This window comes from Pipra filicauda, unplaced genomic scaffold, assembly GCF_003945595.2.
Source record: "Pipra filicauda isolate LSUMZ 115617 unplaced genomic scaffold, ASM394559v2 scaffold80_size11013439_pilon, whole genome shotgun sequence".
Classification (NCBI taxonomy): Eukaryota; Metazoa; Chordata; class Aves; order Passeriformes; family Pipridae; genus Pipra; species Pipra filicauda.
This window is the reverse complement of record NW_024104987.1, coordinates 2,631,887-2,696,029: the sequence shown is the minus strand read 5'-3', so window position 1 is coordinate 2,696,029 and position 64,143 is coordinate 2,631,887. Positions and strand designations below refer to the sequence as shown.

The 64,143-nt window shown below is 54.0% G+C and overlaps 3 protein-coding genes across 5 annotated transcripts; 1 reads left to right on the top strand and 2 right to left on the bottom strand.

The window, feature by feature from the left end:
- Nucleotides 1–735: 735 nt before the first annotated feature.
- On the bottom strand, nt 736–8,342 carry SLC16A6 (solute carrier family 16 member 6). Its single transcript, XM_027736550.2, has 6 exons — nt 8,208–8,342; nt 5,904–6,145; nt 5,175–5,318; nt 4,305–4,433; nt 2,521–3,342; nt 736–1,905 (listed from the first exon to the last, which is right to left on the bottom strand). The coding sequence occupies exons 2-6, from the start codon at nt 6,136–6,138 to the stop codon at nt 1,646–1,648; spliced, it is 1,590 nt and encodes a 529-aa protein (XP_027592351.2). The 5' UTR covers nt 6,139–6,145; nt 8,208–8,342; the 3' UTR covers nt 736–1,645.
- A 6,824-nt stretch (nt 8,343–15,166) lies between these two features.
- ARSG (arylsulfatase G) lies at nt 15,167–32,751 on the top strand. 2 transcript variants are annotated; one of them, XM_027736549.2, is made up of 11 exons: nt 15,167–15,911; nt 16,212–16,399; nt 17,249–17,296; nt 17,376–17,487; nt 17,732–17,869; nt 20,094–20,287; nt 20,867–20,947; nt 24,076–24,184; nt 28,483–28,603; nt 31,789–31,879; nt 32,145–32,751. In XM_027736549.2, exons 1-11 carry the CDS (start codon nt 15,715–15,717, stop codon nt 32,471–32,473), a joined length of 1,608 nt encoding a protein of 535 aa, XP_027592350.1. In that variant the 5' UTR covers nt 15,167–15,714; the 3' UTR covers nt 32,474–32,751. The 2 variants fall into 2 exon arrangements, with proteins under 2 accessions (XP_027592350.1, XP_027592349.1); XM_027736548.2 differs by having other exon boundaries at nt 17,729–17,869.
- A 772-nt stretch (nt 32,752–33,523) lies between these two features.
- Nucleotides 33,524–53,351, bottom strand: WIPI1 (WD repeat domain, phosphoinositide interacting 1). 2 transcript variants are annotated; one of them, XR_003543589.1, is made up of 14 exons: nt 53,229–53,351; nt 51,372–51,454; nt 49,903–50,072; nt 46,779–46,875; nt 43,473–43,570; nt 42,367–42,459; nt 42,026–42,096; nt 41,255–41,362; nt 40,727–40,891; nt 40,455–40,562; nt 39,006–39,127; nt 38,244–38,344; nt 36,136–36,521; nt 33,524–34,072 (listed from the first exon to the last, which is right to left on the bottom strand). XR_003543589.1 is itself a non-coding variant. In XM_027736551.1 (13 exons), exons 1-13 carry the CDS (start codon nt 53,288–53,290, stop codon nt 34,025–34,027), a joined length of 1,326 nt encoding a protein of 441 aa, XP_027592352.1. In that variant the 5' UTR covers nt 53,291–53,351; the 3' UTR covers nt 33,524–34,024. The 2 variants fall into 2 exon arrangements, 1 of the variants encoding a protein (XP_027592352.1); XM_027736551.1 differs by lacking the exon at nt 36,136–36,521.
- Nucleotides 53,352–64,143: the final 10,792 nt, after the last annotated feature.

The following is a 64,143-nucleotide window of genomic DNA, read 5'->3' as shown; positions in this document are numbered from 1 at the left end:
GCACCTTCCCAAAAAGAGGTTGTTCTCTTTTTTTTTTGTTTGTTTGTTTTTTTTTGTTTTTTTCTTTTTTACACAGATTATCCCACATTTCTTATGGCTGGTAAAACACAGACAGGTCAGCGTAGCAGTTAATGGATGATGCCACTTCCACTTGAAATACACAGAAATGGTGGTTTGGCTTTCCTTCCAAACCGAAACAGACTTGTTTTGATTTGTCCCCCTGAGTTGCCTAGAGGCGAGAAGATGCATATAGGTGGGGTAAGCAAGCTCGTGTCACCGTGAGCAGGAATCTCTCCTGTTAAGACTAAATGAACAGCTCCTCCGTTGTCTTTTGTCGTTCCCTTCGTGCCATCGAGGTGCACAGGCTCCACTTCGCTTCTCACTGATGTCAGCAGCAAAAAAAAAAAACAATAAACAAAGCCTCTTGCTGCCTTTGGGGGAGCAGGGAGAGCTGGGGAAGGGGGTGCAGCTCGGCCCGGCCACCCCGTGACCCCACAGATGTGGGGAGTGAGGGGCTGGGTGACGTGGGGGTCCCACATTCCATCGGGGATGAGGCAGAGGTTTCCTGGTGCACCTGTGAGCGAGGGTTTTGGGTACATTAAGACACACTGGCCCAAATCCTCCCTGCGGGGTGGGCTGGTTCTGCAGTGGTGCCACGTCCACTGGCACCTGCTGAGCCTTTTTCCGTGGAAAGAGATGCTGGATCTGTAGTTTATTATGTTTTTTTTCCTTTTTAAATAACTGGGTTACTTAAGACTTACCTATTGAAAACAGCTACACTTTATGCTGTAAAAGTAATTTCCCCAACAATTTCACAAGCAATACAAGATAGGCATTGAAGAGAATGATGTAAAGACAGCTTTCCGTTATGCAGAAGATCATTTTTCCTCTCCAGTTATTTAAGCTAACCTCCTTTAACAATCTCAGAATAAATTAATAAATACTAGTTAAATTAGAAACAGTACATCAGATCTGACTATCAATAGAAAACAGTTCTAGGGATCCCAATCAGGAGAAGAAAAATGATCTCAGGAAAATACGTGCAGTAAAAACTGGCCATAAAGAGACACGGAGCCTTTGATTTCCCAGCATTTGTGACATTCAAGTTAAGATCATTAGCAATGGTTTCTAAGTGTCAGCTATCTAGCCTAGCCTCCTCCTCAAAGCTAAAACATGAGTCTGTATCCCTCCAGAAGATTCAGTTGGCTACTGGTGGTGTATGAAATGCTTGTCTCCAGTTCGTATCATCGGTTTCTGGTCTGTGTGGAATTTGTGGTAGGGGATGGGTGACAGTCAGAGGCTGAGCTGCTTCTGCTGTTGCTGTTGTCAGTATTTATGGGATCAGTTGAACCTTTACCTATGCTTGTTATCAGGAAAGCAAGAGTGTGCATCACATCTTCATGCTAGACAGGAGTTATTTTTACGTGGCTATCCGTATTTTCTATGGAGCTTTCCATTGTTGGTTAAAAAAGTTCTGTCTAATATTTAACAAAAAAAAAAAAAAGTTGTTGGTAGCAACTGTTCACATTTAAAATTTCACATTCCCTTTAGAATGTAGTTTTAAAACGTGGAGCAGAGCTGACATTTTCCCCAGCCTTACGCCGAGTACATTAGATGGAGAAAGGAACAGAGTTTTTGGTTTTTTTTATACCACGCTGTCAGAGCCTTTTCCTGAATTTTCTGCTTTTCCAATATCCATGTCTATAAAGTCATCTGGTAATTCTGGTGGGGGCCCTGGTGGGCTCTCCTCCACCTGCTGCTGCTGCTGCTGGTGGTGGCGGTGGCGGCGGCACAGCCCAGTCTTGCACGGCCTCACCAGGGCCAGAAACACGGCCCCCAGGACCATGCCAGCAGCACAGGAGTAGAAGGCTGAGCTGTAGTTCTTTGTCGTATCCACTAAGACACCTACAAAAAACAATCACAGCAGTTAGACCCAGCCAGCTCCCCCTCTCCCCTGCCCAGCCGTCCTTCCTGCAGATTTTTAATCCTGGTGCCTCTGCATCACTTCATCTGCAGGCAGAACTCAGTGATAAACAGATGCCACTTTAAAAAAGTGAACCCACTGTGTTCAGGGGTACGTGGTGTCATCTTCAGGCAAGTCAGAAGCCTCTGGGCACCGCAGGGACTCTAAGCCCGAGATGCATCAAGCATCTGTTTGTTCTGATAGAGACTTCCCCTCTCTGCAGTGTGTGGCACAGACACAGGCACAGCAAGAGGGATTCGCCTCTGCTGGTCGCTAGAGCCTGAAGTGATGCCAGGTTTGGGTTTCTAACAGGATCAGGGTAGCACTGCAGTATTTCCCTTCCCTCTGAGGTTCCTCAGTGGAGACTGCCTCATCCGTGGGACTCTGCAGAGCTGCATTGCAGCAGTCTTCTGGCTCCCAGAGTCTCTAATAGTAGTTGCAGGGCTCTTAGGATAGTGCTGTGATTAGCGCTGCCAGAACCCTTTCTAGGCAGAGATCAGCACCAACAGCTGTCAAACATTTCAAAAAACAAATTAAGATCAAAGTTTGAGAGTTACCTGCAATGGGTGGTCCAGCCAACCCAGCTAAGCTTTGAATGAAGACGTAGACTCCAGCTGCAGAAGACATCTTTTCGATGCCAACCACATCGTCTTCTGCCAGGAGGGGAATATGTGTGCCCGCCACCGTGCCGAGCATGAACCCAAAATAAATGCTACATGTCATCAAGCCCCAGAACTCGGAGGCAAAAGGGAAGGCAAACAATGCTACAGACAGCAGGATGACACAGATGAGTTCGATGTAGATCTTGCGGATGGGCTTCTTGTTGAGAACCCAGCCAGCAAAAATCCTCCCGAAGACCTCGGCGATGGCCATGGCCGACAGGATGTACGCCGAGTGGTCCTTGCCGATGCCCAGGCTGAGACTCAGGGGGATGATGTAGAGGGAGGGAGCGAAGAAGCCCAGGGTTGCAAACAGGCCAAAGAATGCATAACAGATAAAGCTATAGTCTCTCATCACAGAGAAGTCCAGTAGTTTGGTTTTTGGTTCTGGAGGGGTGCTGTTATTTTCAACGGGAATCTGTCCGTGTTGCTTTGGTTCTTCACTTTTCGGCTCTGCTTTGGTTTTTCCAGGCACATTGCTGGGTGAGGTAGTTATATCAACTCCTGAGTCTATGGACTCTATTGAGGTGCATGTTTGCTCATTTTCAAGCATGTACTTTGTCTCGGTGGACTCTTCTGGAGGCTGTGCTTTCACTTCTTCTTGCTCTTTGATGATGATGGGCCGCAGCAGCGACCCGCAGACGGTGATGCCAAGCTGCAGCACCCCGACAGAAAGCAGGCTGTATCTCCAGCCAATCTGCTCCTTCAGAGCTGTGATTGCTGAGGGAAGAGGGCAAGAGGAAGAAGAAAGTGTAACTAGGAAAGCCTGCAGTTACATCAAGGAGTTGAATTTACAGCCAGGGAAGTCACTTGAGTTTTACCACTGGAGGGTTCCAGGCACCTTGGCTCTGCAAAGGCTGAGCAGGGGGTCCCTCCTGCTCAGGGGTCTGGCACCCACCTTCCTCCCCTCAGCTGCGGCAGACAAAAGCTAGAAGCTGTGTTTACCACCTGGCTAGCAGAAGCCACCCTCTAGGCAGCCCCTTCTGAATTTGGGGATGAAGGGGGTGTTATTTTTAGTGAAGGAGCGCAAACTCGAGTTTCCTCTCTCAGCTGACCCCACCCTGAAACCAGCCACCAGAGGAAGTCCCTGAGCCCTACTCAGAGGTGCATGTCACTGCTGAATTACCAGCCTTCACGTGCAACCAAAGCAGCTTTGCACTGGGGATTAGCTGAAAGCACACATGCACAGCAGGACCACCTGAGCAGCCAAGGACAGGCGGGGACAGGGACGTGCTGCCTGGGGACAGGTCCCCAAAAGGCTGGAGCAGCTCGGCAGCCCGTGCTAAGCACAAGCCCACTAACCTTTAGGGGCAGTTATGTGTGCACTGTGTGTGTTTTAAATAGCTGAAGTTTCTCTGTCTTATTTTTAGCCTGCCAGATCTATATAGGGAGCCCATCGGGCTGTGTATCAGCCAGGCATGTCCTGTGCTGGCAGATCCCGCTGGGGACGGCTCGGGCAGCGTTAGAGGCAGTGTTAGACCCGGCTCTAGGATTATTTGTCACCCTGCCTGCAGGGCACGAGTGCCATGGGCACGTGAGCAACAACCTGTGGGCTTTAGCAGGTCCCCGGGCACCAACTCCCTCGGTCCCCTCTGGCTCCCATTTGCTTGGGGAAAGGAGAGGGGAGCAGTGCTGAGCTTTAGGCGTGCACATGTGAACTCCCAGCACGTGGGCAACTGTACCTGGTGCGAAGGAGAAGACGGCGAAACATTCCCCTGTAGATGCCACTGCTGTGACCAGCGAGCGCCTTTTGTCAAAATACTGTGATAAAATGGTGACAGTCGGGAGGAAGGAGAGGCAGTATCCAAGGCCTGTGAATAAATGCCAAAAATTGCCATAACAACAAGTAAAGGAGGGGGAAACACCGATGCAAGAACACCTTAAGTCGGCTTTCCCGGTGGTGATTACACAGTATCATTTCGGCCAACTCAGCAAGTCACCCTGGAAGAAAATCATTGGGGAAACCAGAATGTTATTTTTTTTTGTAAATTGGAGGGGGGAGGAAAGAAAAAGAAAAGAGGAAAGTAAAAACCCAAGAGACCCAGCCTCCCAAACCTGCCAGATAATGCCTTCTGCTACAAAGCAGCCAGGGGGGTCCACTTTCAGGACCTCATCTGCCTAAAGAGTTTGAGGCTGTAGCAACTGTTCCCCTAAGCAAGGCAAGCTCCTGGACATAGATGGGAGCAGGACACCCGGACCAGGCTGGAGAGGGGGAAAAGTATCAGGAAAAGAAAAAAAAGAGACAGAGGCAGAGGTTAAGAGGATCTGACCCCACAAGCAGTTTGGTCTCCCCAGCGATCCCAGTCCATGAGAAGCGTCCACTACGACTGCACGAGCACAGGACCACGTCCCAGGGTGGTCCCCAGGGTGAGAGGGTAGAAAGCCAAGCCCAGAGCCCAGCTTAACCCCCCTCCCAGGAGGGCGAGGTCAGCTCCGGAGGGGCAGCAGCGTTAAGCACTCCCCCTGTCCCGGGGGGTAAAACCCCTGTGGTTTGCGGGAAGCTGCGGGAGAGCACGGGGAGCGTTGGGCAGGTAGAGCAGAGGATGACTCACCGGAGATGATGCCGATGGTGACATACATGTCCACGACAGAGCGGGCGAAGGCGGCGATGACCATCCCGGTGCTGATGAGCAGCCCCCCGGCCATCACCACCAAGCGGTGACCGAAGCGGTTGCTGAGCACCGTCGACAGAGGAGCTGGGGAGGGAGAGAGCCCTGGTCAACACCCAACGCAGCAGCTTCACCAGCCACGTCTCCTCCAGAGGCTCTTCTCACACTCCTGCCCAGGTCCCCCTGTTGTGCCACCTCCCCGCACAGCACCGTGTCACCCCGGGGCCATCCTTGGGGCGCTGCACAGCTCTCGTGGCACTTAGGACGTGCTAAAAAAATCATCACAAGAGACTTAAAGACGAGTGCGTGGGAGCCTGGGACAAACCTGCAGCCACATCCCCAGACACCAGCGGATTTCAGCAAGGCTCCAGCTGCTTCTAATCCTTTTCACTGCAGAGTTTGGTTTCAAAACTCCGGTTTTTGCCCCTTGCTGGCGAGACCTGAACAGCCGGGCCAAGGCCAGTGACATGGACCATGTCCCTGCACCATGCAAGGACATGAGTCAGGGCTCAAAGGGTGAGACAGACATTTCTTAGCATTTCATGCAGCCTCTGAGCTTTATGGCTGTTATTTAATTTATAGTGGAGCCATTAGAGGCACGAAAGTCACAGGTGCCGGGTCCTTGTTTGCTGAGTCAGCAGTACGGCTGCCCCTTGCACCTGCTCCTCTTACCTGTGAAGGTCTGCACAAACACACATATGGATATTATCCATGATATCCTGCTGTTGGTTTCGTCAAAGCTTTCCATCAGATCATTGAAGAAGACTCCAAATGATTTTATGATGCCGTATGTCAGGGCTTCCACAACAAAGAATGCAAAAGCAACTGTCCAGCCCCATCCTCCGTCAGGCACTTTAGTATAAACGTTTGCAGAGGTGCACGGCATTTTTACAGCTTTGACCGTCATTTTGGACCTGGAAAAGAGGGGACAGGGAGCCAGGCATGAGTTTAAGCTGAATTTTGCTGAAAGAGGCACAGTCTAGGAGCTGCAGCATTCCCGAAGGCACCATGAGCCAGTCCCTGTGCTGCTGAGGGATTAAACAGAGGAGCTGGGCTGATATTTCTTCCTCTGCCACCCCACAGGCTCCTCCCTGATGGTGCCCTGCGAGCCCAGGACCAGAAAGTCTCAGCTCAGCACCCGGGCAGGCTGTTCCCAGCAGCCAAGCCCAGGAGCTGTCATCTGTCTGTCGGTGTGAGGGGGTGGGTGGGTGCAGTTCGTGAAAGATCCACCGCAGAACCCAGTGTGGGCTGGTGGAGCTGCAGGAACTCCCCGAGGCACCCGTCCTCCCCCCTGCACCCCCTGCCTGCCCGGTGACACCTCGGTGACACCCATTTGCCGCAGGATCAGTCAGTGACAGAACCCACTGTCACATGTTGTGGTGTCCAGAATCCCGCAGCTGCTGGCTCTGGGATGACAGGAACTCCTGGGGAGCTTGTCTGCCCCCAAAGAGGCAGCTCAGAGCTGCCCACACCTCAAAACAGGGGGTGGGGGCAACCCCCTGCTGCCACCAGCTCTCCTGCAGCCCTTGGGGCCACTTACACCCCCCAGGGCACTGGGGGCTGGAGGGGATCGCCCCATATGCCAGGGGGGTCTCTTCAGCCCTTCTCCGTGTCACCAGGGGCTGTGGGTGTGCAGGGGCAGCTTTTGTCCCACACGGAGCTCCTTGTGGAACTCCAGCGCTGCCACAAGTCTGCAGGGGGACAGTGCCAGGGTCAGTGCCATGCCTGCATGGGGGGGAGGACGGCGCCAGGGTCACAGTCCTGGGGTCACTGCTACACCTGCCCGGGGAGGGGGACAGTGCCACGGTCACCGTGCCGGGGTCACCGTGCCGGGGTCACTGCCACACCCGTGCGGGGAGTGCCAGTGTCACCGTGTCACCTGCGTGGGGGGGACACGGCAGTGCCGGGGTCACGCCCCAGCGCTGGCTCCCAGCAGCCACCCCAGGGCAGGGACCGAGGGGCGGCCGCGGGGGTCCCTCCCGGGGGCTGCCCCGGGCACCGCGCGGACCCGGCGGCTCTTTGCGCGTTCTCCCCCTGCGCCGCCGGCCCCGGCAGCCACCAGGCATTTCCCTCCTCCATTTTCTGCTCAGATCTCCTCGGCACCGCGTTCTCGGCGCACGGAGCCCGAGCGGCTCCGGCCACGCCGCCCCAGCCCCCGCCCCGGGCAACTTCTCTCGGCGGACCAGGCGAGTGCGAGACACCGGCGCCCACCGGGAGCTCGGCGGGGGTGGGAGCCCACGCGAGGGGTCCCTGAGCGGGGCAGGGGGGTCCCCGCAGCCCGCAGACCCCCCGTGCGGTGCTGCATGGCGGGTGCGCGGCTCCCTTGGGATCCTTTCTCCCAGGGATGCAGCGAGGCGTGGGCTCCTGCATCCCTGCGGTGCTGCTCTGCTGCAGCCCCGCGCCGGGGCGAGGGGCACGGGCGGGACCCCCGGCGGCGGCCCGAAGTTTTGTGGGAAGTGCCTGGAGACCCCCGAGAAGGGGGACGGGGCTGCCGTGAATTTCTGTGTCACCGCACGAGGAACTGGGGGGAGAGTAGGTTTAGGAGGAAGCACGCTTAGGAACAGAAAGGAGGGGGGAAAAAAAAAAAAAAAAAGGAAAGGAAAGGAAAGAAAAAACAACCCCGAAACCGCAAACCTGGGGCGTGTGTTTTGTACGTTTAAAGATTAAAAGAAATGGCGATGGAGGGGGAAAAATAGCTGAAAATTAAGAAGCCGGAGCGCGCAGGGGCCCGGCGTGGCCCCCCCTTCCCTGCATCACTTTCCCAACATTTCAGCCCTGATTCCTGCATCGCCGGGGCCGCGGGCTAAAAATACAGGGATGCGGACGAGGGGAGAGGGGAATAATGTTTAAAAGAGGTCAAAAATGAGAAAGGGGGTGGGGGGAAAAAAAAAAAGAGAGAGAGATAGAAACAAAGAGAACCCCGATAAACAAAGCCCCCCCACCCCGATCCCCCGGGAGGGAGGGAGCCCCACTCACCCGGCGCTGCGGCGGGGTCAGGGGCTGCCCATGGCCCGGGGAGGGCGAGCGGGCGGGCGACCCTCGGCGAGGAGGCGGCCCCCGCTGCCCCGCCGGCCGCTGCTGCTCCCGCTGCCCGCGGCGGCGGCTGCTGCTGCTGCTCGGTGCTCGCTCCCAGCCCTTATATACCGGCTGGAGCCGGTCTCCGCCGGCGGCTCCGCAGCGCCCATGTGCGCGGCGCCGGGCCCGGCTCGCCCCAGCGGCGGCACCGCGTGTGCGGGGAGGGGCGGTGCAGGCGGCGGGAGCGGCTCCCCCCGCTCCTCCGGGGACACAGAGAGAGAGACAGAGAGAGAGAGAGAGACAGAGAGAGGTCCCCCAGCCAGCCCCGCACCTGCCGCAGGGACCCGCGCCCCGCGGGGAGCAGGTGCCCGAGCGGGTCCCCGGGATGCGCCGCTGGAGCATCCCCGCGGATGGGGATGCGGGTGGGGGTGAGCGCATATGGAAGTACCCCCGCCCTGAGGGTTCCAGAGTGTCCTTGTCCCCTTTGGGTGCAGGGCATGATGCGTTTTTAGGGGAAACATGTCCTTCAGTTTGTGTTTTTAGGGAAAACGTCTCCCTTCATTGCGTTTGTAGAGGGAACACGTTTCTTAGCTGTGTTTTTAGGGAAAACGTTTCCCTTCGTTGCGTTTTTAGGGAAAAACGTCTCCCTGCCTTGAATTTTTTAGGGGAAACTGCCTCCCTTAGTTGTACTTTTAGGGGAAAGCATCTCCCTTGGTTGAACTTTTAGGGGAAACCAGTCGCCTTCAGTTGTATTTTTAGGGAAAAACGTTCTTTAGTAGCATTTTTGAGGGAGAACATCTCCCTTGGTTGAATTTTTTAGGGGAAACCATCTCCCTTAGCTGCACTTTTAGGAGAAAACATCACCCTTGGTTGAATTTTTAGGGAAAAAGGACTCCCTGGGTTGAATGTTTAGGGAAAGGCATCTCCCTTGGTTGAATTTTTAGAGAAAAAGGACTCCCTGAGTTGAGTTTTTAGGGAAAAAGGTCTACCTTGGTTGGATTTTTAGGGAAAAACATCTCCCTGTGTTGAATTTTTAGGAGGAAACCATCTCCATTAGTTGCATTTTTTTCAAGGAGAAAACATGTCCTTTAATTGCATTTTTTTAGAGGAAACCACCTCCTTTAGTTGCATTTTTAGGGAAAAACATGTTCTTTAGTTGCATTTTTTAAAGGAAAACATCTCCCTTAGTTGTACTTTTAGGGAAAGACATTTCCCTGGGTTGAATTTTTAGGGGAAACCGTCTCTGTTAGTTGCACATTTAGGAGAAAACATGTCCTTTAATTGCATTTTTTAGAGGAAACCATCTCCTTTAGTTGTATTTTTAGGGACAAACATGTTCTTTAGCTGCATTTTTAAGGGAAAACACCTCCTTTTGTTGCGTTTTTAGGAGAAAACATCTCCCTTGGCTGTACTTTTAGGGGAAAGCATCTCCCTTGCTCGACTTTTTAGGGGAAAGCATCTTCCTTAGTTGCATTTTTTTAGGGAAAAACATCTCCCTTGGTTGACTTTTTAGGGGAAACCATCTCCTTTAGTTATATTTTTCTTCCCGTGCCCAGCAGTGCTTGGCAAAGAGGGATGGAACTAAAGCAACTAATTGAAGTCCTCTAAATTTCCTTGAAATCGGTAAAAAGGAGGAAAAAACCTGACAGCACTGGGGCTTGCTGTGCCACAGCCACTGCTGCTGCTGCATCCCAGTGCAGCAGATGGATGCTGCCAAGGGGTTTTGGAGCCTTGCACCATTCCTTGTGGCTTGTGGGCCAGTGACTTTTACCTGCAGGGAATAGCAGAGGGCTCAGATTGGGACAGTGAGCAGACCCCTCCTCACCTGCCCTCCTGGGGTCTGCCCACTGTGCTGGCCCGGGACCCCACCACAAATTGCTGTGGGTTAATGTGGAACCCGGGGATCCTGGTTCACACCCCTGGAAACAGTATCCAGGTTAAAATGTTCCTTCAGTGCAAGGGCTGCTGTGTTTGGTTTGGCTGGAGTCCCTTCTCCTGCTTTTCCCTTCTTTTGTCACAATGGGATGGCTAGTGGGGTGGCACAGTGAAGGGCAGGGGGGGCAAAATTCTGCAAATCTCCCAAAATGAGGCAAACTAGCTACTGCTTTCGTTTGGGAACTTTGGAAAAGCTGCTGCTGGTTTCTCACAGCAATGCTGGTTCAAGAGCCACTGCCTCCAGCAAGTGCTGGAGGGATGTTCCAGCAGCTTCACTCCTCACAGTCCCTAAACAGTCCTAAACAGGCTGAAATCCATCTGAAATCCAAATACTCGGCCATGAGACTGTGTCCTGTGTGTCCTTGGGAACCTCGTATCACCCTGTCCCACAGGAAAACCCCTTCTTCCAAGGAAACCCGAGGTTCCTCTGAGGTGGTTGCACTTTATCCCTATCTTGCCTTTCAGGGGCACAGATAAAGGGTGACCACCCCTCTGGCCTCAAAGAGCTGGTATCCCCGTTACACAGGCTTTTCCTTGGAAATGGGTCACCCTCCCCATGCTGAAATTCTTCCTGGCATCGACAGTGCAAGTGGTTATGGGACAACAAAAGAGGTTTGTGCCTCCAGGGGAGAAATAAGAATGCAAATATCTTTGGCATGAAAAACCCAAAGCGATTTACTCCTTGGTATTTCTTGTCAGTCCTTTGCATCTGTCTCTGCCTCACCTTCTCATTCCTTTCCTCTTGCCCTTCCAAGAGCAACAAGGCTTCGGGGAGCGATGGGGACTGGAGGGGCCCTGTGGGGGGAAGGGGGATGGTGGCTGCAGACACTCCAGCTCAGGGCTTCCCAGCCCTGCTGTAAAATCCTTTTCCCCCTGAGTTGCTCGCCCACTTTGGAGGGATTTCCCTGCTGCTTGGCTTGGCTGTGTCTTGCCAGGGTTCTTTGCCCCGGCACATCCCTTGTGGGTCCGTCCCATCCCTGGCAGCGCTGGCACCGGGACGTGCTTCTCCATCATCCCGGGGACTTTTGCAGCCCGGGAGCGTGGCTGGTGTTGGAGAGCTCTGTAATCCCCAGGGAAGCAGAGCGAGCCTCCTGTCGGTGGGCATAAATCAGGCGGGAGCTGGAAAGCAGGGCGGGCTGCGGAGGGAAGGGGAGCGCGGGCCCCTGAGCTGCGCCGCCGGATGGCTCCGGGACTTCCAGTTCATTTATTCTGCCGGGGTTTGCCCGGCCCTGCTCGGCATGTGAAATGTTTTCTCTGAAAGACCCAGCAGCGAGATGGGTGAAAAACATTCTCCTGTCCCAGGAGCTGGCAGAAATCCTGGTAAATCTGCAGAAGTATGTTTTTGTCGGTGCTGCTTTATTCTGTTAGGGGAACTAGTATAAACTATTCCAGCAGAAAACCTCTTCCTGGAATAAAGTCCTGACTCTGTTCAGAGCATTGTCAGGACAGTTGTACCAGGAATGGAGCTTAGCTGGTAAACATGTTAGGACTGAGGAGGCCCAATGGGGCAGGCACAGAGCTCCTGTACCCTCTGCCCCATGGATAAACCCCTCACAAGGCACCTGCTGCCCTTCTCTGTGCTTGAATCAAGCATAAAATCTGTGCAAGTTTAATTTGCAAAGAAAACATGGATTTTTTGTTTTGTTTGTTTATTTTCTCCCCTTTGAAAGCCTGTCTGTCTCAATATCCATCCCCTCCAGGCTGTGGTTGGGCATTGTCAGCGGGGTCAGGGTCAGTGTCAGGAGCCACACCATGGGGATGTGTCCCCATCCTGCATCACTTTGCAGCCATGGGGTCAGTGCACAACCTAAGCCATCACTTCTACTCTCCTACCTCAGTTTCCCTGACCCTGGCTAGCTCAAGGGGCGATGCTGGGAGCCCCTGGAGTGGTCCTGGATAACAGCGGGTGCCCGCTCCAGTTTGAATTTCTCATCCCCTGATGTGTCCTTATCTCGCTGCTCCTTGCAGCCAGGATGGGGATGCCTGCTGGGACTTCCAGCAGGAGAACGGGGCTATCAGTGTGGGTTTGGGCAGGAGATCAGAGCTGTGACACCCCGGGTGGGGTGCGAGCCCCGGGTGCCAGCGGGGGACGGCACAGCTGGACGTGCTTCAAAGGGCGTCAGGTTTTTCTGGGCTCCGGCCACTGCTTTGCTCTCCAGGCAGGCGTGAAAATGTGAAAGAATGTGAAAAATGTGAAAATGATCTTGCTGGCCCCAAGATTTGTAAACTTTCTGGTTAATGTGTAATAAATACATGACAGATACTGCCAGTGCCGGGTGGGTGACCGCGGTGGCACCACCAGCGGTGACATCCCGGAGAGGCATCTCCCCTCCTCTGCCCCCAGGGCCAACCCCAGGGTGTCCTGATTGGAGAGGGTTTGGGGCTTTTCTAAACTGGTTTGTCTGGTTTGGACTTATCCCGAGTTTCTGTGAACCGCCTTGTCTGGCTTGCAAAATGCTCTTTACTTATTTGTTTAATCCTGCCCTGGGACACGGTGCGTGCTGTGACGCCCAGGTGTGCCCTGTGCACTCAGAGCGATGCCCAGCACGGTGCTTATGCCATTTATCCTGAGGCCTTGGATCCTTGGAGTGATTCCTCCCAGGTGGCTCATCCAGCTGTAACCACCTGTGCAGTATTTCCTGCTTGGCATGAGGTGAGGTGCCTCCACAGCTGCGTTCACGCCATAGTCAGCCCGGGGGAATCTCTTCTGAGTCAGTGGTTTTTTTGCAAAAATAGCTAAAAAGTTGGTCCTTCAGCTCTGGGTGGGTCTGGCTGTAGCAAAGCTGGAGGGGGACAGAGATGCTGCAGGTCCTGGTGTGGCAGTGAACGGGCACCAGGGCTTATCCCAGGGAAGTTCCTGCATCCACCTGGGCACTGCCAGGGCACTGCACAGCACGGGGGCAGAGCTGGCACAGCGTGGACTCATCTGGGAATTCCAACCAAAAAAGGTCAGAGAGGAGACCCTGCCAAAGGGCTTGGAGGAGAGGGCAATGGATTTGATGCCTCCTGCATCAAAGGGGTGGCCTCCTGCCCTGCCAGGGTTGGGATGTGGTCTGGATGTGGACGGTTCCACCTCTCCTTCAAACGGCCTCTGAGCGTCGGGGATCAAGATGTTTTGTCTGATGCTAATGCATAAATTTCAGCCCTGGATGACTTTCCCTGTAATTTAGGGAGAAGAGACTATCCTTTGAAAATTGTTAGCCCTGGCATCCCTCCCCAAAGTAAAGGGAAGGGACGGAGGTTTGTGGGTGGACATGGGTTTGGCTCCCTTGGGGTTTGCTCAGCTTTTCCAGTGGCTGCAGGTGCACATTGTGGGATGCAGGGCCACCCCTCATGAATGGGATGGGGTTCAGGATGGTGCTGCATGGAGGATGCTTTGAGAGGTTTGGTGCAGAGACAGGGTTGGGCTCACCCTGGCTGTGCCCAGGTTAGTCCATGATGTTCCTATGGAGTTGGTGGCTCAATTCTGTGCTGTTCTTGGCCCAGCTGGTCTCAGACCCTGGGCAGGGGGTGTTGGACCAAAGCAGGGCTGCTCCCTTCAGGTGCCCATCTATGAAGAAATCCCAGTGACTTTCCACAGAAATTGTAAAGGGAATTTTTTTTGCAAAACAAAAGCGATTTAGTACCATCAAACATGTCCAGATACCTAATCTTGATTCTTGGAGCAGGGGGGACAAGCTGTGGGGTTGCAGGAGGGTGCAGAACAGGAACTGGGTTCATGGGCTTTGTTGGAGCAGGGCTGGGCAGCCTCTCCCATGGCTCAGCCCCACAACCCACCACATCCCACCTCCATTAGCTGATGTACCAAGAGCCTCCAGGCTTCATAAATTAACACTGTGAGCTATGAATTATGAATGGAGTCACATCCCTGATCACTTCAGTGCTACACTGACAGCCCTGGAGCTGCTGATCCGAGAGACAGCCTAAAGCTTTTAAAGATGTGAACAGCAAAACCTGGGAATGATTTGCTTTGCAAGCCACAAACCTCTCGGCCTATGGATGGGGCTCATCCTATTCCCTCTCCTGCCTCCTCTTGTCACCTTCTCTTTTGTTTCCCACTCTCTTTTGTTTCTCTACTCACTCTCATGGTTTGTCTTAATGGATGTTGTCTTGCTTGGCTGTGTTGACCATCCCATGGGAGCTGCATCCTTCATGGCATGTTCCTTTCCCAAGCTTGTTGGTACCAACTGGGGACAGCTGCTGCAGTGCTGGCCTCAGCTGAGTCCTAGTTGTCCCCAGCCCAGGCACAGGTCCCCACACCATCCCCATGGGCTGGTGCAGAGCTCCTGGCACAGGACTCGGTGGGGTTTTGGCAGATCTCTGCCACTTCATCTCCCTTTGGCCATAACTTTGTGCTCAAGAGGTAGTGTTGCACAGCTCCAGCTCTGCCATCGGTCTTTGGGGGGTTTATCCTTGAACCTCTCCACCACTGGAGGCCAAATCCTGCCCTAAGCAGCCAGATGCGCTTAATCCTGTAAACCTGGGTATTCCTGGGGTTTGTTGCCTCTGGGTTTGTCTGGATTCCTGCATCCCTGCCTCCGGGAGCAGCTCCCTCTGGCAGCTGGGCTGCACTGCCTATTCCGGTGCACTGGCAGCAGTGGGGCAGCAGCAGCAGAACTAAATTTGGAAAATGAGCTTCAGACACTTGTCAGTTGTCACAAATGAAGGCAGTGCCCTGCATGTCCCCCACTGTAGTGCTGTGCACCCTGCAGTGCTCGGGAGACAGCCCTTGGCAGGGCGGGAGGGAGCAGCGCTGCTCCCGGGGATGGCAGGCGCACGGGAAACCATCCCAGCCCCAGCCATGGATGTGGGAAAGGGGCCCTCATTATTCCCAGCCCTTTCCAGCTGAGCCATCATGAGCCAGGCAGCAAAAAATACAACTTCAAAGGCAAAGCCTCGGCGTGTGGAGAAGGCGTCCTGCCCCGGGCCGGGGTGCAGGAGCACTGGGCACGTCCTGACTGCAGCTGGTTTCTCTTGCACAGGGGATGCTGTAGCCATGTGAGGAGAAGGATGGACTGACACAGCCCCAGCAGTTGTTTCTCCACCTGAAGGCCAGGCTGAGGGGCTCAGTCTTCAGGGAAGGAGCCATTTGTTGGACACAAACACCCCCCTGGGCTGTGGTGAGGGGAGAGGAGCTGCCGCCGCAGATCAATCCGCTCCTGGAGGGGAAAATACCGCTTTGGTTTGGTGTCTAATTAGATATTTACCAGGAAGGAAGGAAAGATATAAATAGGGTGACAGTGACTTCAAAGGGTGTTTTTGACTTCTAAGAATAACACCTTTGCTGGCGCCGATTTCGGGAATATCAGCTGTGCTTGGGTGTGAAAGACGGAGGAGGTGTCGCAGCTCGGTCGGCAGCCAAGGGAGCAAACCCAGACCCCCGGCCCCACGGGACCAGCTGAGGAGGGGACATTGGCATCGCTGCAGGGGCCTGTGGAGAGCTCAGCTGGATCCACAGGGACTCAGGGGAGGGAGTCTGGGGAAGAGGAAGCCGCCAGTGCTGCAGTGTGGGTGGGAGGGGACGTGTGGCACCATGGGGACCCCGTCCCCACAGGCAGTGCTGGTGCTCGCCGTGGTGCTGGTGGGACTCTGGGCTCCCCGTGGGGTGTATGGGCAGCCCAACTTCATCGTCATCCTGGCAGATGATGTGGGCTGGGGGGACCTCGGGGCCAACTGGGCAGAGACCAAGGAGACCCCGCACTTGGATCAATTGGCTGCCGAAGGGACAAGGTAATGTCTGTCCCCCTTCCCTGCCCTCTCCTAGCATCCCTGGTTACTCTGTCCTGCAACAAAGGGGAATTCACTCCCATGGGACTGGCAGGGATTTAATGGATGTGGGTTTGAGTGCACGGGGAGGGCTGCCAGAGACCAGTGCAGGTCCATCCATCCCTGTGAGACCTGCGAGCTTCATCCCCCACTCCCAACCCTCCTCCCTGGGGCAGAAGGGGACGCATGCAGGGGAGCAGGGAAGGATGGGGCAGCGTTAGAACATGCAGAGCCTTGTGAGCAAAGGGTCCTTTAACCTTCCAGGTTCGTGGATTTCCACTCAGCCGCATCCACTTGCTCCCCGTCCCGCGCCTCGCTGCTCACGGGGCGCCTCGGGGCGCGCAACGGGGTCACCCACAACTTCGCCATCACGTCGGTCGGCGGCCTCCCCCTGAACGAGACCACCCTGGCTGAGGTCCTGCGGGAGGCTGGGTACAGCACAGGGGCTATAGGTAATCCCCAAAATGCCAAGGGGGCAGCCGGGGCTGGGGGGGGGTGACAAGGGGTGGCAAAGACACCCGTGTCCATCCCTTGCAGGGGGGTGGCTGCAGGTACTTAAGTGGAGCGCTGGCAGTGAAAGGAGAGTCTAAAGGATCACATGAGAGGGATTTCACACATCTCCCTTGGATTACGTAATCCCAAGATTAAAATCTTCCTTTTCAAACACATGATGCTGCCTGAAAATCCAGACTTCTCCATTTAAGCTCTAATTGCTTCACCTCACAAGGAATGTGCTGGGTTTTCCTGAGCAAACACGACTGTGCTCAGCAGCTCTGCCATCCTGCATCCCATGCAAGTGTTGGTGCTGCTGGCCCTGTGACTTTGGGCACCTTTCTGTCACCGTGGGTCCCCCCAGCCAGCACAAGTCCTTTGCACCTGCAGCTCCTGCTGGTGCACACGTCGTGCTGGCAGAAAATCCCTCGGTTTCACCATTGCCCCACAGTTTTTGGAGTTCTCCCTCTTGGATCGGTGCATTCGGTGGGAGCAAGCGCGTGCCGGAGGTCAGAGGGTGAAGCTGGCTGTTTAGGGGGGGTTAGAAAGCCGTCTGCTCAGAACACAAACACATGAAAGAGCCTTTTAAGGCTGGAAACACTCGCTTTGCACAGGCATGGGATACCTTATGCATTTTTTCTGGGTTTCTGCAAAAATAGACGGCATTCTGGAAACGTGGCCAGCACAAACAAGGAGCCTTTCTTGTAGCAAGATTAAAGCCCCCAGCGCTGTGGGCACCTCGTGGGTGATGGCTGGTGGTGGCTGTGGCTGTGTAACCTCTGAAATGATGTTCTGTGGCTTCCACGCAGGCAAGTGGCACCTGGGACACCACGGCCGCCATCACCCCAACTCCCGCGGTAAGAGCTGTGCCAGCGGGGACGAGCTGAGGGCCCTGCGGTCACCTTGACCCCACTGACACCCTCGCTCGCCTCTCAGGCTTCGACTACTACTTTGGGATCCCCTACAGCCACGACATGGGCTGCACGGACACCCCTGGGTACAACCTGCCACCCTGCCCGCCCTGCCCGCGGCACGGCACGGCTGCCAGGTACGGGGCCGTGAGGGATTCGGGTGCTGCCACAGGGAGGTGGGGATTCGCATCAGTGTCCCCAGCCCCGAGAGCTGCCCTTTGCTGTGGTCACCTCCCCTCATACTCCATGCACCCAGTTTGACCCCTGTGCACCCCACAGCAGGGTGCAGGTTGGGAAGGCCAGGAAAACCTCCAGGCTCCGTGCCTGCTCCCACACCGGTCCCCGCTCCGTTTACAAGTGTTTGGTGACTCTTCCCAGCAGGGTGGCGAGGAAGGACTGTTACACCGAGGTCGCTCTTCCTCTCTTTGAGAACGTCACCATCGTCCAGCAGCCCGTGGCCCTCGGCAGCCTGGCCACGCGCTACGCGGAGGAGGCGGCGCGGTTCATCCGGCGGGCCAGGTGAGGGGACACGGTGTTTGTAAAACCACCATTTATGAGGAAGGTCAGAGCATTTGAGCTGGGCTGTGCCTCCTTCCTGGGGGGAATGTACAGCAGGGTCCTGGCTAGCGGGCATCGGAGGGAGGGAAATGTTGTCATCCCTCTCCTCCGTCTGTCTGTCCTCCTTCCATCCATCCTCCATCCCTCCATCTCTGCAGTGGCAGCGGGGCAGTGGAGGTGCCTCCCTGGGTATGAAGTGCTTGCAGGGGTTTGGGAGAGATGCTGAAATGGGTGCCCATGGCAGCTCTGGCAGTGGGACCAGAACAGCACCCAGAGGGGTTTGAACCTGCCCTGTGTGAGGAGTTCAATCTATTTTGAGGATAAAGCACTCCAAGATCCCTGGGCTTCAAGCTCTGCCTCCCCCTGGCTCACAGGACACGAGGTGCCCGGGTGTGCTGGTCCCTCAGGAGCAAAGTGGCTCCTCCAAATGACGGCCGAGCCCTGGGGATGGGTTGTGTAACTTTAATCCCCATTATTGGAGGATTACGAGCTGTGACTTTGCAAAATGCCTCCCTGCAGTGCGAGGAGAGGAAGCGCTGCCGGGCAGCCGAGTCCCAGCCCATCCCATGTCTGCATCCAGGGATAGCACAGACCCGCAGAAGGGCCACAGTAGTGGGGGCCTGGGGGTTAGGTTTGTGTGATGGGGATGAAGAAAAGGCTGGGCAGAGAGCAGCCTGTGGGAAATGGCTCCTTATAAATCTGGGTGTGGTTTTGTTGCACAATATCTATAGTGGTCAGGGTGCTGAGGGTACTCAGGCTCTGGGCTGTGGGACAGCAGCAATCCCCCCTCCTGTCCAAGCCCTCTGGGCTTCCAGGATGCTGTTTGGCTGTGAAACCAAGTGTGTGAGCTCCAGTTTGATAGGAAAAACCTTTAAACTCCCAGAAGTGTTCTGGGGTTATCTGCGTTCACGGAGAACAGGATTAAGCAGGTGCCTGCCTTTTCTCTCCTTCCCTTTGATGGCTTATTCCAGTTTTCCCCTGCCTGACTCATTCATTACAGGGCAACAAAAGAACACCGGATTTGCCATCTCGGTGTTTTTTTAACCAGTCGTGTCAAGGTTGAGCAATTTGTGACGGTGAGAGGTGGCACTGCTCGAGCACAGTGAGCGTGGGAGCAAAAGTCAGGGACTCCTGTCCTCAGCTATCTCCATCTGGGACAATTCTGAGGTGTCCTTGTGATAAGCAAGTGGGATGTTCAGCTGAACACCGCAGCCATGAGTTCATCTGGATGCTGGAGTGGTGGGATGCAAGCTGGGGAAAGCGGCTTTCCCTGCTCCAGAGTCTCTGGCAGCCCGTGGGAAAAGGTCTCTCACGGCTTTTGCAAGGGGCTGGGCACAGCCCTTTGCAGGGCTCCAGTGCCATGGGGGAGGACGAGGCAGCTCCAGGTGGGATGGGTTTTACTCATTTTCCATCCCAGGTGACGGGTAAAGGAAGGAAATGCCGAAACACACGTCAGAGGGGCCCCGAAAGCTTTCTGGAGGCAGTGATGGGGCGGCCGGAGCCGGGCGCGTGCGCGGGCTGGGACACGTCCCCGGGATCCGGCCCCTCCCCGCTGCTGGCCATCCCACCCTTCCCCTCGGAGGTCCCTGAGGAAGAGCAGGACTCATTGGAGGAGATAAATATAGCTGTAAACAAGCAAACAGGACATGTCCTCTGATGATTTAGGAGTGAGCAGGCAGTGGGGCAGCGCACGGCGGGCGAACGTGCCGCGCTCCCTGTCCTGGGCTGCTTGGCAGTGCCAAGGCCGTGCCTGGGGTTGGTGTGGGTGTCCTGCTGTGGCTCATCCTCTGCCCATCACTGTCAGATCTCCAGGCACTTGCTGGAGAGGGGAACAAAGGGCCAAAATGGGCCCCTGAAGGAGGGGAGGGGAGTGGGTGGGTGCCTGGGATGCACCAGTGCGGGGTGTTTGGCCACTGGAGATGGAGGAAGGGGCGAGTCTGTCCCAAACAGGAGGACGGTTGACAATGAGGGGGGCCACGGGGAGAGGTTTAAGCAGGAGCAGAGGCCAAGCATCCCCCCAACAAGGATTTGCAGCCAGCTGAATGCACATAGGGTGTTTTTCTCCCAGGAGCTGTGGAAGGGCCACCGGTCTGTGTCCCCAGGCTTGGCAGTGCCACCACCCCAATGACCTCCTGCCACTGCCTTGCCCTGAAGGCTAAACACTCTCCCTCTCTCTCCTGTGCAGCGAGAGTGGACGCCCCTTCTTCCTCTACCTGGCTCTGGCCCACATGCACGTCCCGCTGTGGGACCCCCAGCCAGGCCTCCCCTCGGGCAGGGGCATTTATGGAGCCTCCCTGAGCGAGATGGATGCCCTGGTGGGACGGATAAAGGAGGTGGCCGACAGCCACGGGAAGGGCAAGACGCTGCTGTGGTTCACAGGTACGGCAGGAAAAGCGGCTGCAGGGCTGGGGGTGACACTGGTGACTGCTCCCGGCGTGGAGGTGGGTCGGGGGGCAGGATCTGCCCTTGATGCTCCCGCTGCTCCGCGGACAGGGAGCAGTCCCCTCGCAGGGATGGGGGTCCCAGGGTGCCGCGGCCACTCCGTGGGGTGCCCACCCTGCCACCCCCTTCGGCCCCGGGGCTGAACTGGCCGGGCCGTGCCTAATTAAGCCATAAATCCTCGCTCATTAAGAAGCCCAAATCCGCTCTCTCTGAGCAGCCTCCCTAATGAGGATGTCTTGCTCCTGACGACAGGAACCGCTCCGCCGCTCATTAGCGCCCAAAGCTGGTGGCAGCCGCTCCCCTTCCCTCCCCCCCCAGGACTCATCCCTTGGAAACAAACTGTTAGAAATCAAAATCAATCATCCTGCTGCTCTTGCCCGTGTGGGGAGGCATCACAGGGATGGGAAGGAGGGATGGAAGGGTGACTTGTCCTTGCCCACCGCCCCACTGTGGAGGTGTCCCCTCCCACCCTCTGGGTCCTGGTGTCACTCATGGAGACATTTCTTTCTCTTGCAGGTGACAATGGCCCCTGGGCACAGAAGTGTGAGCTGGCAGGACGCCTGGGGCCGTTCGTGGGGGCCTGGCAGAGGCAGCGAGGTAACCTGGCAGAGTTGGGAGGGGGAGGTCTGCCAGTCCCCAGGGGTGCAGAGGGGGTGCTCCACACATTCCTTCATTGCCCATTGAGGGGGACATGGGGAGCATTCCACCCCCAGCCTTTCCCTGGCTGCTGCCCTAGACTTGAACACAACCCAGAACAGTCAAGTTTTCCCCTAAAACTGCTGCTGGGAGGGTGGGGGGCTGGGGTCCCTGTTACCCCAGAACTTGAGGTGACTGGTGCTGGTTCAGGGACTGGATGTTGCCATCAGCTCCAGCAGGGTCTTGTAGCTCCAAACCCCGTCCTGCCCAGCACCCTCCCTGTGCCCTGGGGACTTTGCTTTTCTTTCTCTCCGCCGTTTTCTTGGGGTGTGTGTTTTTAATTTTTTTTTTTTTTTTCCATCTTTCCTCCTTTTCCGGCCAAGCCATCTGCTCGGTGGGTTTATTTCGGCCAGAAAACATTCATGAGTCAGGCGTTTCCCACTTCTACTTGTGTTACGCAGCGTAACGTGCCAGGCTCGGTTCCCCCCATGCCCCGGGGTCAGCGGGGCGGGAGCGCCTCATCCCTCCTCCGCTTCCTGACACCCAGGCCATGCGACCGTGGCCACTTCCCTGGGCAAGCGCTGCCGGCGGGCTGGCTCGCCTGTTCCCATTCCCATTCCCATTCCCAGAGCCCTTCCTCCTCCGGCTGGCTGGCCGGGCTGGCCCCGGGAATGAAATCCGTAACCTTAATTTTCTAGTAAACAAACCCTGCTGACGGCCCGGGTTGCTCTTGAGCAACCGCCGGTCACAAGCCGGAGCAGATGGTACAGGCAGTGCGGGCGTTCGGGAACAGGGCGAGGAAAACACGGCCCCTTTTCCAGCCCCTCGCCTCCCTGGGAAAACACCCGGATCCTGGCTGTGGCCGAGGCTGGGGAGGAGGTCGGGCTGGCAGGGCACTCCGAGCTGGCTGTAAACACCGGCTGGAAGGATGACTTCGGAAATCCCTGGGCTGGCTGTTGCACGGATGTTTGGAAAGCCGGCCCGGCGTTACGGGGCTGCTGCTGGCAGGGCTGGCACCGCAAACACCTGCCCCTGGGTGCTGCTGGGGTGGGATGCTCGGCCATCCCATCCCAAGGGAATCATCCCCCAGCACAGAAAAGCCCCTGAGGAGTGGGGAGGGCAAGGGAGGACAGGCTGCTCCGAGCTTTCCGTGTTTCACGTAGCTTGGTGTTTCCTTTTAGGCTCCAACCCAAATTCCAGGGGTGTTTTCTATTGATATCAGGTGATAACTGGAGTTGGTCCTCACTGAGAGAAAGCAGCATATCCATATGTGCTGCCCCTTTCTCTGGCTGGGGAGCTTCCCACAGCCCTCAGCCCACCCCAAAAACTTGTTTCCCACCTTGTGGCCAAGAGCCCAGCGAGGGGGGATACTGGGATAGAGATACACATTTTGGGGACGTGATGCTGGGCATGTTTTGAGACAGGTTTGGGAGCCTCTAGACCTGGTGTCCCTGTGCTGAGGACCTGCTGTGTGTGGTGGCACCAAGGTTTTCATCCCGCCACGGGAATGCACAGTTCAGCTTTCCTGGAAAGCCTGGAAAGTCCCCACAGCAACAGGGCTGCATCATCCCCACCCTGGAGAAAATTCCCTGGTTGGGTTTGGGTGTTTCAGCCCCATTTACTGCCCAAAAGTGTTAACGTGAGCTCATTCCTGGGCTGCTCCAATGTCCTGACCAGCCAGAGACACTGGGGTGGCTGGAGGGGGTTCCCCCACTCTGCTCTCCTGCCAGAGACCCCTGACCATGCATGGAAAAGCTGTGGAAATGCATCCAGGAGGACGAGTTATTTAATATGTGTGCAGAGATGGGGATTGATATTAATTGCTGTAATTGCTGTGGTTTCCTGGGTTGTCTGAGGGCAGGGGAGGCACCTCACTTTAGCCATACATGATGTGTGTTAGGAGCACTGTTATGTTTCCAATAGCCACAAGAGATCCCAGTGCCGGCTGTGTCCCACTGTGGAGGCCCCAAGGAGATGTCCTCTGGGGGGAAACACCAAAAGTTTAGGTGGGGAACAGGAGACACTGAGGATGTGCTGGCAGAACGGGCAGCAGGGTCAGAAACTAGGACTAGCCCTTGTGGCACCAGCACCGCAGCATCCGTGCCCTGTGTGTCCCTGTGGGTGCATCAGCATTGCTTGGGAGCGTGGATCAGCCTGTGGGATCAGGGAGTGACTCCCGGAGAGGCTGGGCTGGGCTGGGGACCGGCACAGGGGCTCAGAGGAGTGCGGGGTGGCCGTGCCTCTCTTGGCTGTGCCCGGAGGAAATGGCTTTGGGCGAGCGCCGTTGCCATGTGCACGCTGAAAGGCGCAGGACAAAGGCTGCTCCTGGGAAGTTTGCTCGGTGAATCGCGTTGGGATTTTCTGTTTGCCCCATTCCCAGCCCCTTCCCCCGCCTCAGCTGCCTGGGGCACTTTGGGCTGCAGCCAAGGCAGAGGGAGGCTCTCCAACACACTTCCACCCGTTTAGATGCTCAGTCCTTGCGTTTTGGTGCTCAGCACCCCCATCCCTGTGTGCAGCACTCCAGGTGGAGGAAGGGACTTGGGCAGCTTCCCCGTGCCATGCAGAGCATTTCAAACCCAAGGGCAGAGCAAGGGTGCTTTGGGTGCTGTCAGGGAAACGATGGATCAGGTTCATTAGCTGACAGGAGGGTTATTAGCAGGATGGTATTTTTAATGAGGCAGGTTTCCAGCAGGCAGGGGGGGAGGGGGGGCTGTCAGTGCTGTGCCTCGCTGAGGGCAGCAGTCCCTGGAACAAATTCCTACATTTCCTGCCTGCTCCATTTTCTCACCTGACATCAAAAGTGGATGGAAATGCGACGGCTCCGGCAGCAGCTGCATTTCTCATCACTTGCTGGAGAAACACAAAGCAGTGCCAAACTGAGCCCCTTTCCCCCCTCCCCCCCCCTTTCCCTATTTCTTTGAAAAACTCCTGTAACTCTTCTCCCTCCCCTGACCCAGATTCTCTCCAGCCAAATCACCCTCCTTTTGGGGCAATTTACACCCCTGAACGGTTCCTTTGCCAGGGAAACTCCGGGGTCAGGAGGTTTCCCATCTCAGCAGGGTGCTGAGTGCTGCCCTGTTCTCTTGCAGGTGGGAGCTCAGCAAAGCAAACGACCTGGGAAGGAGGGCACCGTGTGCCAGCAGTGGTGTACTGGCCTGGCCACGTCCCTGCCAAGCGCACGAGCCGTGCTCTGCTCAGGTAAGAGCCTGTCGGGAGCGGGGCAGCCCCTCCACCCCCTCTGGGAGGATCCACCATCCCCAGGTCACCACCTGGGTTTTGGCAGCAGCAACTGCCTGCACTAGTTATTCCGTGCCTCGTGCCAGACTGTACTTTTGTCCTCTCCCAAGACTTAATGCTTCAGCAAAGAGGAGTTTGAAAGGGCTTTTTGTGAGGCTGGTGGGTTGGCGTGAGCGGCCACCGGGCTCCGTGTGCCTCCTGGCCGCGGTGGCCGAGGGCCTCCCGATAATTAAAAGATGACGATGTTCTCTCTCCCCACCAAGGAGCAGGCTCAGGCTTTGTGGTTTGTGAATGGCTTTATGTGGAGGAGGGTGCGGTTGTGGGAAAGGCTGGCCGGGGAGATGGCGCTGGCAATCCCTGCAGGATGCGGCCGGGCCGGGATCCGGCGGGAGCTGCCCCCAAGCCTCGGCTCCCCGGGGAGGGTGGCATGGGGGGGGGTTCTTATTGCAGCAATACTGCACCTCTGCAGGCAGCAACTGCACCCCTCCATGTGGGACTTGTGCCTCTCCTTGAATCCCTCCTTTTCCAGCAGTTGTGGTGGGATGCCCCATCTCCTTTCATCCCTGGAGCACAGCATGGTGGAGGTTGGGGCGGTGGGGCCAGGGTGTGGCTGGGCATTGGGAAAGAACACCCCAGCTGCTGGAAGCAGGTCCTGGCTGGTGGGCCCTGGGGAGGTGTTGGGTGTTTCTAAGGTCCTTGAGATAAGCTGGAGCCACTCACTCCTTACATGGCCCGAGGGCAGCTCTGGGAGCTGGATTTTTGCAGGCACGGGAAGGTTTGAGCCATAAGCTGAGTCATGGGTGTCTGGCAGAGGGGATGGGGTGCACGTAGCACCCCATGGATTCACCTCCAAACCCTTCCCCTCCATGGAACGTGGGGCAGAGCTGCCAACTCCTGCCTGCTCAGGCAGCCAGGGCAGCACCTGCAGGGTCAGTGCCTGTCCCCATCCCCCTGTCCCACCAGCCTCCCTTCCAGCCCTGCCTCCAAGCCCTGGAATTCTCAAGCCCAGGTTATCTCCTCAGAGACCTTATCTCCTGCATTGTGGACCTTATCTCCTGCATTTCCCAGCTCTGGTCTGGCAGGTGGGACAGCTGGAAATCCAGCAGAGGCAGGGGCTGTGCTGCACTGCTTGGAAAGTGACTCTGCAGCTCCCCAGGAGTCAGAGCACAGCCAGGATCCCCCCAGCACAGCCTGGCATTGCCAAGGGGCCGTGCCCAACTGTGTGGGATGAGGCACTCCCTCTTCAGGAGGCAGCACAGAACCAGCCTGGGGGACACGAGCAATGGGTCAAGCTCAGGAAGGTTTCACCCCTGGTCCCAGCCATGGCCTGAGCTCATGGACAGGGAAGGTGTAGGGACGTGGAGGGATGTGGAGGGCAGGAGTTTCTTGGTGCTCACAGTGTGTCAGGACAGGTGGCTTTTCTCTGCACTGAGTCACCCTTGGGGACATCCTCCAAAGATCAGCATGTGCAATAGGAAAGCTGAAATTCCCCCAGTTGATGGGGAAGACCAAAAAGCTGGGGAGGGGATGAAACCTGTGTGCAGGCATGGCTGGGAGCCCTCTGCACACCCAGAGGGACCTCTGCCTGGTGGGATCCCCAGGAAGGTCCAGGGCTGGGCAGGGGCAGGCGTTATCCATCCACATGAGCCTCCTCTGCCCCTGGGGTTATGGAAACACTGACAGCCTTTGCCACCTGGGCAAAGAGTCTGCCAGGACTGGGCAGGACCTCTTGGCTCCACGTCCTCCCCAGAGCAGGGAGCAGGGAGGTGAGTGAGGTGAGTGTGCCCAGGGGCTGGGGAAGCTGGAGCCAGCAGGGCAGTGCTGATGCACCGCCACAGACCTGCACCTGCACGCTGGTTTCTGCAGAAAAACTGCTTTGTCGGCTTTTCTTAATTACGTTTAATTGTCAGAGCCACCCGCTGTGCCTCTGCCCTTCCCTGCCCCAGCCCAAAGTAGGGCACAGAAGAAGTAGGTCAGGAGGGTGGTGAAGAAGCAGATTGCACCATCCTGGCTGTGCCAGCGGCGTGGGGCTGGGCGGGCTGGGCGAGCTGGCAGAGTGCAAGGAGAGCTGGTTCAGCTGCCTGCAGCTGCCTGCACCCCCTCATCTCTGGGCAGGGCAGCCTTCCCTGCCACATTGTGCCCAGGATGCTGGGATGCTCATCACCGTGGCAGGGCAGTGCTCCCAGCACATCTTGCCCGGGATGTTGGGATGTCCATCACCCTGCACAGCTCTGCCCTGTGGGGCACAGGCAGGGAGCTGCTGATGCCTGGGCCCTTTTCCCTGGTGTTCAGGCAGCAGCAGGGTGCTGGGGTGACTTTATTTGTTAAACCTCTCTTGGCCAGGACAGGGGCTGGCAGTGTGGCTTTCACTTTCCCTTAAGCATGGCTTCCCCAGCTTGGCTTCTGGGATGTGCCTGCTAGTGGGGCCTTTGCTTTGATGCCAAGTTTGACCAAAATCCTACTTTTTCGTGCCTTTTTCTTTGGGTTACATTTACCTATGACTGGGGGGATCTTCAGCTGCTTCTGTCCTCAGTCACATTGTCCTTTGACCTCATGAGGTGACGATTTCCAGAGGTCCCATCAGCTGTGCTGGGGCTGCTTGGTCCAGCCCTGGAAGCATCCACATGCACCGTGCCGGGGGCCAGATCCTGAGGGTGCTGAGCACCCACGGGACCCGGGGCACGCTGCCCAGGTGAGCTGCCATTCTGGGGGGACCTGGTGTGACCCCGGCGAGGTGCTGCAGGGATGCAGAGGGGAGCCAGGATTTCTTTGGGCGCCTCCCGGCTCCGTGAGCGCGCCGACCGGGGCTGCCTCGCAGTGTTTGTTCTTATTTGTTCTCTCCGTCTCTTAGCAGCTAAATTAAAACTTGTTGAATGGGAGAACCGGGGGCTGTTAAGCCCAGGGCTCTTTTCTCTCCACTTGGCTGCCATCAGCTCTGGGCAGGAGACACACGGTGACAGATCATAGTGGGGGCAGGACTGCCATGGCAGGACCATGGTGCTCTCCTGGTGCCCCCAGGTTGGGGACCTGGTGCTTTCTCCTCCTCCAGGAATTTCCTTGCCCAAACTGACCCCCCTGGAGCTGCCATCATGGGTTTTGTAGCCAGAGGGGTGTGAGTTGAGTCCCCGTCGCCACTCAGCACTGCCAGCTCCTCAGCTCCTGTGTCACAGCCCTGTTCCCAGGAAGGGCAGGGCTGAGATGTGTCACTTGGCCACTCTGATGTCCTACTGTCCCCTGGGGCCATGGGACACCCTGCTTCGGCTGGTTCCCTTTAGAGGTGTGGGATCACCCCGTGACTGTGTCTGTGAGAGGGAGGGGTGTGCTCCTGGTGATGGGGGGGACGGACACTCGTGTCCTGTAGGATAAGGGAGGTGAGGGTCAGACGTAGGAGCTGCGAGTAGGATGTCCCCATCCCACTGGAGTCGAGTCCAGTCCCCAGTGGGAGGAGGGGGAGTCTGTGCCCAGGCTGTGAAGGGCTGGCAGCAGGGCCAGGTGATCCCTTCCCACTCCAGCAACGAGGGTGCTCGACCTCCACACGGCAGGGATGTGCTGGAAGGTGGGGAATTGCCATAGCCAGGCTCTGCTTTGAGCCACAGGCAGCAGGGGGGGAGGCAGCGACTGTCCCTCTGTGCATCCCCACGGAGCCAGGGGGACTGTGGGTCACCTTCCCCGTGTCCCCCCACACCGGGGGAGCCCCGAGTGGTCCGTTGTGTCTGAGGCCCTGCAGGCGCGGGGGGCTGTCGGTGGGAGCGCCCGTCGGGGTCGGTGGGATTTGCGGAGCAGCCCCGCGCTCCTGTTCCATCCTGGCGCTCCCGCTCGCGCTGCTCCGCGCAAAAGCCAAGACCGCGTTTTCCTGGGGCGACGGGATGTGCTGTCACTGGCCTGAAAACTCCCTGTGCTTGCCCTTTCTCCGCAGGGTGACCCGCTGCCTTGCCCCGTGCCCGGGGGGCTCAGGAGGGGCTGCCCCGCCGTGCCCCTGTCCCTGCCCCGCGGGCGCGGGGGGAGGCACATCCTGGCTGAACCCGCAGCGCCTGGCCAGCAGCCGGCTGGGGGTGGGAGACACGTGAAGCTGAGGCTTGCCAGGGCCTGAGCCGCCGCTGGAAGCCGGGTTTAACCTTTTCAGTTGTTGGGGTGGGTGCTGGGAAGCAACTGCCCCCCCACAAGGCACTTTTGAGGGGTGGCGGGGCACAGGTTGGGCTGGGAGGGACCCTCCAGGGATTCTTGCTCCTTGCACTGATGGCAGCCACCTCTTTCCCCAGCACCCTGGACATCTTCCCCACGCTGGTGGCCCTGGCTGGGGCGGCGCTGCCCCCGAACAGGCGCTTTGATGGCTTGGATGTGTCCCCAGTTCTCTTCGGGTGGTCGGATGAGGGGCACAAGGTAAGGCAGAGCCACCCCCCCAGTGACACCCCACCCCTCTCAGCAGATCCCTGAGCTAAACCAGGTAAGTAGGGAGGGGAAAAAGGCTCAGAGCTGGTGATGTGTGGACTCACAGGACCGTCACCCCCTGACCTGGAGGAGGAGGAGGAGGGCAGCTGGAGTTGACTGGGTGCTGCACCAGGCTGGGCTTGGGATATCAGGGTAAAAGGGCTTTGGGTTAATGAAGACTGTTTTGTGTCTCACTCACAAATCTGGGATTATGTATAGAAATGCCTGTGCCTGCAGTGTGGCACCTTTCTGTGTGCCACAGGGCTGTGCCCCCATCCCAGGGACACCATCCTGGGGACGCTCAGGCCTGTGGCAGCCCGTGGTGCTCTGCATGGTGTGTCTGCTTCCCAGTCACAAAAGGTGCATCAGTGTGGGGAAGAGAAGATCCTGGGGGCTCAAACCTAGTTGTATCCCTTTATTTATCATGCCAGGTGAAGATGTAAGGAAGCCCTCCTTCTCCCAGCTCCGTGGCTGGGGAAGGTGCCTGTTGTTACCATGTTCCATCGGGGCAACCCACCCTGTATCCCACAGCTCTGTCCATACAACCAGCTGCTGCCAGCTCCTCTAAGCCCAAAAAACACAGTTTGCAGGACAAGCAGGATGGCCACACATTTGTCTCAGAGTTCCACGAGATTTTTGCAGAACCAAAAGATAAGGAAAGAAAAAAAAAAAAGCAGCTTTAATAGCAGTCCCATGGATAAATCCTGATTTTGCTTTTAAAGTCCACCCTCCTGCGAGCACCGTGAGCCAGCTCCCAGCGGGATCTTGGATTTGCTTTCTGTGTCCATCAGGGGTTTGGTATTTGCTTTGTATTTATGGAACCCTCTGCTGAACTGGGAGATGAAGCAGGGAAGCGGATGGGATGTGGCCAACGTGCTCTGCTGTGTTCCTTGGGATTAACCCTCCTCTGCACGTGCAGTGCTGGGAGGGGGGGACCAGTGGTTTGCTGGGAGTGGTGGGTTTACTGGGAATGATGGTTTGCTGGGAGTGGTGGGTTTACTGGGAATGATGGTTTGCTGGCAGCAATGGTTTGCTGGAAGTGATGGTTTACTGGGAGCAATAGTTTGCTGGGAGCGATGGCATACTGAGAGTGATGGTTTACTGGGAATGATGGTTTGCTGGGAGCAGTGGTTTGCTGAGAGTGATGGTTTGTTGGGAATGATGGTTTTCTGGGAGCAATGGTTTGCTGGGAGCAGTGGTTTGCTGGGTGTCAGGGCTGAATGGGAGAGGGATGCACAACTGCACCGGGTTCAGGCAATGGGTTTTCTAGGGAGAAAAGGCTTCCCAACCCCCCTTTTCTAGTTTTTTATTTATTATAATAACAAAGTCACAGCTTAATGGAAGAGTTCCAGACCTGGGAATGTTTCTTGAAAGGGCTCAATCGAAACAAGCTCCTTAATTATGCAGCAAATTATAACAGATTTCCTTAGTGAGGGGTTTTAAGAGGTTTAGGAATGTGGTTGTTGGTAGGAAGGGAAGTTTGAGTGCCCCGACACAGGGCTGGCAGTATCCCAGCTGTGCTGCTAAAGGTGTAGGCAAAGGTTTAGAGCTGGAGGCAGATTAATTGGTTCAGTTCCCATTTTTGGCTTCACGGGGCCTTGAATATTTGCTGATTCCTGCTTTGGAGCTGTTTTATCCTGACCAGGGAGTGTCAGCAGAAGGGGACTCTGCTGCAGAGGTTCCTCCTTGCAGCAGCTCACACTGCACCACCTCTTCCACTTTACACCCTTCTATTTTTTCCCCTAAAACATAAATATTAAACCAAGTTCCAAAAGGTGATTTTTTTTTTTTTAAATTTCCCTTGCAATGGAGGGCAATAAAGGAAACTGAGAGCATTTGGAAATCACTCCCTACCCTGAACCCTGGCATTTCTTGGATGAGGTACCAGCTGGGCCCTGAAGACAGTGGCCATATCCAGACCAGGCAGGATGGACATCTCTGGGTGCCCAGGGGGGCTGGAATGCTCTGTGCTGGGCACTGTGGGATGGACATCTGGGTGCTCTGTGCCGGGCACCTGCTAAGGCATTGCCACGCTCATCAGCTGTGAGTGCTGTTACTAAACTTGGCACCACAGCTGCCTACAACTCCAGCAGATGTTTCTAATTTTTTAGCACAGTGGAAATTTCTTGAATCACTTTTAAACTCGAATCCCAGGGAGGAAACCTCAAGTGACTCATCCCTCAGTGAAGCCGTTGGCTCCGCGGCAGATCTGATCTGAGCAGAGGAGCCGCTGGACCGTCCAGCTCACTTGTCTCCTCGCTCCCGTGTGCCAGAGCAGCTGTCCTGTGTGGATCAAGTGTCCTAAATACTGGGGGGGGGGGGAGAGATTCGACCCACCCTTCCCTCCTTCCCTTCCTTCTCAGCCCGTTCCCTGTGCTGTTGTCAGGGAAGGGAGCCCTCGCACAGCGGGGTGAGTCAGCGGCGGAGACGGACACGGGATGATGTTCCAGCACCTCACCTTCCCGTGTGGCCTCTGCATGAGCTCACCCTCAGCTCGGGGCTGGCTCCTGGCTCCAGGCAGGGATTTGGCTCCCTTGGAGCACCCACGGAGTGGGTGACACACAGCACCCAGCTCCCAAATATTACACAGGCATTCAGTGGTAGGACAAGGGGGAATGGTTTTACGTGAAAAGAGGGGAGATTTAGATTAGATGTTAGGAAGGAATTCTTCCCTGGGAGGGTGGGGAGGCCCTGGCACAGGTTGCCCAGAGAAGCTGTGGCTGCCCCTGGATCCCTGGAAATGTCCAAGGCCAGGTTGGATGGGGCTTGGGGCAATCTGGGCTAGTGGAAGGTGTCCCTGCCCAAGGCAGGAGGTTGGAACTAGATGGTCTTTAAGGTCCCTTCCAACTCAAACTATGATCCTCTGATATTCTGTCTGTCCTGCTCTGCTGAAAGCCTCTGCACCTTCGTGATCACTTTCTTGACAGAGTTGGTCTGGGGAGGTAAATTCAGAACCAGGAAGGCAAAGGGAGATGTTGGGGTTTCCTTGGGTTCTTCTGCCACTATCCCACCCTTCAGCAATCAAAACTCTGTTGGTTGCTCAGTCCAGGGGCTGAATGGTGGCTGTAAATGGGTGCACAGGTGGAGCAGGTTTTCCCTGCCATGTTCTGACAGGCACTTTTTTGTCCTTCCTTCAGGTTCTGCTCCACCCTAACAGTGGGGCAGCTGGGAAGGTCGGCGAGATCGAGGCGCTGAGGCTGGCTCAGTACAAGGCCTTTTACACCACAGGTACTGTGTCCCTTCCAGAGATCCTAAAGTCTGGGAAAAAAACTTCTGGAATTCTTGGATCCCTACAGATACAGGTGGAAACTCAGGTTAACCAACTCAGGTTAATTCAAGCAAGAGCCAACCCAGCTCTGCAGCCCAGGGTTGTTGGCCCCAGAAACACTCTTGGACTAGGAGCTGGGACAGGGCGGGCCTGGGCTGTGAGGAACACAGAGGTGATCCCTGGGCAGCCCATAACTCCAGGGTTTTTCCCTCATTTCCTCCCTAGGAGGGGCGATGGCCTGTGATGGGAGCACAGGGCCGGCTGAGCATCACCAACCACCCCTCATCTTCAACCTGGACCGCGACATCCAGGAGCAGGAGCCTTTGGATGTGGCATCCAGGGAGTACCAGGCAGTGCTGCCCGTGATCAGCAGGGCTTACACCCAAGCTCTGGAGGACATTGCAGCCGACAACGTCTCGGTTGCAGATTATTCCAAGGATCCAGCCGTGATTCCCTGCTGCAGCGTGCAGCACGTGGCCTGCCGGTGCCACGGGGCTCACGCAGCCACGCTGGACCTTCCCACGGAGAGAAGAACAGCACGGCTTTGTCTCTAAAGCAAATAATTGCTCAGGCTGCTCCTTTCCCGAGTGTGGTGTCTGTGAATGGGATGTGCTGGCTCCAGGCTGGAGGTTGGCCACGGATGGAGGCTGGGTCACCTTTGCTCCGTGTAGGAAGCAGGGAGGTGAGTTGGTTGTGGCTCTGGGGCAGCACACAGAGGGTCCCCTTTGCTGCAGTACCTTGCTGGTTCTGGGCATGTGGGAAGGCTTTTTGTAGGGCTCTTTAGCTGGGAAAGAGCCAGGTCTTGGATTAAAACTACCTTCTGTGAGAGCTGGCTTTGGGAGAGAATTCCTCTGGGAAATATGCTTGGCTTTCCCTCTAAAATGGGAGTTACAGGAGCTCCCTGTGGGAGTACAGGGCACGGGAGGACGGGGCCTCTGAGCAAACATCCCTTCTGGTGCTGAGAACCTGGAAGTCTGTGGCTGCAGAGAGAAAATTCCCGGCTGGCACGAGGTGAGTGCTCTGGGAAATGGAGCAGCTGCCCCCCCAGCTGCCTGGTGAGGTTTGTTAGTGGGGCCACAGTAAGACCCAACTTTCTGTGGAAGGAAAGGGGTCCTGGGCTGTCCCTGAGAGCTGCTCTCTGTGTGGGCAGGATGCTCAGCTTGTCCTGCACAGCAGAGCTCAGGGACTGTGCTGTGACACCCACCCTAGTCCCAGTGTTTGGGAAAGGCTTTTTCTGGGAAGGTGTGGGGGAAGAGGCGATGCCAGGGGCACAGGTGGGGTGAAACAGTTCTTATAGGGCCATTTCTGGGCAGGTGCAAAGGCCTGGGGAGATGCAAAGGCAGAAATGAAGGTGCAACTGAAACTTAAGAAACCACTGGGATTTCTCAGCAGCTGAGTGAGGGTTTTCTGAAACAATTTTGGATTCTGATTTACACACCCAGATCCTTTTTTGGCCAGGCCTAAGTGAACTTGTGCGGACTTGGCCAGGTGGGTCAGGTCCTATGAGAGCAGCTGTCCTCCCCCCAGCTCCCAAACCCACTCTCCCACTCCCAAAACTTAATGCAGACTGACATCTTTAGGGCCCCACAAAGAACAGCAGAAGCTGCCAGGGACAGACTGTGACTTTATTCTGTCTTTGAACATAGCAAATGGCATCTTCTCTAATATCACTGCAAAAATACTTTGCCTGGGTTAAAATAGTATGTATATACTGTACAAATACATAAGTTTAATATCTCTTCCTATAAGTACATTTATACACATAAAACAGCATAAATTAGAAAAGGGGCAGATGGGTATATAAAATTCTGGTTACATACAAATCTGATTAAATTAGCATTTACACTGTGGTTCTAACATAGAGTCTGTTAAATAGAGTGATGTGCATACAGTACATTGACACCCCACCCAACACAAATTAAAACAGGGGCTATGACAGGGCCAGGTACTCACTCACACAGACGTAGGAGAAAGTGTGGCCCACCTCAGATTTATATATTTTTTTTTTTTGTTCTCATCTTGGGGACTCTCAGATGTGTTCTTGGAAATTCCTGGCTTTTCCCGAGCGCTCCCAGCAGCTGTCCTCCGGGGATGTTTGCTCCTCATCACGACCTCTTCGCCTTGCCCGGCTGACCTCCACGGCACAAGATTATCTACCAAAATCAAAACAGAGCTGCCTTACTTTTCCCAGCAACAGGGTGTGTTTCCAGTTGGTTTTACGCACATGGGAGGAGAAGGGGGAGGGATGTCCCGCAGTGTTTTACTTTCCATTCAAAGGCAGATTTGCGAGAGGTTTATTTATTTACTCTTCCCCCTTCCCCCCCCCCCCCCCAAATTTACAGTCCTGGGAACGGGAACCATCTGGTTTGGTGATAAGTGTGTCTTGCCTCTGGCTGGCATTGGGCTGAGCACAGCCACGTTTGTGGGAGTGAAGCCCATTTGCCTCGCTGAGTCCTCCCAAAAAGCTCAGCTCTGGCATGGCAGGAGGGGACAGGCGTGTGCTGGGCATCACTGCATCCCTCTGGATGGATCTCAGAGTTAAACACCCATGTGTTAGACAGGATTAGGAGAGGGAAAGCCCAGCCTAAGGACCAGCAAAGCCTCTGAGTGAAAGAGTGAAGCAGGAGCAGAGAAGAACATGCAGCAGCAAGGACCCTGATCCAGTTGTGCCATGGAGACCCCAGGGTAAGATGTGCCCCTGCTCCTGGATGAGGCTTGGGCAGCGCTGTGGGGCTGCTGCAGCACCTCAGGCAGGTGCCTGTGGGCACCAACCATGAGTTGTTCACAGATCCCCCCCTTTCCCAGCCCCAGCCTTGCCAGACGTGACCATGAGGGATGTGAACCTGGAGCCCCAGCTGGGCCCTCCCAGCTCCACCTCCCAGGATCTGTCTCTCTTGGAGTTTCAGGACCATCACTCGCTTGGTTTTGAGGCATTGACACAGGATTGCATGATTCCCCAGGGACCTCAGATAAAGTATTGATAAGATGGGCTTAATCCTGCAAGCCCCTGCTGCCCAAAATGCCAGTCTGAGCTACCAGGGCAGGAGCAAGAGGCCATTCAGGCCCTGCCAAACTCGCTCATCCCCCACGAAACATAATTACAAGTAGAGCTTCACTGGAAAAATCTATGGCCTTTCCTCTGCTAACAGCCAGCTGCTCGAAAAAAAATCACTTAAAGTAATTATTGTCCATATCCCTGCAACAGGATGAATGAAACTCCATCCAGCAAGCAGCAAGGAGGAATTTGGGCAACCACGGAGCCAAAGATGTATCTGCAACCTGGTTTCTTGTATTAAGTTCCGTGGTTTGGAGCAGCAGAGGGGTGGGTGGACCCCATGCTGGGGCACTGATTTGTCCCCCTTGCAGACTCCCCCCTGAATTTCTCCTTCGTACAGGCAGCAGAGTCCTTTGGCAGCACAGCAAACTGCCCACACCATTTTGGAGTAGCCAAAAATCAGTGTGAAAGAGATGGTTTTTAAGAGCGACAGAGTATCAGTGAGGGGAAGCTGCCTTTGAAGAGGTGACCACTGTATGTAATGTCACCTGACTTAATGAAATGGCTCTTTGATAAAGCCTTCTCATCACCTCTGGCCCCTGCAGCCAAATGCAGGATGGATCATGTTGGCCTGGAAAAGCACCGAGCAATCTGCTGGAAGAAACTGCCTTTCCTACTGAATCCCAGGATATTTAAGAAGATTCCCTGGCTGCAGTCTTCAGCTGCACACAGGCCATGCTGCTTGCAGAATCCTGCAGGATCTCATCTGCCAAAGCTCACAGCACTACCCCAAAACTGTTCTGACCATGCCTTGGTGGGAGCAGCCACTACACTGGGTCCCAAAAACGGAGCCGGCCAAGTCATGCCCTGCCTGGCCCAACACACACACACCAACAGCTCCCAACGCCACTGGAAACCTCCCTCACTGATACACCCACAGAACAGGGGCAGCTGACCAGAAAAACAGCTGTAATTGCCACAACCATTTGCAGCCAGAGCTGGGTTTGACTCTTCCCACCCCGTGAAACCTTCTGGCCCTGCAGGGCGAGGGCTCCGCAGCCTCCTCCCCACACATCCTGCGTGGCACCTGCTCCTCACCCCGGGCTCCAGCCCACTGTCCACCTCCAAAACACCTCAGTCCTTCCTGCCTCACAGCAACAGTGACTTGGGAGTGTTTAATCCACCCCATCAATGCAGGAGATGTCATTGAACTGGTTTAACCTCTTGCCACGGGATCCTTCTGCAGTCCTGGCACAATCGGCAGCAACATCCACGTTCCCTCCTGTGAGGCCACTTTTTATGAGTCCTCCTTGGGCTTCTTATCTCTTCTCTGATCTGTCCCTCCTTCCATTTAATGAAGAGGCAGTTTTTGACAGACTTCATGTCAGGCTGAAGCTGTTTTTCCTCACTCTCTAAGAGCTGAGCCTCTGAAGTCTTGCTTGAGGTCAAGGGAAGACAAGATGTTTCAAAATGGAGAGGAACTGTGGGGTTTGAGCACTGCTGTTTCTCCAGAACCATGTCTGAGTTCAAAGCCATACCGTGGGCTGCGGGTGAATATTCCATTTTGTCACAAGTTTTGAGGTTTTTAAATGTCTTTTTGTTGCACGCTGGAAAACAAACAAAACCCTTCCCATGTTTCCGCAAAGCAGAACGCTGTCAAAACATTTTTGTTGGATAAGGTCAGGTTTTCTGTCCCTCCTTCTCCACACAGGAGTGGTGACCGATGCCTGAAACCCCCCTTGGACGCGTCATCGAGACCGAATGTCTCAGTGCTGAGAAAACAGCCAAGTTCAGTGAAATTCAGAGCATCAAAACATCCTGCCCAGCTCTCCTTGTGCACTCACCCTGCGAGGGGCAAACCCAAAACCCGAGTGCAGGGCCTTTATCTGGAAGGTCCACTCGCTAAGCCACCGTATCAGGGAGTATTTCTGGAAAGCGCCTTCCCTCCCACGCCTCCTCCTCCCCAGCGTTACACACGTTCACTTGCTCTGTCAGGTCAATGACAGGGTTTTGGGGAGATCAAAGTTCATTTAATGAAGCACCTGCTGTGGTGCAGCAGGGGTTTGGGGCTGCTTTTGTACGGCCCAGCCCCGGCAGGGAGGCTCATTCAGGAGCAGCGTGGTTCCTGCTCGCTGGCAATCGCTCGTCCCTGAACCACAGGTTCAAGAGCAGGAGGAAACAAAGGATTTCTCTCTGGCCCTGCTGCTCCTTCCAGCTTCTCCGTGGCCACACAATTTGACCAGAGGGAGACATTTTAAATTTCCTTCTTGGCTAATGGTGTGGGACAACTAGGAAACTCCTGCTCCCAGTTTGCAGCAGATTAAGTTAGAGGTAATGAAAGAGAAGGAATCTGAAGGTTGTGTGACTGGAGCTGGCTTTAGGTGGTGTTGGTTCAAAGGGAGTTATGAGCCAGTCACCTTTTATCTAAATAACACTTTGCATCAGTTCACAGGAACGTGCCTCGCAGAGGTCAGCTCAGCACATGGAACAAATCCTGGGATAAAATTTTTACTTCCTCCTTTTCAGGCAAAACTCCAACAGCAGGATATTTAAAAACCAAGTACAGGATTCCAGAGCCTGCCAAGGCTGCAACATGAAATCCATTACAATATTCTGCTGTATTAATGCATTACTCTTATGAAGACACCACTGATTACAACCAGATCACAGCACAGGCCAACATCTGTCCAGTTAGGGGTTAGATACTTAACACAATAAATGAGTGTGGAATAGGAAAAAGAAGCCAGAAAGACACTGCCAGGCCTGAGTTAGATTTAAAAATCCAGACTCTCCTTCCAATGGTAACTGAGAAAGTGCCATATAAAAATCATAAAATGGTTTCAAACTCTGTTATTCCTTTCATCTTTGTACTTGGAAAAGGAGTTTCCTTCTCAGTTAGCTTGGAAATGAAGAGACTGGTGAGGTTCAGGTATGTTCCAGTTGCATTCCATAAACTAATACAACTGACTGTAAATGCAACAGGGAGTATTAAGTTTTTATTTCTAAATGATGGTATTGTTCCAGTTAAAACTAGTCCTGGGAATACTAGAAATCTGCTTAAGGCACAAAGGCTAGCTCTGGATCTGGACATAGCAAGTTTGTTCAGATCCATCTCTAATTAGTAGGTTTGATCATCTTTGCCCCATCCCCAGATGCCACTTGGTGGGGGTGTCACTTTCCTGGCACTGTCCCTACAACTAATTTAGTTATTTTAGGCTTCACAGCGAGCTGGGACAAGGAGGGGGCAATGGGATCTCTTCTGTAAGAGGTTACTACTTCCTTCTTAGCATGAGGGCTGAGCTGCAGTTCTAGGGGTCCCGAATGCTCACAGGAGGGAACTCATTCTCATCGTCCAGGCAGACCGGTCCCGTCGCAAACTCGTGCTCTGGGATCACCTCTCCTCGCAGGGCCCCGCCATCCTCCGAGTAGCCTGGCCAAGGAAAACCACAGAATGTTGTGGATGAATGGATGGAAACAAAAAGCAGACACCGTGTCATCACCTCTTTAGCACAGAGCTCTGGGGGACCAAGGGAGAGGAAGGTATCTCCGTTGACACTGTGGATTAGGGATGGACTAATGGCAGCTTTCCTCCTCCTGCCACGAATGTGAGCACCAATTTCAGAGTAAGATCTACCTCTGTTATGTGGACCTTAGACTAGGGAATATAATAAGATAGTCACCCGGTGTTTCCCTGCAGCAGTTTAGAGCTGGCTTTGTGGGTAAGGTATAACAGGTTTGGAGAATCTGTAGCGACGTCGCCACAAAAATAGTACTTGACTTCTACATCCAGGGGTTCAACTCCTGGAAACCACCTGGCAGCAGCTGCTGTCTTACAAACTGGAGCTCAGGTGTGGTTCCTGCTCTGCCATGGGCCCATCTGTGGCATAGCTCTGCACCAGGAGAAGCAGAGCTGGCACAGGCTCCCAGGAAGCAGAGCAGAAAACACCTGGCCCGTTTTTGTCACAGGGGATGAACCAGGTGAGCTCCAAAGTCCTGCTGCCCAAAAGGTGATTCTGGTTGAACCCCTGGAATCTTGCACACTTTCCCAGGTGGCCTTGTGGCTTCTGCCCAAGGCAGGCAGATGTGCTTACCTGGCATGGTCGAAGTTGAAGGCACTGTACTTGGCCTGGCTACAGTTGCTGCATAAGATTGAGGTACTGGAGGCTGAAGGTCATTTTCTTTGTTCTCTTCCATCTTTCCTGAGCCAAGCAGACTAATTGTACAGGAGCAAGAGAGGGAAGAAGAGTTAGTTCTGATCCCAGCTGTTCCTCCCCAGCTCCAGATAAGACAAGTCCATGCATCCACATCTCCTTGAAGAGCATCACCCATCCACACCACCACATCCATGCCCTGCCTGCAGCCCCAGCAGTGCTGCAGACAGGGGAGCATTGTGCTCCACAAGGAAAGCAGAGGGGAAGCAGGAGATAGGGAAAGCACCACTTCGGCTGGAGGACAATGCTGGCACGGGAACAGAAGGGAACAGACTGACCACAAGAGCTTTAGGTTACAAAGGCAAACAGTGTTTCTAATCACAGGGGGGGCTCCGAAGGGCTTCCAACAGGAGAGGACTAGATGGGAAAAGCAGCCCTGGCTAGTTTAGGATGGAGTTTGAGCAGAGATATCGTATGATGTAATGTAACTCATGACCCAAGGGCCCTTTTCAGTCCTCTGATGCTCAGAGGAGCCCACATGACAAAGCTGGGGGCAGGCGGGTGGCCGGCGCGCGCTGGACAGCGCAGCTTTGAAGTGTTTTTGTTTTGTGGCTTTTCAAAAAGCTGCTGGCATTTCCCTGGCTGGCAGCCACCTCCCGGCTCAGAGCACATGTTGCATCGCACCCCACCCCACAGGCTTCACATCTGGAGCCAAGGAGCCCAGATGTGTGCAGGGGAGGGGTTACGTGCTCCATGGAATTTGCATACGAACAAACAGGCTCTGCTTTCACAGAATCACCGGATCACTGGGGTTGGAAAAGACCTCCAAGTTCATTGAGTCCTGATCTCCACCTTGTCAATTAAACCAGAACACTGAGACGTTCCTTGAACACCTCCAGGGATGGAGACTCCACCACTTCCCTGGGCAGCCCTTTCCAATGCCTGACCACCCTTTCTGTGAAGAAACTCCTTCTGCTTTGGCACTGGAGAAGTTCCCAGTGTCACTCCAGATCATCCTACCCCCAAAATCAGCCTTCCAGCTCCCACTCACACCTGGAGAAGATACTCTGCTCTCCTGCCACCATGATGGTCGGTGCTCTCTGCCAGAGGCATCTCCTAAGGCACAGCCTGCCCACTTCTGCTGTCTGGGCTGAGATATCCCACAGCTGCCATGGAATCTGAGATGTCTCTGGTTTCTTCTGCAAGAAGCCCCCTGTCCTTGCCTGCTGATGTGGTTCCCACCCACATCTGTCAGGTCAAGCACTCAAATCACAAAGTCAGTTCTAACGTTCTTGCTCCTACAGCTCCATTTTGTGCTGTCAGGTGAGATTTCCCCTCAGTATGTAAAAGATCAGCCTCTGCATGAGGTCTGACTGGAGGAACAGTTACCTGTGGTTCTTAATTAAGACACACTCCCCTCCATCCTGCGGGTCCAGGTTGTAGATATAGAGATGTCCATCTGATGTAGTCACCAACAGCCGAGGCAGCTTCTGAATCCTGGTGAGAAAAGCATCATGAGCCCCCCAAAAAACCCTCACACACGGACACAGCAGCACCCACACCGTGTGCCCTGCAGGCACAGGGGTGAGATAAGAGGCCAGGGTGGTGGTGTTTGGCAGAGATGGCTGTGCCTGGCACGGGGGTGCAGCGTCAGTACGTACGTGGAGAGGGCACAGATGTTCCTCTGCCCGGAGATGTTCAGGCGGACAGTGGCAAAGGCTCTGTCCTGGCTCATCATGCCCGACACCTGAGCAGGGAGGTAGTTGGTGGCAGCCTGGAACATCTTCCCCATGTAACCACTCCAGGTTGGAGGCTCCTCTGGTCGGCTGAGGGGGTCACAGAGCAGCATCAGTGGGGTCACCACAGTCAGCGTGACAAAGCATCAGGAACAGAGCACATGATCCTGATCTCACACCGGTGAAGGGTTTATTTGGGGGACCTGCACGTTGTGCACCAGACTGGCTGGATACACAGGAAGGAGGGATAGTGGAAGCTGATAAAGCCAGAGCAGGCCCAGAGAGCCTGACAGCAGGGATGCAGGTTGTGGCTTTTCAAGGATTGAGTCCCTCAGGACACAAAGCCAAAGAGTTTGCAGCTGGTATTGCTCATGGAAAGGACATGGAGGCCAGCTGTGGAGAAGCAGACCTTGAAGCAGAGCCAGGCAGGTTAAGCCAGGCTAATCTCCTCACCTGTCTGTGAGATGCTCCAGTTTAAAGATGTGCACGGTCTCCGTGTTGCTGGAAGCACAGAGGAACTGGGAATCCATGCTGAACACCAGGGAGCTGATGTTCACATACCTGCAGCCAAGCAAGGACAGGACTGGTCACTCCGTGGCACATTGCTCAAGGGAACTGTTGGGTTTGGCTCACAGGGAAGAGGATGGGGAGGAAGGAGACCCATCCACCCTGCCCAGCTGCTGCAGAGCCTGTGAGCTCAGTGACCAGCAGTTCCCTAATCCCTTTGCTCAGCAGAGCTGGGGGTTGCCTCGAGCGAGTGACAAACAGCCAGAGAGGTGGAAATGTCCTTGCTCACAGAGCTGCCTGTGGAGGGAACATCTGTGCTGGCCTCATTAAACCTTCTGGTCCTGCAAAGGCCAGGGAGGACATCCAAAGTGCTGGATAGTGGGATACATACAGCATCCCCTGCACAGGTTGAGCAGGGACGGGGGGTCTGATAATTTTGGGGATTTCATTATTTCGAGTGAGAAACAAAAAGCCAGAGTAAATGGATTGACTCCATCTCTGTTCCCTGCCATGCCCTGCTCTGTGACACACAGGGAATCACTGAGCTGGCCTGAGGCTGCCTGGCACAGTGACATTTTGAGCTGATATGTTTGCTCTTGTTTTCCTTCTGCAAAAGATGCCAAAGGCACCAGGATCTGACGTTGCCCTGCCCCTCTGTTTACGTTTGGGCTCCGGGAGCCCTCTGTGTGCTCGTCACCCACAGAAGAATGAACTGACCTTTTCATCCCCCGCCGGAATTCATAGAGCTTTTGCCCCCCAGGAATGGAAAATACACGAATGACTGTGCCCTGCAAAAAATGCAAAGGGAAATATCACGCAGGAGCAGGCCAAGGAGCGAGAGCCCATTCCCTGACACACCCAGGAAACTCAGGATGTGCAAAGGCTCCTCCTGTTTGCCAGCTGGGCTCAATCTGATCCCGACACGCTGGCAGTGTATCCCTCAGTGCCCCTTCTCTCTTGGCTGTGTTTAAGCTCAGAGGTCCTGATACAGCAGAGCTGGCTGGGACCCCCTGCCAGCCCTGGGCAGAGGGAGGGTGCTTGCAGCCACACTCACTCACTTTTTCAGAAGCACTTGCCAACTTGGAGCCGGTGGAGTTGAAGGCGAGAGCAGCCAGAGGCCCGTCGTGGGCAGGGATGGTGCAGGCTGTTTTCTGTAGGGCAGAAAGTAAAGTGAGTGCAAAGGGACACGTTGCTCCTTGGACTGTGTGTGAGGGCAGGGCGTTCCCTGCCTCGCACCCTATCCAGGCCTGCTGATACGGATTCATGGGATAGTATTGTGCTGATGGTATCTCTTCTACATCCTCAGCAGTTTATCTCTGCCCTGCCTTGTGCTCACTCCCCACCTACTGTGGCCACTGTGATTACAGACAGCTCACCTCAGGGGCAGAGAACCTCAGCTCCCCGCCTCTCCAGGTTTCGGGATCACAACTGCGCCCTCCTGGAAGCCTGGCATGTGTTTGTGAGGATCAGAGCTGGCCTCCCTGCATCTCACCGTGCTGCACAGCGAATCCTGCTGCAGCAACACCTCCCTGGTGCCTGCAGGGAGCCCGGGCCCTCCCTGCACCTCTCACAGCAGCAGAGACAGTGTTTTCCCCCTGTGCTCTGCTCCTCCCCTGCTGCAGATCCTCGGCTCCCGTTGCACGTACGGAGCCACAGCCTTACGTAATCCAAAGCCCTGGCATAAACAGCAGATAATCATGACCCTGCATCCAGCCAGGGACAGATTTCCTGAGGGGACTTTGGACACTTTGCCCTCTCCATGACTTTGGGTCCAGCATCCCTTCCAGCCCGTGGCAGAGCCACTGCTCCAGGTTCTGTGCTGTGCCTGGAGCAGCTCCAACGCTTCCTGAGCCACACTGGTAACATCACTCCCATGGGATACGCTGCTGACGCTCCTGCAGGAACCCCAGTGCCAGCCTGGCAGCGGCCCTGGGGCTGCAGGGCAGTGGGTCATGTTTTCCTGAATATCTGTACTGGGAGATGCCCTGATCTCAGATGCTGTCAGCTCCGAGCACACGGGGGATGGGGAATGTGCCTCCCAGGCAATTCCCTTGCAGCCTAGCTCGGTGGAGCGTATTTATTCATCCTTCCCAAGGGCCCCGTTGGCTTTGCTGTGGCTCTGTTTGTTTTCAGTCGGTATCCAAAGGCCGGGCTTCGCACTTACCAAAGTATTTCCGTCGTAAAGCGCGATCTCTCCGCTGGTCGCGCTGCCGGGATAAGCCAAGTAGGAGTTGGCGTGGTTGATCGAGAGAGCACACAGACCTGGCAGGGAGAGAGGGACACGGCTCAGGCTGCGCGCTGCGGGAGGAGGAACGCACATCCACGGCCATGGGCACGGCAGGGGGCTCAGGCTCTGTCTCGTTTGGGACCCGTCCGGCACCGGGTGTGGAGCGCTGGAAATGCCTCGGCCGTGGGGACACCTGGTGGCACGGGACAGAACGGCTGCCTGGGCCCTGCCACCCTCCTGCCAGACACTGCACAGGAGCCCAGGTCCTGTCCATCATCTCCTTGGAGAAGGCAGGAAGATGTGCACAGGGCGTGGGTGCCGGGTTGGAAGCTCAGAGGAGCAGCACGGCGCGGATGCAGCCCCGACACGCAGCCTGGCATGTGAAGGCTGGCAGGGCAAGGCAGTGCCGCTTCCTTCTGCTCTGAATGGAAAAGGGAAGCAGAGGAAGACAAAGGAAGCGCCCCAGCTGTGCAGGGAGTTTCCGGCTGACAAGGAACTTGAACGTAGCTAAATTTCAAGCACGGGGAGAATTCTTCCCCATAAGAGCCATCTGGTTTTGTGCCAACACGAGCATAAAGGTTCCCAAACGCCCCTTTGAAAGGGAGCAGGAACTACAGGATGAGACAGGGATGGATGGATACGTGTGTGGGTACATCCACCCGCTTGTCCCCCAGGTGACCTCGGAAAAGAGCATCCCTTCCTGCCTCTCATTTCTGCTGCTGGCCCAGGATCCATCCCGGTGAATCCTGTCACATACAGAACGTGTCTCACTCGCTTCCTGCGCCACATCCGCGCGCTCACTGTCCTCCCAAACCCGACTCAAGGCTTCGGCACGACCTGAGCTTCCTGACCCGCGCCGGGGGTCCCACCTCGTCCCACGTGCGGAGGAAGCCGCGGGGTTAAAGGCACCGGGGGTGCTGCCACGGCCCCAAACAGGACACCCACACGCTGCACGTACACGGACTGTCCTGCCGTGCAACCCCCCGGGTCAGGACACGGCCCTGGCCCCGGCCCAGCCTCGGGGAAGGATCTCTCGCTTTAGGTCATTGTTTATAACTAAACAAAGAGACCGCGGCGCAGCCAGGAGCTGCAGGATCAGCCAGGGGCCCCAGGGATCCACTCGCCGTCGATCCAGAGGCGTGTGCACCGTGCCAGGGATGGCGCACCGGGGAGAGGCACGAGGAGCGCAGCGGAGGCAAAGTGCAGGCAATTAAAAGGCAATTAAAGAGGGAGGGATGGGAGGAAGGCAAAGACAGCCCAGAGACTTTGCTCGTGAGGAGCATCCTGTCTTTTCCGGATGGTGTTCCCCCAGCTCAGGCAGCACGGGGGGGATCAGCGCAGCCCTTTCTCTCAGAGGAGGGTTTAGGGAAGGCTGGAGCGGAACAAAGCGAGCTCTGAGCGGCTGGTGTGAGTCACCCGCTCCCTCTGCTCCCGCCTGGCCGGGAGAGGCGGGCGGGAAACCAGGCCAGGGGAAAACATAGATGTGAGTGTACTGGGCTGACCTCAGGGACACACAAAGAACAAGGATCACCAGGGCCACGGGCAGCCTTTGAAGGTGCTCCTCTCCTCTCCTCTGGCAGCCCCACAGCCACAATGAAGGTTGGTGCCTGCAGCACCAGGAGGGAGGAGGCAGGCAGGCACTGCTCAGGATGGCACCTCTGGGAGTGCCACATCACAGGTGCCTTCCTCAAGCAGCATGGAAAAACGATACTGTGTCTGGGAAGCCCGGCCTTGCCCCCAAGCCAGCAGGTCCAGGCACATCTGGGGCTTGGGGGGAGCCACATGAGGTGGTTTCCAAATCTGCAGTCATTCCCGAGATGGCACAGGTCACCACAAGCCCTGTGATCTCCTCAGTGCAAATCCTGCCCCTGAGATGAACCACATGAAAAACAACAGACTTGGCCAGCGTGGGCGTTTTCCTCTCCTGCATGGAGAAGGCTGGACTGGGAGCCAGGTGCTGGCCAGGAACAGCCAGAGATCTCACAGGGACTGGCTGGTGTGCTGCAGCAAACCCTGGTCCTCCCTGTGCTGGTGTTACTGTGCTCAGGGCACACACTTTAGGAGTGGTGGCTTTTTTGTGCCCCTACATCCCTTTGGCTCAGACCCCCACTCCAAAAAGGGTTGTACAGAGCAGTGGACTGCCCTGACCTCCTGGACACACCATCCCTGGGGTCAGAGTTGGGACCAAAGCAGATGGCCCCGGGACAACAGGAGCAGGCGTGGCACCACGCTGGTCACTCAGCTCATTTCAGTGACAGCTGCTGCAGTAAAAGGGCTTTAAAGCACTAAGCCCATATGAAGCTTATGATCCTCAGCAGCCCAGTCCTGCCCCAGCTGATTGCTGCTGCTCTAAAACCATGACCTAGTCCTCCAGCCCCACTGCAGAGCAGCTCCAGGCCTGGGTATCCCTGCCCACCCTGCCGCTGCCGGGCCTTCTCGGGAAGGTTTTAAACTTTAATTATATTTGTAGCGTTTAGTATGTTTAATCCTCAGGGAGAGGCCATCTGTTGAGACCTGAAGTAGGTCAGGGGAGCTGCTGGGAGAGCATCCCTTGAAAGCCCAGAAGCCAAGCGTGAGCACATCAGCAACTTCCCGACCAACAGCCCATGAAATGATGCTGCAGCTGCGACGGGCCGGGATGTCACAGCCACGCACGGCAGCGCTGCCGTGGGCACCCGGCCAAGGCTCCCTCTGCACAGCTAAAAATAGCTCCTCTCCCAGCAGCAGGAAAGCTGGATTCACCCTGGGCTGCACAGAGAGGATCTGTCCTGAGGCCACCTGCCCTGTCCCTCGGGTTTGCTGCATCCCTGGAATAATAACAGGTGGCAGCCCAGGGCTCCCGGGAACTCCCCGGCTGGGAATTAGTGCTGTGGGTTCTGGCTGTGGGTTCTGCCCTGGGTGATCTTCACAGCACTGATGGCTCTGGGAGCTGACCTCAAGGGGAGGTCAAACCCTGCTGCCCACCCCTGCTCCCCTTTGATGCTTCTGCTCAGGACAGAGCTGGGTTTTGCTCCAAACAGAGCTGGCTTTTGCTCCAAACAGAGACAGGTTTTGCTCAGGACAGAGCTGGGTTTTGCTCAGGACAGAGCCAGGTTTCTGCTCTCCCAAGCCCATGGACTGCCTCCCTCCATTTCTGGCTCCCCAGTACTGAATTAGGATACACAAGCCACAGCCTGGTTTAAATTCTAACCTGAGTGTTGTGGCCCTACAAAGCTCCCTTTCACACAGTTCTTCCACACTTACCTGTTGTGTTTGGAGGTGTATCCAGAATAGTCTTCAAAAGCTTCATGTCCTTAATGTTATGGATGTAAATTGACTCTTCCAGGCAAACAACCAGCCTCTGCAAGGACACAAGGGACATGCACAGAACCTCACCAGCATGGTCATGGTGCCTCTGTCTGCAGCTCCCACAGTGCACCAACCCAAATCTTTGGTGTCAGAAAAACTCAACAGGAATTTCTCACACACCAAAATGTAACAAAAATGGGATCTTTGCTTCTCTATCCCCTCTCACCGGGGATGCTCCTTTCCCATTTGGAATCAGCCAAGGGGAGGAGAGGCAGAAAGGAGGAGGGAAGCCTGATGCAGTGACCTCAGCACTGGGCCACCATCTCCACGGCCACTCAGCTTTGTGTCTCGGTCTCAGATCTTGGTCCAGATCTCTCCGTTTTACCACAGAGAGGTTTTGCACAGAGGCTTTTTTTGGGACCAGGGCTTTGGGTCTGGCTGAAGGGTTGTGCCTCCCAAGTCCAGCAAGTGCACAGCTTCACCTCTGTTAGTGCCAAGTGTCCAGAAACACTGAAAACCTCCCAATAAACACCAAGGGCCAGACTCCATCCAGGCTCCTCAAGCTGGAGCACCCAAATCCATGTACAGGAAGCCTCCACCTCTTTAGAAATGAGGCCACTTATTTAGTATCTAAATGTGGAGCTTAGTCACTAACTTGAAACACCCACATTAGAAAATCTTTGCCTTGCTCCACCATTACTCTCAGATCAAACTCTTTCCCACTTCTATTCCTGCTAACCACAGCATCTGGGGCTGTGTCAGAGCCATTTTGCATTTCCAGGAAGACTTTGCCTTTTCTCCAGTAACAGCCATCAACTTGCAAGAAGTGTAATATTTATACAGCTGATTTCAGCAAAGCCACCATGTGCTTTCCCAGAACGGGCTGCTATTGATGTCCAGGTGAAGGGAGGTTTCCAGATGATGGCAAAGCAGCAGCCAGAGATGTTGGCACCCGCAGGGACAAAATCCAGGAAAGTGATGGGTTTGGGAGGTGAAGAGGCAAAGGAGGTCTGGACAAGCTCACCGGGAGCTGGAGGGGGCTGCTGCTCTCCTGCCCTCCATGCTAAGGTCAGTGGGATGGGATTTATCCTCTCTGTGGACACAGATGGAGCCTCAGAGGAGGTGTTGGTGCTGTGATTGCTCCCCAGGGTTGAGGCACTGCTAATTGTACAGAAATCTCACCAGATTTTTCTTAGTTTGACACAGATCAGATTGGATAACTGAGCTGTGTTTTCAGGGCTGAAATGGGTCTGGACACACCCAGAAAAACACCTCAAACCTCTCCAAAGAGCTCAGCAGGGTTTCAGCAGTGAATGAAACCCCGGGGAGGTTCCAGCAGCTTCTCACTGGTTGCACAGCACAGATTGCTCTCCACCTTGAGACAAATCACACCTTAACACACTCCAGTTATCATGGAACTTGGAACAAAGAATTCCCGTGGATCAACAACAACGGAGGGACTTGTTTGCACAACAAGGACTTTTTCACAGAGAGATCAAATTGAAATATGCACTGTTTGTTTGAGACCTGTTCCTGGTTTATTTGTTTATTTTCCTGTGTTAATGCTTTGTGTGGGATCTGTTCTTCTGTGGACTTTCAATGGAGTACAGGTTTCCTACAGGAGCCCAGGCAAGGGCTCAGGTGTCACAGCACAGGGTGAACCTGACAGCCACCAGGTTAAACCTTGAATGTAGACTGAAACAGTGACTTCTCTTCAATCTACCCAAATTGCACCAGGGAATGTTTAGATTGGATTTTGGGGAAAATGTCTTCATGGAAAGGGTTACTAAGCATTGGAACAGGCTGCCCAGGGCAGTGGTGGAGTCCCCATCCCTGCAGGGATTTAAGAGACATGTGGATGTGGCGCTTGGGGACGTGGGGGAGTGGTTGGACTCCATGTCTTTACTGGTCTTTTCCAACCCAAATGACTCTCATATTCCATGTTTCTAAGCATCTGTAGCATCTTCAGATCTCTCCAGGTGTGCCTGTGTTACAGCCAGAGGATGAGCTCAGCCCAGGATTTGAACCCAAGCTCATCATGCAGCCAAAGAACATGAATGCAAGGCTGGGACTGTGCATCACCTTCAGGCAAACTCCAGAGCAGCACATGGGGAATAGCCTGAACTTATTTTATTCACACTAATCTCCTAGAGCTGCTAAGCAGAACCTCCCAGTTTATTTTTATACACATACAGCTATCTGCAATTCAAAGGAAGTCCTTCTTTTGCCAGTTCCATTGTAAGTTTAAGTGAAAAAAATCAATTTAGGACAGATTTAATTGTAGTACAGGAACTCTTGGTCAAAGGCAGCTTTACTGGAAGCTCAACCCAGAGAGTCTTACTGCAGGTCTCACTGTTGCTAACTGAGGAGAGCTGATTATATACAATTACCCAGACTGCTTATTTCTTCATTGTAAAATGTCCTCTGCTTCTTAGGGCATATACTTGGAAAATAATTATGGACAAAAAGAAAAGATGACTTAAAAACCTCCAAAAGGGCTCAGGGCTGCATGAGGCTGTGTCAATTCACAGAATAACACCCTAAAAGCCTTCTTCTAAGTGGCCTGGATGGTTTTTATACCCTTAAAAACAAAACAAGGCTGCTAGCAGTACTTGAGAAGCAGCCTTTTGCCTCATCCACAGAGTTCAAGTTACTCCTGGGTTTCGTCACCAACTTTGAAGGTCTTATTTGCAACCAAGAGGGCAGAGGTGGGCCTGGAGTCAGGATGTGGAATCTATGGGAGGGAAGGGAGATGAAAAGGTGTTTTTCTGGCAGAGCTGCATCCTGAATAGGCAAGAAGGCAGATGACAAAAAGCCTTTGTGTCACTGCTACGAAAACAAGGACTTGGCTTCACTCAACTGAAGGAAAGACTTGTGGCAGATGATATGCACAGCTCCTGCTCCTGTCACTGAGTCTGGAGTGGAGCTGGTGGGAGAGGACAGGCACCCACCCCTCCAGTGCCACTTATAGTGTCCCTGCAAACCTCCCCAGGCTGGTCCCAGCTGGAAAGGCAGCGCCAGCAAAGAGCCAGAGCGGGATAACTCTGGATAACCCCCTTCCCTCCCAAGTGCCTCTCACCTGACGGTTCAGCCGGATGGACAGGATGTTACTGGAATAGCTGTAGTTGCAGATCTCTGTCCCTTTCTTGAAGTGGTAGACATTCATTTGCTGTGGCTTGGCATGACTGACCACAACCACAAGGCTGCTGGAGAACAGACGCTCCACGATGTAAACATCTGGGATTTCATCTGGGCACACAAGGAAAGCACAGCAGGGCCTTTAGCCTGGCTGGTGGTTGGTTTGAGGGCAGCAACAAGAGGGAGTGGGGTTGGAAGGCTCAGTGCTAAGGTGTTCAACACCTGCCTTTGTGATAAATGTCTCATACCTGGCACAAAGGAATTAGGTCAGAGCAGGAGGGGGTTAATGAATATTCCCCTGAAGGTTAAAATTAAGACAGTGCTGTTGTGCCTCTCCAGCTGAAGGTGCCTTGGGCCCTCCAGCTGCAGTTAATCCTTGGGAATGGGATATAAAAAGAGGAGCTCGCTCAGTCTGGTCAGGGATTTTCCTGGAGGGAGTGTGCAGACCATGGCTGCTGAGGTAAGGAATGAGCTGTGTGTGGCTCCCTGTTTATTCTGGGTGGTGTCTGGTTTCTCTCAGCCTCCTTAGGGGAGCAAACAGTGGCTTGGTGAGTCTTGCAGAGGTTGTTTGGGATAACTCCTGTTGTGTTGAGAAGGCACCATTGCAGTGGTCCTGGTGGACCTGCACCCAAATCCTCAGGGACTGTGATGTCCGGTGTAGGGGGCCCTGAATGATGCTCAGTTTGGGCTGTGCTGAGGTCCAAAGGCTGCCCCACAGCTGTGATGTGGTACTGCTTGTGCCTCAGCCCATCACCCTGAGTGTGACACCAGCAGGGATGTTTCTCTTTGGCCTGACTGGGGACAATCCAAACTCCTAAATAGTTTTTGACATAAATCTACAGTTTGCTGCTGTACAGCAGCTTAGTCAGCCTGTGAGGCAAAGACCTGGACTCTGCTGAGATGATGCAGCTCTGTCTGGTTGCTGAGGCTCCTTCTATAGCCACTGGAGAGAGATGAGCCTATCCCAGCTGGGGAATGTTATCTTTAGAGCATCTCAGCTGAAACACTTCTGGCCTGAACCAGACTGGAGTCCGTGCTCCACGAGGCCAGACTCGTTTGGGGCTGTTAAGTGCATTGCATGCTGCTCTGAGCACAGCTAATAACTGCAGGCCTGCTGTGAGTGACCTTCTTACACGGGAAACCTGTTAAAAACATCTTGCTTGTAAATACCACACTGGATTAAAAGCCTGTGAGTTGTCCAGCAGCTGTGCTGGGAGCCTGTGGTCTCCTGTCCGTGTATCTCAAACATGCTAGTGGGAAGCTACCTCTGCATGCTGGTTTTCAGGACAAAGTGCTGCTGCCAGACTGACAGCAGTGGAAAAGAAGTTGAATTCTAACAATGGTGAAGGAGTCCCACAAGTTTAAAGTGCTGCTGGTCAATACTCCTCCACAGTGAAACAGGACACTTACTGCTTTCATGGACCTGGTCCAGTTGTTCCACAGAGCTTAAGGAGAAAAGTCTGTATCCAGTTGTGGTTCCAATTGCCAGGGAGCTGCAAAGACAAAGCAAAAACCTGCTAGTTCAGATCTTAAGGTGACAGGAGGAGTCCCTGCAGGGATGATGTGCTGGTTTTGACTGGAATACAGTCTTTTTTTTCCATATTAGTTTGTGTGGGGCTGTGTTTTTGGTTTGTGCTCAGCACAGTGTTGATAACAGGGGGATGTTTTCATTGTTGCTGAGCTGTGCTTGAACAGAGTCAAGGCCTTTTCTGCTCCTCACCCCACCAGTGAGGAGGCTGAGGGGGCACAAGGAGCTGGGAGGGGACACAGCCAGGACAGCTGACCCCAACTGACCCCAGGGATATCCCAGATCATATGGAGTCATGCTCAGTGTATAAAGGTGGGGGTGAAAGGGAGGAAAGGAGGAAGTTTGGAGTGATGGCATTTGTTTTCCCTCTTATCCATGATGGAGCCCTGCTGACCTGGGGATGGCTGAGAACCTGCCTGCCATGGGAAGTGGGAATGAATTCCTTGGTTTGCTTTGCTTTGCTTGTGTGTGGGTTTTGCTTTAAACTAGCTTTATCTCAGCCCATAAGTTTTCTCACTTTTACCCTTTTGTGTCTCTCTCCACCTCACTGGGAGTGAGGAGCTGGCTGGGGTTAGACCCTGACACAGGGGAAGTGGGTCATTCCTGGCACAGTGGTTGGTCCGTGAAGGCACAACTTCAGTTCCCCCTCTCAATTTAAATCACACAAATTAACAAACCCAAGAACCCAGTTTTCCATCTGAGGCTGTTGTAGCCTACAGAAGGCAGGTATCCCTGTGAGACAGCAAACTCCTCCATTGCCATGGTCCTGTGGCTGCTGGAGGAACAAACAGTTTCATATCTACCTGGGAGGCTGCAGACAGGACCACTGGGACACAAAAAGGGCTGATCCACCTATACTGACACAGCGACTTGCCAGGGCTGTGGAAGCTTTGCTCTCACTGTTAAGGGTGTTAGAGGTGCTGTCTCTGCTCAGTTCCAGATGCAGAAAGCAGCAACATCCAAGTCTCAAAACAGCCGGCCCATAATACTCATGCACAGCATTTGTGCTGGTGGCAGTGACCAGCAGGTTCACGTCAGCAGCACCTCGACATCCCTCAAAGCACCCTTTGTTTGCACACACCAATGCAAAGCAGGGCTGCGAAGGAAACAATATTTCCAGGTGCCGGCTCGGTTATCTCTGATCCTTATCGCGCTGCCCAGGACCTGGGCTGGTCCCGGCTCTGGGCTGGGACTGCCAGGGCCGTGTGTGGCTTCACTGCCACGGGAGCTTCGTTGTCCCTGTGGGAAAGGGTTCTTAAGCTTGGAGCGGGTGGACCACAGGTTAGCGACGGTTTGGGGATGGGAGGCTCCCGGGAAACCCGCCGCGCCCCGGCACGGGATGCTCGCCAAGAGCCGGCTTTTGGTGGCCCTGGGCAACCGAAGTGGCCACGCACCGGTGCGCGGACACAGCCCCGGGACAACGTCACTGCTCTGCCCATCCCAAAACGCTTCCCAAACTGCGGGGGGAGAGGGAGAGGAGGGTAAAACCCGGCGATCCCTCTGGGTTTGCGCCTCCCTTGGCACCCGAGCCGGGGGTGCCGGGGGGTGTTCACCGAGAGCCGGGTGGGGCCGGCGGGGGGATGAAGCGCCTCGCCCATCGGGGTTGGGGGTCAATCCTGCCGGGAATGCCATTCCAGGGGGGAGCGCTGGCACCCGCCGCGCTCCGGGGCCGCGGGGGCCGCCCCAGCCGTGCCCGGCTGCCATCTCCCGCCCAGCCCCGCGGCTCCCGCCCCGCTTACGTGCAGTCCTGGTTGTAGGAGAAGCAGCTGAGCGCCGGCGGGGCCTCGGCCGCGGCCTCCATGGAGCGGGCGCGGCGCCTCGGCCGCTCCGGCCCCCGCGGCCGCCGCGCCTGCCCCGCCCCGCGCCGCGCCGCCCATTGGCCCGCGCCGCGCCGATGGACGCGCCGAGCGACCAATGGGAGAGGCGCGGGCGGGGAGGTCCCGCCCCCGGCACTGACGGATCGGGCCGCGATTGGCTGGCGCGGGGGAGCGGCCGCGCGGGGCCACGTGGTGATGTTGTGGTTGCATCAGACGCGCGCGGGCAGGTTTTGGGGAGGGGGGGAACATCTGGGCGGCACATCTGGGGCAAGGGCGGGACAAGGGGGGGTCCTGCCCTGGTGAGAGGGGGGGCCGGGACTGCCATTAGGGGAGTGGTGGGCGAGGAAAACTCGCGGTGACGCCCCTGTGACGCCGCTGCCCGGAAAACAAACAGTCTCCGCTTCCTTGGATAAACAGCGCTTTGGAGAGTTTAGTTTTTTCCCCCCTTTCTACGGCGTTGACATCATAACCCTAATGGCTTTTGTGCATCGTCCCTGTGCTTAACGCCGCTGCTGCCTTGTGGGGTCGAATCTTCCAGGGGAAACACCAAGGAAAACAAACCCCGGGGCCGGTCGCTGAATGACAAATATTCCACAAGCCAGGGCGATGACTTTAACAGCGCACGGAAACGCAGGGGCAGAGCCTGCAAACCCCCTCATTAGATGAGTAACGCTCATGTGAGCGCTGAAGTCATTGGCCCCACATCACTTGATGTGCACCGCAGGACTCTTGGAAAAAGAGCCACAGGCAATACCATCTCCATGAGGCAGATTCCATGTGGACACATCTATCTGCCCGGATTAATCCCCCTTTGCAGCATGTGGGCCTTCAAGTGTGCATAATATTCCCCTGTTATAGCGTTTGAAACCTGCAACTGAGAATATGATTGATTTTTGGGAAGGAAGTATGAAAACACACAGCTTCAAAACACCACTTTAGAGGGAGGTGGATGGTGGATCATCCCTAGGACACAAAGCACAGGAATGACACTGCAGGGGCATAGTTTTAAATACATCATGTTTGGGAGGGAAAACATCTTCTATTCAAAGGGGCCTAGTGGGAAGTTCTAATAAAACCCAAATATGAAACAGAAAAGCTGTTTTTGAATGTGCTGAAACTGTCCCTGTGGAACATCATAGTTTGAAACAGGGATGTCAGACAGAAAACAGGGTTGTGGAGCAGGAAGAAGTTTAAAAACAAACTGAAGCCCCCTCCAACAAACAAAAGCAGGGAGACAGTGCCTTGTGTTTCCAAAAGCAGTTTCTGAGCAATGGCTGCAGTTGGATTTTGCTGCTTGGGCAATCACCATGGTTTTAAAATGAAACCTTGATAAGGCATCTGAGACTTGGGCAACACAGTTTTTGTAGCTTTACTGATGCAACCGTGTTGGTCAATCTTCCTTTGAGCCACTGCAGTGGCTGTTTAACCAGCAGAGGTGGGAGAAACAGAGAGTTCTTTGTCCTCTGCTACAGCATGAAAACCTTTGGTGGCTTTTGGAGCAGGAGCTGCTGTTGGGTGGAGCCGTGTCACCTCCATGGCTGGGACTGTAAGAGCAGGGCCACCATCAGGACAAGCTGCTGGTTTGGCTGGAATAGCTTCTGTGTGCTGGTGAAGCCTCACAGAGCCCTTGGAAGTCTCAGGATCTGTGCTTTGGAAGTTTGGAGCACTTGAGCGTTGGGTGTGAAACAGAAGCTGAGGTTCTCTGTGTGGAAACTGTGAATGTTTCTGGTAAAGAAATGAGGTGTCTCTGCCTCAATCACAAAGAAACAGCTAAAGTGTTTCTTCAGGAATCCAGCTTTGGAGGGAGGTGGTAATTAGGGTAGCAGCTAAATCCCAGGATCTTGCTTGGGATCTGGGTATATGTCACACCTTGGGAAAATGGTCTGGCAAAGGCAGCAGAGAGCCATGCCAGACACCAGAGGGACAGTCCTTGCTCTGGTGCATGTGTTTGCTGGGAAGAACATACCAGGAGCTGGCCTCCCTTTCCTGACAATCCTGTGACTGCAGCAACTATTGACAATAACAACCTCAACTCAGTCATTAACTCTAAACCCAGTCCAGAGTGTGACCTGACTGTGAATGTTTCTCAGTGCTGACAACATGGTGTGACAGATGCTGGTTTGTGATCCCCACCCTGGGTGATTGCACTGAAGCCTTAAAGAGGAAACAGAGGTGAAGGAGCTGGGAAACCAGTGCTGTGCCCAGAAGGGCCTCTCCCAGCCACAGTATCCTGCGTGCTGCCATTCCACGTGGGAAGGCTTTGGTACCTTTTCATGGCTTTTAGGCTTTTCCCTGGCTCACTGTTCAAATTCCAGCTAAGTTCTTCCCTCTCGGGTAGAAAAGTCTGCTCCTACTGATGTTTTTGGTATTTTAAATCTGCTATAAAATAATAATTAAAAAAAGGGTCTTGGCAGAGCTAAATCTGTTAAATATTCACTGATACTCCTGATAACTGGGAGCCCATTGAGGAACTTGAGACTTCCAGGGGAAAAAGAGGCAGGAGGGAACAGGCAAAAGGTGAATGTCTAATAAGGAGAGCAAGTGTTTCTCAGAGCAAGGAAACCACATTTTGCCTGTGGAAAGAGTGGGAAGAGGTGGCACAAAGGCGTTTTCTTTGCTCTTTTCTGTCCCACTTCCTGAGTGAATTGTGATGGGGGAGGTGGAGGAGGAAGAAGGGGCTGCAGCCCGACCTTTAGGGGCTTTGATAGCACGAACCGTGGAGCACTAAACTGCCAGTCCCGGCTGTTTTAGGATCTCCAGACTGTCAATAAATGCTGCCATCTGGTGCCCCGAGCCCGGCTGCACAAGGGGTTTGTTCCGGGCCGGCATCGGGGCACGGTGATGCTTCCACACGGGGCTCGTTACATCCTGCTCTTGGGATTATCCCATGGATTACCTGCACCTCCACTAGCAGGAGAAAACACTGACATCAGAGAGAATCGAGCAGTTCTGCTAATAGAATGCTATAGAAAAGAAAGTGAAATTTATACCTTGCACTCCCCTCTTGCTTTGATGAGTTACTTCTTGTTTATGTCAGGACAGATTAGGTTGGGGGTTTTTTTCCTCTTATGTGGTGGAAATGTGAGAAGAAAACAGAGATATGGATTGATATGTCAGAGGCCAATCTGAGTTTGGCAGAACAAGATCTAGACACTGAAGAAGTCATCACTTCAAAGACTTTTTGGGAGGATATCATGATTGCTGTATCAAATATAAAAATGTAGGAAAGAAAATAGCAATGGACAGAACATATTCGTGACAGTCACCAGCAGACTGGCTTGTCTTGCTAAATTGTCTGGACAGAAGGTTACTTGGTGTGGGGAGGGGAAGGGGTGCACAGGGGAGGTGTGTGTGCCATGTGCACACAAGAAGTCTGTTTAAGGTACAGAAACTGGGAAAGATTCAGGGAGACCTTGAGAGCCACGTGCTGGCACTGACACCAGCGGGGTCAGGGAAGGACAGGAGCAGTCAGTCTGGATGTCACCAAGGTTCTGAGAGCTTTGCTTCTGGTAGTTTTTTCCTTTTGGTTTTAGATTCCAGCCCTGTCCCAGATCCTGCCATGGAGGGAGCTGTGTTTGAGCAGCCCTTTCAGACGTGCTTGACAAGGTCAAGGCAGAGCTTGCAACCTAATGCTGCGTTTCCTTGTGAGTTGGATTAATGCTCCTTATCTTGTCCTGGCTCTGGTAAATACTCCATTTCCCTAAGTAGCATTAGGACATCACACTTGCCCTGGTCATGGATTATCTCAGGGGCTTGACACACTGCTCACAGGAGGGGAACACACTGAGGGGGGCTTGTCTTCCTGTCTCTTGAGGCTGCAAACTGAGCTCTTCAAAGCCTTGGAGCGTTTTCAGCTGAGAATCATAAGACCTGTACCACAGGGAGCAAAGGGGTTAAAACTGGAAAGGGGAGAGAGAAATTTTTGCCTTCCTTTTAACTCTTGGATATAGTACTAAGTGTAATTCCTCTGTAATTATCTAAAGATCAAAAAATGTTCTGACGTGAGAGCTCAGAACGAGTAACATTGCAGGGGGGAGATGGGGAGCACCAGGAGGTCCTGACAGACAGAGGAACATCAGATTCCTGCACAGCCTGGTGTGACCAGACCAAGGAGCAGCTGTGGAGGGATAACTCACTGCCCAAGCTCCTCACACGAAAGATTCATGACCTGGGGGGACTTTCTCCTCTCTAGAGGATGCAAGGAGGGGTTTGGAGGAGAAATGTCACAAAACATTCTGTGGATTCGTAGCAGGAACAACTTGGTTCTTGTTCAGAGAATGCAGGGAGTCATCTACATGTCCATGGGACTGTGGTGTCCACAGAGCCAAGGTATCCATAGCCAGGGCCAGCCATATCCTCCCAGTTCATGTGGATGCAGCTTCCTGACTTCTTTTGCAAACCACAGTGGAATCAGTTCTCCTGTGAATGGCCCAAAGCCTGTTCAAGTAATTCAGTTACTGATCCCCATTATTGGAGCAGGCAAACCTCTCATGAGCTTGGATTCATCCTCAGCTCAGAGGGTGTTTTTATCCTCGTTCTGCTGGAGATGGAGCAAGGCTCAGTGACTTCCACGGGAGAGGCTGGAAATCAGTAGCAGAGCAGGAAACTAGAGCTACATCTCTCAATCTTCTTGCTGCTTCAGACGTAAGTGTTACAGCTGGAGAATGAAGAAAGGCTCTATCGTATTCCTGTGGGCACACAGCACAGGCCAAGCAAGCCTGAGCTGACATTTCAAAGACCTTTTGTTTTTCAAGTGGGTTCCTTCCATCTGGGAAAATGTTCTATTATCTTGGGGGGAGGGAAGCAGCAACTTGCATCAGAAATGGCTTGATTCTGTAGCCAGTTTGTCAGATGTCGGTCCAGACATTGTTTGGATGTCAGTCCAGACCAAGGAGAGTGGATCTGACCCGTGTGTTTACTTTGCCACCTGCTTTCAGGGAAAAGCACATAAGCAAATGAGTGTTTTGAATGCTTTTATGTGCCTTTATCTTGCAAGAGAACTGTGTCACAGATGATGCTCAGAGAGGGAGCTCTCCCCGGGCTGTGTTAAAAGCACGGGAACTGAGGGTTCTTTTCGGTGGGGATATTTACATTCTGTTACAAAAGAAACACTGGTAGGATTTCACATGCATTCCCAGAAAAGAAGTCAACAGTAGCTGCACACTGTCTCATTGCTCTTTAACTTGGTTTGCGTCAGAGAGATCCCGAAGTCAAGAATCACATTTGCAGATGCTTGGGCAGTTCATGAACTGCTGAAGCTGCCCAGAGGTTGTGTAAAGTAAACGATGCAGAACAAAGACTGTTCACATCCAAACTGCAGGAGGCACAGACCTGATCTTCCCTCTCTCTGGAGACATGAGCCTCGCAGGGGCTTTTTCTGCCCCGCTTCAGATGCTGTTTTCTATCTCCCAGTTCTTGTGGAGCTGGAACTGCCTCCCACTGTGCTAATCCCTGTCCTCACTTGGAGCTGAGGAGAGGGAGAGCCCTTGAAGTCCTTCAGCTCGTGCACAGACATCTAAGCAAGTAGTTCCCAATGAATATTGCCAGGAGGGTGCTCAGAAACTTCTTGCCCCTCCGTTGAGGTGCAGGTTAAACACTGGCTTAGACACAGCTCCTGAGGTGAGAAGAGAGAACGCTGAGTTCGAGTTCAGCACGGCTGGGTGGCAGGAAGGGCACCATTATCAGTGTCGGGATTTAATCAGTGGCTTTTTCCAAATGTCACTGAGCCCATTGTTAAGCAAACACAGGAGAACTGTGTGACATATTGCAGATAATGATGACACCCCTCCCTCACAATGAGCTCTTCAGCACTGACTCAGGAGGTAAAATGTTCCCAACGTTGCCCCCTGGGTGTTGGGATCATTCCAGCTGGGAAGCACGCTGGGTGTCTGCAGGGCTGTGTTGCAGCAGGCACGTCTGGCACATGGAAATGGATTCCCCAGACTGGTCTATCTTTAAGATCTGGGCACTTCAGGGCATTTTTTTCCTTGGCTCTTGGTTCCTCTGTTTTGAGTCTTACCAGTCATTTTCTTCTTCAAAGTAACATATGGAAACGATTTGGGATCTGCTCACAGCAAATGTTCTGCGCTGTGGGGACCATTTCACACAACTGGCTGCCCAGCTGATGCCACCAAAGCTTCCCCACACCATCTTTTGGGGCCCAGAGAGGTTTTCAGCCCACAGGTCACAGTGGGGTTAGGGCAGGAAGCTCAAGTACTGCATGTTTTTGGATCATATCAGTTCCTTGCTCTGTTGCTCTATCACCTTTCATGTGGCAAAATTACAGATATTGATACCAGATTATTTACACTGTAACTCATCCAGAGGCTTGGGCTCCCTGACAAAACACTGTGCATTGCTTGGTACAGGGTGGCAAGTGCCCTTCTTTTGTGCTTGCATGCAGGTACACTGAGGTGTCAAGTTCCTACAGCATCCAGAGTTTGGCCTGGAATCCAGAAGCCCTTGAACAGTCTATTGTTAAACAGGAATACATTTTTTTTGTCTGTTGGCTCCTAATCTATGGGTCTTCCTAAGAATCAGACTGTCACGTTGCAGTGAGACAAGGGGTGCAGCAGCAATGGATGGTTATTTTCTGTGCTAGTTAAAGCTTAAACAAAATACATGGAGACATGCCCAAAGGACACAGTGTGAACTCTGCCTCTGACATGTCACAGTCCACAGACAGCCCACAGGTTTTAATTCCACAGACTTTCTGATGTGGGTTTTAGGGCTGTTGGGGCTAAATGCAGCTTCTGTTGGCAGAAGAAACCTTTCTGTACCACTAAAACTTCTGCATTCCCCATTCACCCCACCCCAAGACAGTGCACATGCAACAGTCACCCCGGCCAGGAATGTTCCACATTGTGCTGTGCCTCTTTGGAGCCACAGTTGTACATCAAGGGTGGTAGATGGGCATGATTTAATGTGTAAAACTGTGTGACACAAACATTGGCTGCTTCAAACTTGTTCAGTTCATCTCCTTTCAACCCCAGTGGTCTGAGATGATGATTCCTCCCAGAACATGGTACTAAGCTGGGGTGGTACCTTCAGCACAAGCCCCTGGTACTCCAGCTCCTACCTAGCATTCCAGTTCCCCACAAACACTGTTAATTTTGCTGCCACTAACATACCTTTCAAGCAGTTTTTTCGGTTCCATGCACACGGTGGGGGTAGATGACGTCTGTCATCCTATTTCCCATCTTGACTCACACAGCTCTTTCCCCCTGAGCTCCCCAGTCACTGCCCTGCTGTTATTCCTGGCAGTGCTGTTGCTCATGGAGGTGTTTTTTCTGGCCCGGTGATCTATGATTTTTATTTTTTTTTTTTAACTCATTTTCCTTTCAGATTCACTTCCTCTGTGGATGCTGCCATGTTTATGCTTGCAGGGTAACACTGAGTCAGGATCTCTGTGGGGTTTTACGTCACTGCATGGTGGGGAGCAGAATGTAAAGCCTTTACTTTTAGGGAGGTGATTCTCCCCCTCTACTCTGCTCTTGTGACATCCCACCTGGAACACTGTGTCCAGGTCTGGTGCCCCCAACATAAGGACATGGAACTGTTGGAGCAAGTCCAGAGGAGGCCATGACATTGATAATGGGACCAGAGCACCTCCCCTGTGGAGACAGGCTGGGAGAGCTGGGGCTGCTCAGCCTGGAGAAGAGAAGGTTTGTGGAGACCCCACAGCACCTTCCAGTGCCTGAAGGGGCTACAAGGAAGCTGGAGAGTGACTGTTCATCAGGAACTGGAGTGACAGGACAAGGGGGATTGAGTTCAAACTGGAAGAAGGGAAATTTAGGTCAGATATCGGGAAGGAATTCCTCCCTGTGAGGGTGATGAGGCCCTGGCACAGGTTGCCCAGAGAAGCTGTGGCTGCCCCCAGATCCCTGGAAGTGTCCAAGGCCAGACTGGACGGGGCTTGGAGCAACCTGGGCTAGTGGAAGGTGTCCCTGCCCACGGCAGGGGGTTGAAACAAGATGATCTTCAAGGTCCCTTCCAAGGCAAACCATGCCATGATTCTGCTTCTTTCCTTCCCAGAGACCATTCTTAGCTTCTATTAATGTTGATCCCCAGGTTGATAAATAGCACTATAAAAATTAGAGTAATAAATCCAGTCTTTGTAAGAACTTCTGGGAAGCTTTGTTAAAAAGCAAACAAATTATCTTCCCGCTTGGGATATTTCAGATGCTTTTTACAGACAGATTTATGGCTCTTTTATATGAGACCAGGAATATGTATCCTACATGACTTAATGCAAAATGGAGAGGAGCCAAATGCCTAAGAATGATGAGGTGGCATTATCACTCAGCTGGTGAAGGAATTGTCATGATCTCGAAGAGGGCTGATGGTTTTAATCATGAAAAAAGTGCTTTTGACTCCTTACAGGGCTGAAGCAGAAATGGCTAAGTACATAAACTTGACAGGACTTAACAAAAAATGAGAAGACATGCTGGTGCAGAATCTCCAAGGCACTTTGGTAGCCAACTCCTCTTAACTTGCAGGGCCCTAAGTGTCTCTGGACACTTTCATCCAGAACCTGCCTAGAAATACCATTCTTCAGGCAGTGTTGCTTGGCTTAAAAAGGAGAGCAATCAGGTTGATAAAATCTAGGAAATCCTACCTGCAAGTCCATGCTGTGACATGTGGGGAATCACAGCCCCTGCCTGGGGACTCATCTCCTCTCACCCAGTGTCAAACTGGATGTCCCACCAGGATGGAGATGTGGTGGGCACTGTCACTGGAACCACTCCATGCCAACCCACAGTGCTTCCCATTGGGAACTGGATTTTGCCACCAGGAACCAAATTTGTCTAAAAAACTGATACAATGGTGCTTTAGCTACAGGATAAGGAAAAAACTGAATTATAAAAATGGTTCTATGGATCTGCTGCTGAATGGAACCAGAAGCAGCCAGTACAGTCCTCACCTTACCCCTCTTCGTGGGCTGTATCACACCATGTCTCTCATGCCTGTTGTACGTTCCCTGGCAGCCTGGGCACCTCTCCTCTGCTCTCCAGCAGCCACAGCCCCGGGCAGTGGATTGCTCCATGAAAAACTGATGCATGGAGTTGTTTGAAATGAAAGTTGTGGGAATAGCGCTGACGGCAACGCGAGTTATTCACTCGGGAATGTTTAATTAGACGGTTAAGAGCAGGGTCTGACTGTAATTCAGACCAGACCAAATGGAACAGGGCTTTGTTTGGTTTTGAATTTCTCTTAACGTCTTCAGCAGTGTGAGAATTATCACATGGAAATGCAGGAACACAAACTTATGGAAGCAGGATTTAACTTGGAAAGATCAATCAGTGCTGACTCGCGGGGAAGTTGTGCCCAGTGAACGGGAGGGACCTCGGGTTGGCATCACAAGGCTCCTCCTGAAAGCTGGTCCTGTTCCCTTCTTTCTTCTCCTGCCTCACTGGCTCCAGAGCTCGGGATTGCACCACTGCTGCCCAACGGAATGCTTGTTTTCCTCATAAAGAGAACTTTGCAGAACAGGTTTTACACACAGGTCTGAGCTTTGTTCCAGATGGGATCTATCCCCAAACAGCACCGGGGCTTGCCCAGACAAGGAGGAGCGAGATGTGACAATAGCAGGCAGCTTGTGGGAAAAAAAAAAAGGGAAGATAAAAAGCCAAAAAAGAAACGTGTAGGTGGGAACACAGAAAACTTTTTCTAGTGTTCAGAAACTTCTGGTAGTTTCCACTTACAGACATATTGTAACCAGGTGAGCAAGACTTGGTGTTTACTGACACTGTACTCTGACAGTATTTCACAAATATTAATGATCCCTATTTGTATTTTCTGTAAAAGTACCAGCTTTTGGCTTAGTGTCAGAAAACCCTGGACCCTGGCTTCAAATTAACAGGAATTATCAAAGATTTGAGGGATGTGAGCTCAGGGGCTGGATTGGGTCTGTCAGAAATGCAGATCCAAGATCTACACCCAAGCTATTACCCTTTATTTCTTTAATATGAGAGCTAATAAATAAAACCCACAACAGCAGGTAGTTCCTGATGGCTTACATGTCATTGCACAAGCACCTATTTCTCCTCATATCAAAACATAACCCTGGCTATTGGAATTATTTCAGTTGTACACTCCATGATTACCCCAAATGAGCTCAGCACTGCTGAATGTTGGTCAAAATGTTGTAACACTGACTTATAAAGTTGAGTTTTATTCTCAGTTATAAGTTCAGCAGATGCAGGGTTCATTTTAGGGATCATTTCTCCTTCCCAAGCCCAGGAATGGGCTGCATCCCTGCCAGCACAGCCCAGACGTTCTGTGACTTCTTACTTTAAGTAAATAAGTTAAGTGACTTCTTAAGCTTTAAGTACATGAAGTGAGGGGACTCAAAGGGCTCATCTCAGCCGTAAACACACGTGAAATAATTCCACATGCGGATTTAAAGCAATTATAGTGAAATCTTGGCCAAACTTGAATATGAATTTATTTCCTTCCATCCTCAGCAGTCTCTGATCCCTTAACCGGGCCCTTTCCAGGCCAGGGTTCACCAGCGCCTGTGGCCGTGTCGGTGTTGAATTGATGCCTCAGCAGGTCCCACTCCCCTTCAGGGGGTCCTGCTCCTCTCAGGGGATCCCACTCCCTCCATCCCATCCTGCTCCCCTCAGCCATTCCTGCTCCCCCCAGGGGATCCCGCTTGCCCCATCCCGTCCCATCCTGCTCCTCTCAGACCTTCCCGCTCTCCCTCAGGGGGTCCCCCCCCATCCCACCCCATCCCATCCCATCTCACCCCACCCCACCCCACCCTACCCCATCCCATCCCACCTCACCCCACTCTACCCCACTCTACCCCATCCCATCCCATCCCACCTCACCC

What these genes read in the sequence shown, in the direction of transcription:
- ARSG (XM_027736548.2), top strand. Translation starts at nt 15,715, where the DNA reads ATGGGGACCCCGTCCCCACAGGCAGTGCTGGTGCTCGCCGTGGTGCTG. An exon ending in GACGCTGCTGTGGTTCACAG is followed by an intron (nt 20,288 to 20,866) that starts GTACGGCAGGAA and finishes TTTCTCTTGCAG; the next exon opens with GTGACAATGGCCCCTGGGCA. An exon ending in GGTCGGATGAGGGGCACAAG is followed by an intron (nt 28,604 to 31,788) that starts GTAAGGCAGAGC and finishes TCCTTCCTTCAG; the next exon opens with GTTCTGCTCCACCCTAACAG.
- WIPI1 (XM_027736551.1), bottom strand. Translation starts at nt 53,290, where the DNA reads ATGGAGGCCGCGGCCGAGGCCCCGCCGGCGCTCAGCTGCTTCTCCTAC. An exon ending in TACACCTCCAAACACAACAG is followed by an intron (nt 43,571 to 46,778) that starts GTAAGTGTGGAA and finishes TCTCCCTGCCAG; the next exon opens with GTCTGTGTGCTCTCTCGATC. An exon ending in CTGGAGCATCTCACAGACAG is followed by an intron (nt 40,892 to 41,254) that starts GTGAGGAGATTA and finishes TGACCCCCTCAG; the next exon opens with CCGACCAGAGGAGCCTCCAA.
- SLC16A6 (XM_027736550.2), bottom strand. Translation starts at nt 6,138, where the DNA reads ATGACGGTCAAAGCTGTAAAAATGCCGTGCACCTCTGCAAACGTTTAT. An exon ending in GTTTGTGCAGACCTTCACAG is followed by an intron (nt 5,319 to 5,903) that starts GTAAGAGGAGCA and finishes CTCCCTCCCCAG; the next exon opens with CTCCTCTGTCGACGGTGCTC. An exon ending in CACCATCGGCATCATCTCCG is followed by an intron (nt 4,434 to 5,174) that starts GTGAGTCATCCT and finishes ATTTATTCACAG; the next exon opens with GCCTTGGATACTGCCTCTCC.